Source organism: Acyrthosiphon pisum, chromosome A2 (assembly GCF_005508785.2).
Source record: "Acyrthosiphon pisum isolate AL4f chromosome A2, pea_aphid_22Mar2018_4r6ur, whole genome shotgun sequence".
Classification (NCBI taxonomy): Eukaryota; Metazoa; Arthropoda; class Insecta; order Hemiptera; family Aphididae; genus Acyrthosiphon; species Acyrthosiphon pisum.
The window spans coordinates 89,885,776-89,957,864 of NC_042495.1; the positions used below are offsets into that span (position 1 = coordinate 89,885,776).

Genomic DNA, 72,089 nt, shown 5'->3' on the forward strand with positions numbered 1-72,089 from the left:
TAATATAATATTTAAAGTATAATAAATCCATTGATTTTTAATTGCTTAAAAACGTGAAGATAGTAAATAATTGTTGAGTATCAACAGTCCTGTAAAGAATACTTTTAAAAAGTACTTGAGTAAATACTCAAATACATTTTATTTTAAATATTTCAAATACTACTCAAATACTTTTCAAATACATTTTATTTTAAGTATTTCAAATACTACTCAAATACTTTTCAAATACTTTTGGTTTTTAATGTGGGTTTCTAACTATCGTAAAACACATAGGTAGTAGGTAATCTAATAGTTATCTAATAGTTTAAAAGGGAATATTGTTATTCAATATTCAATAACTTTTTTTAGAAATCTTGTTTTCACAAACCTTTGGGCTTCGGCTAACACAGAAATACAGAATATTAAATAAAACTATTATTCCATTATTGTAGTTGACAATAATATTTTTTCAACCAATTATTTCGAATAAAAATAAAATGTTCGAAATAAAAAACCAAAGTATTCAATACCAAAAATTATTTAATACAAAAAAAAGTATTTAAAATACCATTCAAAATACTTCATGCTGAAAGTATTTAAAAAGTTATTCAATACTTAAAAAAAGTATTTGAATACTTTTACTCAAATACTTTTACTTAAATACTTTACAGGACTGGGTATCAACGTATAAAACATACCGCTGAAAGAAGTAAAAAATTCAAAAACTATTTTGAATACAGTGGGCTTAAAGAAAATTCCTAAAGATCAGTGTACCGGCGAAATCACCGTGACTTGTCAACACGATTCTGCAGGTCTGGGCCATTTCTTAGCTCGTCGAAAACTCGGTGCATCGCGGTCGATTCGGTGGATGGTGAACGAATTAAGAGTACAAAATGTACAAAAATTGGCAACGAAATTGGCTTAGCACGGTGTAGAACATAGCTAAACTACGGCTATTTAGGCGGGATTTCCCCCTTTGCAGCCCTGGATCCGCCACTGTAAATATGTATCTTAATACCACAACCATAACATTTGTTAACTATTTACTGGGTAATTAACGGACGGAATCGACGATATTAATATTATGTTCTGGTACTCTTGGCATAGATCCGTTATCAACTGTGGAAAACATAATAAACTTTAGAAATTAATTTCTTCAAAACGTTCACTTAATTATACAGATTAGATAACTAATGAAGGATTTAATACTTTAATTAAAATACAAATTTTTGGAGGGGCTAATCCCCTTCAATCTCCCCTTCTCCAAATTGTGCTTTGGTTAAGGATAATGAATCGATTGTCCTTTACCTACTACCTACGTAACTAACGAGGATTTGCTATTCAGTGGCAGATTAATGATATACTAGTACCCAGAGGTGTGTCCAGGATACAATTTCTGGACAGGCTCGGTTATAAGAAAAATGTTTACGATATGCACATTTTTTTTTTTTGAAACTAACTAAAACAACTAATAATGTTGTAATATTTGTTTATAAGAGTGAATTGATTATAATATTTACACACCACACAAAACGAAAACGTTCACTCACGACATTATTATGACTGCCGAACGACGGACGTATTATTATTATTTTGAACATAATAATATTATTATCTAATTTAAATTAATTTTAGATTCTGAGTGGAGCGAGGAAGCTATTGTTTTTACAATGGTGTTTATTTATTTATTTTTTTCTTTTTATATCCTGTATACAAAATTTCTTCCAGAAGGAGTGTTTCGATTTCAACATATAGTACCTTATATTTTAGCAAATAATTGGATCAAGATGGTACTTTAGAGAGGACATTTTTCGATTTTTTCAATAGTTATTTAATGCCACGGGAAAAACCACCGGAAAATTACGAAAAAAACGCTAAAAATGGGATTTTAATTTCTAACGCTTTGTTTATCACCATAGAAACGAATAAAAAATTATAATATTTTAATATTAATTCAACTTACATGATCAAATAAATAATAACAAAATATAAAATATCCAGACTGACAAACCGTCTCCGCTCAGAATCGTTTTTCTTATACAATGATATTATATCATGATATTATATTATATGATATTATATCATTGAATTCAAGTCTAATACAACCATTATACAATGACCCACTTGTAATATACTGTATAGCAGAGCGACATCCACTTACCTGCTTTTTAATTTTTATCATATCATTATAATGTTTGTTGAGTGTTAACAGTTCCCGAACGCATGTTTTTTATAAAAGCGCTTATTAGTATAGTTTTTGATCAATTGTATATTTATTAATTGCCAGCTGTCAATTGTGTATTTCATATCTATATATATATATATATAAATGGAGCGAGAAAACTGTACGTTACCTGATCAATCAAGAACGGCTGGTCTGTCTATTAATCCACCATAAGTGGAATACGACAAACTTGGTGTAACTTTGATACTTTAGAGTTGAATTCATACACATACGTACAAACAGCAGTAAGTACCTACAGCACGGGGTCCGCGACCTACCGCAGGTAGATCGCCTACCTGATAATACACTGCTCCGAATCAGAATTTTTATTCAGGGTAACGGAAAAGTTAAGATACATTTTGAACCCCATACACCGAATATTAATTAACGAATTGAACACAGTTTGATTCATATATAGTCGGTACATTTAACGAACAACGAAACGCACGGGCTCAGCTAGTTTATTTATACATTTTATTACGATTTTCAGTGATACATATTCATTCAGTTTTGAAGTTCAGATAACAGATATATTATTAGTTAAGAAAACAATTTATAGTCTTCGTAGTATAAGATGACTTTTAGACAACTGATAACATTGTTTTTAATTTTATTAAAAAACGTCCATCAAATGTTTTTGGTAAACATGTTTTCTTCCAGAAAAAAAAGACTAACTAATATTGTTACATATGCGTGTCCAGGATACAAATTCAGGACAGTCTTTTTATTTGTTAGTTAAAAAAGCTTGAAAATTTAATAGAAGGCTCCTAGTATACTGTTTCAATGACTGATGAAAAAATTAAAAATCCATAGTCACAATTTTTTTTTAAAAGCATCTAAAGTTCAAAAATTGACAAAATATGGAAAAATCACGAAAATTAGCAAATTATTTTGAGCTAAGAATTCGTAAAAATTTTTCTTTTTAGAACTAAGATTTTAAAATATAATACAAAATTCTTTATAAGATTATCTCTACCTTTATTAAAAAAAAAAAAATGTCTATAAAAAACTCAAATTAAATTTTAAAAGCGTTACAAATTCAAATTTTTACAACATTGGATATTCACTCGATTTCTCATGTAGCGATTTTCTCATTTTATTGTAATCAAAAAACGAATGACTGTAGATACATGAAAATTTCACTGAATGTTTTTATTAGCATTTTCTATACACGATAAAATTATGAAAATAATTTGACTTTTTTTGAGCAGTTTACGGACATTGTCAGTTTTAAATTTTTTTAGTTTTTTTTTTAAAATATTAATAATACTAATTAATATTAAAAATACATTGGCACAATTTTTTTTCATAAGCATTTAAAGATCGAATTTGGACAAAATTAATCAAATTTAAAATTAAATAATTATTTTGTAGTTAAAAATTTATAAAATGTTTAAATTTTATATCTAAGGATCGAACATTTAAAACAAGATTCTACGGAAGTAGTTAATAACCAGCTAACCAAAAAATCTAAGAAATACATGAGCACGGTTTGTTTTTATAGTCATTTTAAGCTCAAATTTGGACGAAATTACATATTAAAAAACCTGGAATAACTATCTTAGTTATTTTGTTGTGATTGTTTAATATTATTCGTGGGTGCTTGAAACTTCTAAAGTATACTATTATATATCTATGATAGTATCACAGTTTGTTGTACTTAATGGATATTGTGATATGATTAATTTGGAATTTATTATAGATACCTGTTATTGGTCAATTTTTTTTTTTAATACCATAGATAAGTATATAATATATCTTATACCTAGACTGATATACCGTCTCCGCTCAGATTTGTTTTTCTTATACAGTGATATTATATCATTGAATTCAAATTTAATACTATCCATTATACAGTGACCCATTTGTAACCTACTGAACAGCAGAGTGACATACACTTACCCACCTTTTTACTGGTTGATAGTTGGAATATATTTATATTTAGACGTATGCGGGGACGTACACATTGTATGTATGGGTATGTATTTATGTATGTTTGTTTGTGTGAGTGTGTTTTATGAAGGAAAATTAACATATTTTATAATATTGTTGTATGCACAACAATAATAATAATTAGTATCATAATCTAGTATAGTTTAATTTCTAAAATCTAAAATTAAGACAAATTCTAAAAACAACTACCGAATGGCACTCAATTTCGACAGTCGTATATAATTCAACTATTCTGTGTATTGTGTTAATATTTTAGTTGAGTACCCTTATTCTACCTAAATTAAAATTAATTTTTTTCGTGACGTGTGTTTACATAAATCTTTTAATTCGGGCAAAATATAACTTAAAAAAAAGAAATAAATGGGTGGTGCGGCTAAAAATATAAAATACCGCAAACTGCTCAAGAATCGAAAATAATTTCTGGCATGTTTAATAAACAGACAAAACTTGAGCCGATAAGCAAGCAATAAAAAAATTAATATATTATAATTTAAGATAATATTAATTTGTAAATATATCGTAGGTATACCTATATAATAGTAAGAGAGTATGGGCTATAAGTGATGAATCAGGTGAAATTGATTTATAGATGTGTTGTTGTATAATTATTATTATTTTCAAAAATAAAAAAAAATTCAAAAATCAATGTTTGTTGGCTCACGATAAACGAATTTTTTTGTTTGTATAAGGTTACCAGAATTGGATACAGAAAATAAAATAGTTATTATAATAAGGGATAATTTTAGACATCTATTCTAAATTTGAACAAAAGAAAAACGAATTTCTACTAATTTTTATGATTAATTATATTATATTGTCTATTACAATATTATGTAACTAATGGGAACTATTCACTGTAAAAAAAAGCTTAGAATTTTTCGCGAATGTAAAAATTGTTATGTGGCTGTGCACCTCTTTAAATAAATAATTTTGGGAAATCCCAACTTATTGCACTACTACATGGTGATACGACGAAGGTATCGTGGACATTTCAAGTCTCTAACTATCATAGTTCAGGCTCTACGTTGATCAGTCAGTCAGGACACGTTCGATTGTATATAAATTATTTTGAACTATGATCCTAGACTATTTTAAATCTTTCATTAATAATATAAAAGCGTATGAATAATACTATCATCACTATCCATGCATCTAAGGAATCTGTGAATCAATGCCGTAGCCATGATTTTTACGTTGGGGGGGGGGGCTACAATATTTTATTGTTAATGTATGATTGGCTTATTTGTTATATAATAAGTTATATAATAAGTTATTACAATAAAATATGTTGGTTTATATTTAAGAATAATGATGACTAATATCAAAACACCCATAATATGATCATAGTTACGCCACTACTGAAGTATAATAATACTTTTTTATTCCTTGTTGTCAATTACTTAAACTTGTGCGTTTTTTTAAAAAAAATACAAGTGTCTTATACTATTATGTTTATTGTTATTTGTTGATATGTTTTATTTCTTATGTCTTTTAAAGCCAAATAGTGTTCGTGACAGGCCAAAATACAAATTCTAATTTGATATTTCGGTGGGGGATGCTGAAGCCCTTAAGTGCCCCTGGCTACTGCACAGCTGTGAATTATGTATAGGTGGCATATGATATGTGCATCTTACTTGAAGTGTCCTCGAGACCACCCTTGACGCACATTTTCATTTTAATCTCACCTACCCTATTATCGTTGTTATTTTTCAATGCAATAATAGTTAGACACAACTCACCATAATATAATGGCAATCGTGATCTTCTGAGCCGTAGGTATGTAATCACTAATAATTATACTTTATTGCAAAAAGACTTTTCAGCTTGAACAACCCTCAACCCTATTTCAAACCTAACCTATGGGCACCGCTGAATAAAGTAGTATAATGGTAATAAATCATGAACTCTATTCCAATATTCCATTATTTAAGGCTTATTCAATGTATACTCATGTGCGTACATTTAAACATTATAATATACATATTACCACTGAGTCACAGCATGAGGTATTCCTATTCTATTATATCGTTGACGAAATTACCAGAAAAATTATTTATTATTTGAAATTTAATCACAGTCCATTGAAATTTTGTTTATAATTTTAGTATAATGTTGTTATATTAATGTAATTACCTACTACACATTTTCAATTAGGTATTTACTTTTATTCTATAGATAATATTACTGAGGTGGAAGAAATAGGATAGGTATCGAATATAAAACATGATTAAGCATTATGTTAAATCCGTGTTAATATCAAGTTTCGAGACTTGTTTTAATACATTACAGTTTGATATTGTCGTAATCTTGACCTAAGTAAAATTCTTGTAATCGAAACATTTTTAGATATTTGATTATTGTGATATTAAAAAAATAAACTATGAGTTTCATTATAGGTATCATAATATTAACATCTAAAATTAAAATAATATTTATACAGGGTGATTCACCGAACATGCTCACCTCCATTTTTCTTATTTCAGTTATTCAAAACCTGATTTTTGGAATTTTTAAATATATTTAACTTATTTAAGTACCATATTTTAATATTCTTGAGAATTTTTGCACTACTATTATGAAGTGTCCTGTTTAAATGCAGCTTTATATTTTCCAAGTATGGATGACCCCCTTTTTTACTGTAAATTATTTAGCAGATAATTTTTTTAAAACCATTGACGTATCAAAATCCACATTTGAACTAGTATTATTTGAGTTATTTAACTTTGTGTACTAAGGATAAAATGTCTTTGTTGATGGGAGGGTTGTAAACATGGTTATTTTTAAATTTTAGTACCTTTATTTTGTTCTTTTTTCTTCTCGTATTATCGAGGACCGGGGAGAGGACCGCAATTTGCATTACAGTTCCCCGGATTGTATTACAGCTCCACGGAAAAGGGCACCTATTTAGCACCTAATATCGATATTAATCCATCAACGTTTATAGTTTGTTAAAATGGTCCAAATAGGTATAGTTAATACTATACCCTGTTCAAAATAAGAAGCACATAGGCGGCCACGGGCAAAACCGGTTTCAATACGTAAATCTATATGCTTCTTATTTTGAACAGGGTATAGAATTAATCTATGATCTATGATCTAATTAATTGATATAACAATTTTGGTAAAACCATTTTTAAGTCACCTATACTATCGTTATATGCATTTATACGACTGATAAATAAATAAATAAATAAATAACTTATAAACTGATCGTTCGAATTTTAAATTAGATAAATCTAAATTTTCAGAAAAATTATCCTTTTAATAATATACAGTAGAAAAGGGGGGGTTTCGTTTGCAAAATAGAAATTTTTAATACAACGGGAGTACAGGACTCTCATTAGGTAGCTCAAAAAAACTCAATCATTTAAAAAATATTGTACCAATTTAAGTATGTGTATTTAAAAATTCCATGAATCAGAGTTTGAATTAAACCCATTGAGGGAAGAAATGGAAGTGGGCATGCTTGATGAATCTGTACGTAGGAGATTTTTCTGTTTTACTAATTATGTCATTTTTTTCGAGGACACTATCACGCTTTTTTACATACTTCAAATATCCTTTTCCCCCCGTTTTTTTCATACAATAATTGCATATTTTATATATTACACTTTTAAAGTTTTAGACCAAACAGTCGTGGGGCTTGTTGACAAAGAAAAATATAGACAAATCTTTGTTCTAAACTCTAAAATTTCACATTTTACTAATACACTATTGTATATAAAAAATTGCATTATTGACAATTTTCGTGGTAACGTGTATAATGTATTTTGAAATATATGGTGGACAAAAATTGACAGACCAGCAGAATAGCTTAATTATAGTCCATCAAGTCTGATGTATTTCACAAGTTAGATGTCACAATAATAATTAATAGCCCAAAACTATATATACCTATATAGTAAACTAATTTATTAATTTAATCATAAAAACATATTCTTACATAATGGCTTACTGTCCATACGCTGTTCGCGGTTACTGAACCGTTCAGCGTTTTTGAATTGTAACTAAAAAAAAAAATACAACAATATAATCAGTACGTAGCCATTCTTCATGGCATATAGTTGTAGGTGTTATAATAATATTATCAAATCGATGGATCTGAATCCACAAATGACCCAGGTTTATATCTGATTCTTTAAAAAAATAATAATAACTATAATAATAAAACAAACAAAACATACGTTATAAATTATTACGATTCCAAGGTTCGATTTCCCCTCCAACGCTACCATCAAAGTGGTTAGACATCATACGCTGCAGTTACTACTAATAGTAATAGTAATAATAATGTTATTTTAGAGTTAATTTAGCCACGATGACGGACACATTTCCATTGGTGTTGCTCATTTTATTTAAAGTCATTTCTGCAGGTAGCCAAGTACGTAATGTATTATTGTTAAATATAATATTATGTGGTATATAGTGCATTTGACTTTTTACGAACTCGGCTTATGAAAATAAAAATAAATTTGAGACGTTGCAGAGTATAAAAAATGACAATGTTATAGACGGCTCCTTGGGTGCTCAACAGAGCTGATCCTGGCAGTAGTAGCGTGTCGTTCTTCAACAACACTGTCACTGACTCTTACATGATGGTGAGATGGACCTGGAGGGACTCGGCTAGCGGCTTCTGGGACACCAGGCTGAGAGTGACGCTCAACAAAGAAGGTGAGTGATTACTATAATGCATTCTTGTATAATATTTAATGTTAATATGAGCAAGTTTAATAAGTGGTAGGAACTAAATTTCAAGGTTAATTTGATAATATTATTTAATATAATACATACCTATGTACCTGGTTGAGTTTTAGTAATTTTGTACAACTATATAAGAACTCGCATTCCCTCGAGTATTCTTTCCAAGATATCATGTATACATTATATTATAATATTATACAATATACATATGCATACAATTATTATTATATTGACTACCATTCTGGGTACATTTTTTTTTATTTTATAAAGTTTGGGGTTAAAATTTATCGAGTATTATAATTTGTGTATAAATTAAGCTATTCATGTTTTTTTTTTTATGCACTAGAAATCTCCATATATATAAAATAATGCATATGCCATTGAACGTTTTTATTAACCTTCAACTCGAAGTATCAGTAAAAAAAATCTCTTCCGGTTTGATATGAAATAGATTAAAAATAGCATAAAATATATCTGTTATTTTGTAAAATGTAAAAATTTGTAATTTGATAAACTACAGTGATGGCTAGGGTGGTTATTTAGTACTTGGTCATCTTGTCGATGTACATTTATTGTATAATTCACGTCATAAGTATAAGTATAAGGTAGTGACAATAGTTTTTTTTCTTTAAATGTTTATTTGCTATTTTGGTAAAATAAAAACATTTAATAAAAAAAATAAAACAAAAAACAATATCATTATAAATTATAGTATAGATATCTGTACCAGACAGTTAGATTAAATTTGAAAAAAATAACATTATTTAAATACGATTTAAATACATTTTTATTTTAAGATAAATAAAGATACTAGTAAACGATAAAAAAAACGAGCCTGTCTAGACAATTAGCTGATACTAAAACAATTATTATTTAAGTACTTGTATTTACCTTATTGTAAAATTATTTTTTAGCAAGGATGTCATTGATCATTTTATCTTTTTAAACGTTAGTGTCACATAAAAGCTATTGTTATTAAACTACTTTATTATTTTATAATATAACTTGTGACAAACTGACAACTGACGGAGATGTATATCTATTATAAATCTAATTGGATAACCTATAACTACTTAATAATATTTTAATATTATAAGTTAACTAAACGTTTAAAGTGTCAATATAATAGATTAGTTGAGTTCCAACTAAAATAGCACAGTCGAAGCGTAATCGAATGGCAATGAACTCAACATAATATTATTTATTACATAACATTCATCTATACGCGTGTAAAACCTAAAAAGAAATTGTTGTCATTAATAAATAAATACATTTTTGACTAAAATTTGTATTGAGATACGCATTACAATGATACCTATTGTGAATTCTTAATGTTAAAATTAAATAAATAAATATAATTTAGGTACGAGTATATTATTTTTAAGCTGTTAGAACTCACTCAAATCCTTTAGTCAAAACACTCTCATCAAATGTTATTCCGGGAAATCCTCCTAGGCGATTAAAACGCAACTGGTGCAGAGATATGCTGACTTAATATCATAATTTAAAAAAAAAAAAAAAAGCAATCAATAAACATGATGTATCTATGAGAAAATTTAATGTATAACTTCAATTTATAAGTGTCATCAATGGGTGGCTGCTTTTATCAAGATATTCATGTATTTTGTTTTTATATTTTAACTAATACTCTTATTGTACCCACAAGGTACAGATTGTGTATGTAATAATAATAAAGAAAAAAAAAAAAAAGCTGTTAGAGTAGCGATTTATTTTACGATGATGTGTGTTTTATTTTTATTTTTGCTTCTGTTATCATCTTTTCGGAACAGTAAAAAAATGCAACTCTGATGGTGGTTTCTGGTAGCAAATTAGATCCGGTTGTAAAATTCCCAGTACTAATAACAGGTGACAAGGTAACAGGTAAAAAAATCCAAAACTAAGAAAAACGAGTGTATTCAGTGGTAAAGTAGTTTTCGACAACAACCACAATCTATTGTTGTAATTAAAAATAAAAATGAAGGAATTAAGAATAAAAACATGCAGTAACTTAAATTTTTCGTCAAATATTTATATTAGCGTGTTCCAGACTTTGTATAATTTTTAAAATGTTTTGGATTTTTTTAAATACACATTTGCAAACTCTTCCTTAGTTTTATTTTACTAGAATAAAAAAAAAAACCAAAACTATAAATATTTTTTAGGAGCGTTTAAAGTTCAAAAAATATCTATCGTAGACAATTGAAACTTTTTGCTATCACGTCCCTATATGGCCTATATCATTATTAACTTCTAAGCACAACGCAATTTTCGAAATAGGTACCTATTTAAACTTTTTTTCAGCTACTATGTACCACGCAAGAACCTATTATTCACCATTATAAGGTATGTGGTATTGACTACTCATTAGTTATAAAATATTAACATCAATAATACATAGGTACGTTATTATATTATTAAAATAATATCGTTAAAATCAATACTAAAGCGAAGTTTTTGCAAAAATCCGTTAAGCATGTCTTTGGACACTTATAATATAAAATCTAAAAATAATTTAACGATGGATGACAATAGTGATATGAAATAATAAAAAATATTCTTAGAAATAGAGACTGTTACGACGTCTCATCAATTAGTAAGAGCGAAGAAAAACAAAATTACAGATGAATGATTCATGGAATGCAGAATCGTCCCACTGAAGGAGCTTGGACAAACAAAAATAGTATTTAAAATAACAATCAACAACATTATTAAAAGACGCTTTAACTGGTGATATCATATTTGACTATCAGCTTGGTATATTATTAATTAATTATATGATTATTATTTTTCGATACGGGCCTGCAATAACTTGATATAAGTCAAATTTCTTCACAATTGTAGCCATATATTATAATCAATACATTTCCATAATTTTAAATTTTTTGCCCAACTATGATCAAACTGTTTTAATCAGTTTCAAAACCTAATGTAAATAGGTTACATGTACGAATTTACATGGTATTTTATAAGTATAAATCTATTTTAAGTGCATTGTGATTTAATACCGCAAAATCAACGCCATAGGTTTTATACAGTTATACTATTATACATACTTGGTATTATTTAAGCTTAATAATAAATTCTTTTTAAAATTAATATTTATTAAGTTAATTTGTTTTAAAATGTTTTTGTTTTTACAGTGATTTAAAGTATACTAGATCTATTAACATGAACGATAGGTAGGTCAGGGTATGAAAGAAATTCTTTGGGTCTTTGAACTGTTTTCACTATTTGTGCATGACTTGATAAATTGCATTGTAGTCGTTTTTGTTTTTACAGTAGGTTTATACCTATATAGGTAGGTACTGTTATATTATATACATTATACATATTATTATTAATAAACGAAAACATGCAAACAATCAACCTGGGTGGACTATATAAATGGCCATAGTATTATATTTCATAATAGAGAAGCTGCAAGGCCACAGAAAATAATGACACTTAGGGCAAAATAAAAAAAATTGTTGTTCTTAATGCCATATTAAAATGTGCGATAACACTTGGCATTAGTAGTTTCCTTTAAATAATCATTTTTAAGGGGTTTTCGAATGTACTGCAATATTATTTGATTCTCTAAGCGAATTATGACGTTAATATCCAAAAAAGTGTGAATATTTTTCTATAATAAGTAATAACCATTAATCGGTCACATTTGCAGTGTTTACGACCATCATGGCCAATAGAGAACGATGTCGATTGCGTGTTTATATCATAGAAATATAATAATATAATATGATCATGGTATAAAGTTGTATATTAATGTTCTTTGTAGAAAATATATTATGTTGGTTAACGTTGGTTATTAAATGTAATATAATATTGTAGCTTGTACTATCTTACCGTTACTTGTTAGGGAAATTATCATTAGTAAATTATCATTATTTGTCTTTGATGTGACATTTCTTTGTTCATTCATCAATTTCTTATCAAACTATTTATAATAAACAATAAACATTCAATGGCGCCATGGTAGTACGCAATAATTGGTGTGTATAGCCGGGAAAAAAACATATATACAATACTCATTTGTTGCAATCTTAATGGATGTTGACTCTGCAATACAAACAAAATCACATTAAGGAGACGAAATAATATAATGTTGTCGGTCAACATAATTATTATTATTATGAAATTATGGTGTTCCAAAAAAAATGACTTTCCTTGGCGAAATTAAAATTAAATGGACTACTCTTAAAAAAATGTTAATGGACTTGACGTTGATTGGATTATTTGAATTACCTACTCGTTGTTGATTTATTAAGTAACTAAAAATTTTACCTCGCATAAAGTGTATCTGTAGTATACATTTTTAGTTTTCTGTCTGTTACAGACATTGATCAATGGTGCCAATGGTTAGGTTAGGTTAGGCTAAGTTTCATAAAGTGGACCATCGTATTGAAAAAATTATATAATATGTATAAAAAAACAAAAGATTTAAAATATTAATTAAAATTATTACATATATTTGATGCAATTTAAGTTCAAGAAAATGTAAGCTCTACGCAGAATATTTACACAAATCTTTTACTTTATTACGATAGTCAAATTCGTAAATAAAAAATGTCTGTTCATTTTGTACAGATATAACCGGCGGTGGATTCTCGTACTCCGACCAGTATGAAAACGAATTGGCGTCGGTCAGGTGGTTTAGAACTAAAATGGATGGACCGATCAAATGGAAGTACACCGCATTTTCTTCGCCTCCCGACAGCTGGTGGATGACTTCGGTGGTGCCGAATGGCAATATAACTTGGGGATTCAAAAATCAGATCATTGACGGCTCGTGGGTGTTTAGAGTCGGTAAGAAACGTTATCTATGTTGTGTTTTTGAAAAATTGCTAGGTACCTACTTATAGTTTTTTTAACTAGTGGAATAATGAACGATTATTTGTTTTTTAAATCACTAGGTACACTTATTATCAGTAAAAACGTTTTAAATGCAGTGAACGATGTTTGTAGAACACCCTAAACGGTACCAGTTTTCTAAAGATACACGAATGTATATATAGTTGTTATCACTCAACCCCTTAAAACTCGTAACAGTGAGTTACGATTTTTTAAGGTGTTTAATATTGAAAAACTCTACAGTACAAACAGATTATATTATAATCAATGATAATCATGCAATAGCTTGATAATTCTTTATAATTATAATTTCAACATGAATTAATACATTTTTTTAGAAGTTGACAAGAGGTCTATTCTAAAGTATCACATGATTGTAGGTGTCACACAGTTAGTAAATATATTCAACTAACTCACTAAGGTTACCTCAATGGTCGTAGGTTTAGGACATTTCTTCAGAAATATGAAATGTGCATTTGACTTATTTAATAAACAATTTTACTAAAAAGTAGTAAAAAATCAATGGCTATCAAGTTAATTTTAGTGCTTACTGATTAGGTACATTTTTTCATCTATAAGTAAATTATTTGAACCTTTGAACATTTATTGGCAACATAGGTATTGTTACTGCTGTTTTATACTTGTTAAATGTAAAGTGCGTTTCATCTTCACATACAATTTCGGTCAAGTGAACAAACCATAAGTTATAGGAGCAAAATTATTGTGCACAATCTTCACACATTTAACCAAAAAAAGGGAGAATGCATAGGTAACCTCACTGCTGTTCGGTAGGTGGTGTTGAGTGTGTAAGCCTCACATTGAATTGGAATAAATAATTATTAAATTATTGTGCCCAATGGAATACATAATAATGATCGTTTTGGTTAGTTACAAAGTATAGTAGTATATCTAATAGTAATACAAAATAAAACTTAAGGTAATGGGTACAAAATTAAAGATAACATAACATACAAGTAATAATCATAAAATATGTATAACATTGTCAAGATATATATTAAAAGAGACAATATTACTACAATAGAGCAAATCGATATAATACACCTGTTCGCAAGGCCCTTTAGAGAGAGTTTCTAAGGTGGTTATTGAAAATATAGTAAAAAAAACGTTTACGAGCAAATAATATGGTCTAACTTTTTGGTAAACGGGTTTACTAAACAATTATTTTAATTATAATATTAAAATGTTTACGAACGGTGGAATTTTTTGTTTTGTCAATTTTATTTATTTTAAAAAGCATTGGGAATTTTCAATTTGGACCTCCCAAAAGTACCAGCTAGATCCAATTTTCTACCAGAAACCTCCTTCAACGTCGATAATCAAAGCATTTGTTTTACTAAAAAGAGTGTCTTCAGTTAGAAAAATAAATAAAAAACCCATATCGATCATTGTTATCTCAATAAATTCATCGCTCAGCTCAGAATCTAAAATTTAATATCAAATTTTTCTATTATAAATTGTTAATAAAGGTAATGACACGCTTGAACCGAAAAACCATCAAAATGTTGATGGATGGTCACAAGGGACAGGAAATAGATGGAAGCGATCTTTGAAGTCATACGAGGTAATGTATATATAGGTACTTATACAGTTATATATATTTATGTTTGTATGTAAGTAACAGTAACTATTTATCTGTACTAATAATCTTACAATTTATTATTTCTATAAACTTAAAATTTAATATGTTTATATCCCAACAATATAGCTCTGATTTTCGTTCTATGTGGGACTATAATTACTCTATTTTAGAAATCCTACACCAGCGAATAATAGGTATTAACAATTAACAAATAATTTGATAAAATTGAGTTAATTTATAAAACTTAACTACCTAATAAATGCGGTTGTTATTTTTTGTTCAAAGAAAATTTCTTTGAAATAGATTTAATCTATTTCAAAATCGAATGGTCTTTGTCATTATTCTTGAATTAAAATATTGATATATTTTATATTTCTGTATAACCAAGTGATTAAGACAATTATACTCAATTAATATTAGGTATATTATGTTGTAGAATGGCATAGACAACCCACAAACAAAACAAGAGCATTTTATCAAAATAAAACGAAGTCCCTCTGAAGAGGACTACGATGATGATGAGGAAGAAGATATATTTCAAAAAATTATTGGTATGTAAGACCTATTAATGGTTGTACATACATTTAAGTGATTATCAATAAACAACATTAAAGTCTTATAATTTTGATGATTAAAATACATTACGTTGAACTTTGTTTCAAAATTTTTATAACATAATATTAAATACACGTTTAAATGTATACAATTCAATACATTATTTATATATTTCTGGTTGTGTTTTATTATTTCCTGCTAATACATTTACAGGATGTTTTATGGAGTTTTTCAAAGCGTTAGAAGGAATTTTTCAGAATTCAGGGTGACATATTATGCCATTTACTAGCAATGAGCCAATATAATTATTAACTATACTACTTTCCCAGAGTACAATGAGCGGGACATCATCACTATAATATATAATATTTTGTTTTTGTCACCACTTATTGTATCGCACTTATTTTTGTTATATTTTATGTTGAAATGAAAAAAAAAATACCCGATTATTATTGTTTTAATATAATATGGTATGTATGTATATTTTTTTTACAAAATCATCAATATGAATGTACACAATGGCTTACTCGCTAAGTAGTCTACAACAAACTTAAGTTTAGGTACAAAAATATATCATTATATAAATATTTTGGACATAAAAAAAATATTACTGTTGTCTAAAGTTAAATTGATAGCTAGTCAATAGAGCTAGACACAATATTTTAACAACATGATTTTTTTTGAACATGCATACAATACGATTTACATTAATAATAATATAATATTTAAAAAAAAAGGCACAAAACAGTGCATAACACTCGACTTATTAATATAATAATAATAATAATAATAATTGTCAGTATATCTATTTAGGGATTTGAGGCAGTTTCATAATAATAAAGCTTATACAAAGGTCCTTAACGAACGTAATAGTAGTAGTAGTAGTAAAATAATAATAACTATTATTATTAATTACTATCATTATACAAGAGGGGAAATTATTCTAATTTAATTACAAAAGTATTTTACAAGAAACAAGTGAGATCATAACAAAAAACAAAATATAACTTGGTTGTACGTGTGGTGGTTTTTAGTCTACGACATTTGTGAATTTGACTAGAAACCGCAAAAAAAAAAAATAAAATGAACATCCAGTAAACAGACCAAATAGTGCACGTACACACGATTAGCGTCGGAGAAGACCAAAGTCACAAAATAAGTAGTCAGTCTTAATAACTTCAACGCTCCGTCGTCGTCGTCTTCTTCACTTTTTTCAGTAATTATACCATGGTTATGTTTCGCTTCTTCTTGTCACCGCTGCTGACCGAACTCAACGATCCCTGCAGGCTTTGGTTGAACAGAATCATATTGTTCCGGTGATAGTTGTTGTACTGGCCGGGTGGCGGAAGTCCGTTTTGTTGCTGCTGGAAATGGCCCGGGGCCGTTCCGTAAATGTTTTCCGCGTTGGCTTGTTGTTGCTGCTGCTGTTGTTGTTGTTGTTGGAGTTGTTGTTGCTGATAAGCTGGCAGAGGAGGCACTGGTGGTGGATACTGATTCTCGAAGTCACCGATCTGACCGTACGGACTGGTCCTGCGCTCGTGTTCGTGCAACAACTGCGAAGCGGTCCACGATTGGTACGGACTCAACGGTTTCGGTGCACGGGTCAACGTAGCTCCAGCAATCACGCTCAGGTGACCATTACTCTGGTGATGGTAAGGATGTGGTTGTTGATGTGGTTGTTGATGCGGTTGCTGATGCTGCTGCTGCTGCTGGAGATTGTAGTGATGGTCGTTGGTAGCGGCCGTTCCGTATTGTGCCACGCTGTACCGTTTCTTCGCGTCACCCGTGTCGATCAGACAAGGTTCAAAATGCGATTCCAGTTCTGTCTTGATGGCGTTCATGGGAGAAGATATGTTCAGTGCACCGCCGTTTCCGTTGGGTATGACAGACACATTGAGCGATTTTTCCGGTTTGGGCGACTGTTTCTCCGGTTTCCGGTTGCGTTTCACGGCGCAAAACACACAGTACATAAGTAACAGCAGAGCAAGTAACATCAGGCCACCGGCGGCCGGTACCAATACGTCGTAGTGCATCTCAAAGTCCCCGGCGATCCCGGGTATGACGTTCTGGTTGGCAGATGTCCAAGACGGGTCGGCTGACGACACTGACGAGTGAGTGGTGATCAATGACGGCGGAGGTGGTGGTGACGGCACCGAAACCCTGACCCAGTTAGACACGGGTCCGGGAATGGAATCAGACTCGACGCGACCGTACGCTTTGACGGCTACGAACAGCGTCTGGTCTAGGAGCTCGGGCATCTTGTTCATGTCCACTGAGAACACGGTCTCTGAGCCCGGAGCTAACGGCAGCGGAGTGCCGTGAATCCAAACTGGTGCAGAGTCGAAGTCGTTGAGCAACGACCGAAGTGACTGTGAATAGCGGATTTCATACCGGGCTACAGAATTCCCACCCATATCCGGCGACGTCCATGTAAGTCGGGCTTTCAACTCAGACTTGACAATCTCGGCTTTCAGGTCACCCACTCGGCCCACATTCGCCGATGATGATGATAGATCTTCAGCGGTGTATGTGACGGACAGTGGGGTGATAATACGTTGAAACGGATTCAGTTGTTCCACTGACGGTGACGTCATGAACGATCCACAGCAGTTCGATTCTATAAATACAATAATGTGACGTTAAGTAATGTCATATGAATTTATAAAGTCAAATTATCGAAGTTCTATACTAACCGGAATTTACTGGATTTCGTTCTATGTTCCTGTGGGAGCTGTGTTGCCAAGTGTACGCATTGCTGCTGCTGTCCGAAACTGTAATTTCAAAAGTATAAACTCCAAGTCCACCAATCATCGGGTTGAAATATCTTGAATAAATTCCATCGCCTTTCATGAGATCCGGATCTGTATAAAACCAGTAAAATTAAATTAAAAAATGTTTTGGGTTTAGAAGAATAATATTTTCTTTGACAACGGATTATCGCTATTTTAGAGAACAATGGGTAATTATACAAATTGTACTGACCTCCACTTCCTGTGTCCAAGAGATCAAACTTTTCACGATGTGCGTTCGAACCGTTTAAACCTGGTCGGATGACCGACACTTCAACCTTGGCGCCCAGTACTGGATAGTCACCACGTTTGACTTCGGCGTAAATCGTCAATGGATTGGTCGTTCCACTTGTCCAAGCCCTAGCTCTGACCACAGGAGAATTTTTCGATAGCGGTTTGGCCATCACTTGCACGTAATGCGGTTGCGGACTTCCTTGGAACCGTTCGATGTGGTATGTCCACGTTCCGGTCTGTAAAACGAAAAATACACACTCGGTTAACATTGAAATAAAACATAAAGAAAAAACAACAGCAACATCAACAAAAACCGCCATGATAATAATATATAATAATAAACATAAACATAAACATATAATAATATTCACCTCGTTTATAGCGGCCGGCACACTGAGCATTTTAAGCGATAACAGTGAATCGGATCGAGTTGAGTAGACCCGCTGCGATGGGCTGGTCAGGGTGATAGCTCTGATCAGTGGATTTTCGGTATTATGCGTGTAAACGGTGAACTTTGCCGGTTCACCCATGTGGTCTTCCAAAACGAAGCTACCGGTTACCACGGTCCGTCCATCGTCAGTCAGTTCACGCCTGTGAATTTCCACAGGCAAATCGCCTTTGTTGCCTTGGTAGTACGTTTCCATTATATTGCGCATAACGTTTGTCAACTTGAAGTATGTGGACAAGTACGACGTGGCCATGTTGTACCGGTTTTCGGTGACCGTGAACGAAACACCACCGGTCTTGTCAGCCATCCAGTCCAGGGATTTGAGCCTGTTGAGCATCGGGTACGTGACGGTTGCCAAACGTATGTTTTTATCTTTGGCCTCGGAAACTTGTTTAGCCAAGTCCGGCGTGTATGATTGCAAAGTTCCAGGGGCGATCACTACGATGACCGAACTGGCGGGACCACTATTGCTTGTGCGAGTTTCTAACATCTGCAAAGATAAAACACAACAGATAAATGAATATATTTTGTTTTTTGTGTCTTTGTCCTGCGAAAGGTCGCATTGGAATGATTAATTACCTGTATAGCTTCTTTCAATGCGCAGGCTAAACACGCCGGCTGCCTCGAGTCACCAGTGGAGTATGGGATATTCGACGCCACTTGGTCTCTTGCTTCCGGTGTTTGTAATCTGCTTAGTCCGTGCAGGCGGTTGGCTGAAGAATCATTGGCCGAAACTAGGCCAACTTCCGTGTTGGCTGGAAGATCATGTACGGCCCATTTACGAATAGCCGATCGCAAAAAGCTCCAAGATTCCTGTATGATGAAAATAATAATTATTAATCCAATATTAAAATAATAATAATATTATGTTATTATCAAAATCGATCAAGAAGATCGTACGAGGATTTACAGGCAAAAAATAAGATACATACCCTTTCCATCATATCTTTCGTGTCTTCGATGACCACTACGTATCTGGTGAGCATTTCTTTCTTGAAGATGAACGTCGGCGTCAGATTTTGATTTCCCGACAAGTTCACACTAAACACGACAATAAAAATAAATTAAACGTCCGCAATCAAAATATATACGCGTATTGAAATACTGTGGTTTACGCGTGCAACGATCACTTACCCTTTGGTAAAGTCCGAATGAGTGTTTATGACCTCCATGATACTCCGTCTTCCGCAAAGTGCATTTTGTTTGGTAGGCGCGTAACGGTCGTGACTGGAAGCGTCACAGAACTTAGTCACTTGAGATGCTGTGGAAAACATGAGTGAAGTTTTTGCTTCTGGGTGGACCAATGCTGTCGTGTTGATGGAATCACAAGCTCTGGAAAAATAGAAAAGAAGAAAAATTAGTTTTGTAAAAAAAAAAAAACATTGTCGATCGCAGCTATAATATTGTACACAACAATCGCTACACACGCACCTGGTCTGGGAAATTGGTTTGTCAGAACATCCGTTGACCTCGGCCGGAGACGATTCGGACGCGTAACATGACGGGTAGACCGCGTCGCCGGCGTATCCGACCTCATCGAACACTCCGTACCGGTATTTGGCCCACTGTTTGGTCAGTTCCTTGCCCAGTTCTCGGGGCTCTTGGAATAGCCGGTAACTAGAGTATATGGCGTCACCAGGACGGCCACAACCTTGTGACTGTTGCGTCCATAGAGCATCTCCATGCACCGGGTGTGGAAGTCCGACGACAACGTCTGGCGTTTCTCCCTGGCTGCTGACGATCCCACGCAGATGACCGACACAGTGGTCTGGCCAGTTTTGCGGAAGCATCACGGTCACCGACCGGAAGTAAGCCTTGCCGCTGAGCGCTTCGTGTAGAGATTTTGATCCACTGGTGAACGCCGCCTGTGACACGAGAAAAAAATTCATTTTAAATAACCGTTCGTGGGTATATATCATAATATATGTACACAAATAATGTATGGTTGTGCGCTCTCTCCGGGGGACGGACATATCGCGTATTATTTTTCACCGGTGTCACGTCAAACCTTACGTGTGCGCCGCCGTCAATGCCACATAGCTAGGGCTTCGTCATCAGCCATAACCCCCTCAAACTACCCCATCGGCGGTGGAACGCGCGACAGCGTGAAAACGTCGACGTTGATAAAATGTGTATAATATTATTATTATAATGACGAACAGAAAAAAAAAATCGTCGGTTATAATATTATATATATTATTATATACGTCATGGCGAGCAGCGAGAGGTATAACCGCGGCGGCGAGGAACGTATTTATCACAAGCGCGTCTGCAGCTGTGAGCATGCGCGCCCTGGGCGAGAATTGATTGCCAGTCGAACCGGTCGTGATTTCGAACACGTTATAAATCACCCGGCAGCTAATTCGTCTGTCCGTCAGTGGTTTCGGCACCGAAACCAAAAATAAAATAAAATAATAACGACGACGACGCGCCCGTTACCCACACTCTTCGTATAATATAATACATATATAAAAAATCCGAAGAAATCCCCTAGGCCCATTAGTCTCGGTCGGAATGTCCAAAAACCAAGAGAGAAAATAAAACGCAAGTTTACCGACGTAAACGAATGTAACACACACACGTAACATATGCAAATGTCTGCAACGTGTGCAGTATTATAATATTATGGTTGTTGTATAGGTACGTATCGTATTACCCGGAGAAGACTCTGTGTGGGTAGGTACGAATATATCGAGTCGATTACGGTAGTTATAATATTATTATACGGTATCGATTATGTTATAGGTATCGTTGCTCACGTTTGCGTCCGAAAAGTCATTTCCTATTGTTACGACGACGATCGGTCGATTATTATAACGAAGAGTTTCTAAAAACGCAATCGCGCGCGGCGGGAAAGTGATAGGTCGCTGCAGCTGAGCGGTGTAACGGTGCAGCAGGTATAGATAACAATAACGATATAGGATATGATTTATATATTTAGGTACTCTTCTTCTGATCACAAACGTGTCTCGTCGTTCATCGGCGACGGTGGCCGGCAAGAGCGTTTTTTTCTCATACTGTTCTTCCTAGTTTTCATCACGAATCAATTAAAACCCAGAGGATTACGCGCGCGGTGATCGAGCGGCGAACACTTATCCGACAATTTAGCGAGAAATCTATCGTACCGTGGCCGACCGGTTAATTATCAACCACGAGGTGCTCATTATAATTGACGGTCGTGTGTATATATATGTATATAATATTTGTAATATTATATGCAACACAGCTGCCGTGTGATTGATGCTGGACAAGCGCGTAACGAGATTATAATTCAGAGATTTTCTCGACGGAAAAACGGAAGCAAGACACACTCGTTTAATTTATGAAATTAATCCCATTTTAAACGGTAAAATTTCTGACCGGGATTTCGTCTAATTATTGCCATAAGCCTAAAGCCGGTCAATTTCAAAGAGCGGCGGCGGCGGTGTCGGAGACCAGTCCTGACTAGACTGGTTTTATGTACGTATATGTGCGGCCAAAGAATTTTCATCGAAAATTCACTGTGCGAGAGAGAGTGTCCTCCGCACGAGTTATTTGCATACGACGACACAACGACCACGACAACAATGGGTGTAAATGTAGAGCGTATATCGGAAAAAAAAACAAGAATCGGTTACGATCGAAGCGACTATTGAAATCACCGCCCGCGACCCGACCGCCGTTTTTCGTGTACGTCACCCGGGCGACTAAATATATATGCGGCGTGTAAACACACATTATAATATATCATATTATTGTGGAGAAATCTATAGAGAAAAAAATTATCAATATACGCGCGAGTTTTACGAAATGCGAGCGATAAAAAATATAATCGTCGGGCGGCGGAGAAAGTGGCGGCGGCAGCACAAAATACATATATTTATATACATAATTTCTATATGCTATATACGGTTATTATTATTTTTTCGAACATATACAAATATAATAATATGCAGTAGGTACCTATATAATATAATATTATGCTCGACCGCACGCAATACACAACGATTTAATAATAATAAAAAAAAATTCCGGCAATTGGCGAGCGAGCGCGTGACACGTATCGAAATCAGAATATCGAAACGACGCGATTTCGACACCACTTAGGTCCCGCCGGCAACACGTTGCTGGATAGACGTCGAATAGCAAGTCAATAATATGCTAGATTATACTATTTTATTATTATCATCATTTATCACTGGCCACAGGCCGGCCCACAGCCAACGACGACGTATTATTTATTATTATTATTGTGTTTTTTTCCTACACCATTCCGAAACGATGGAAATACGAGTTAGAAGCTCTTATATATACCCCGCGACGACCGAATAGGCTCCGAACGTTTTTCTCACGAGGTTGGCCGAGGAATTCTTCCGGCCCATTACTGCATGCCCGGCGCGCCGATTACACACACACACACACACACACACACACACACACACGCGCGCATCACTTATATATAATACCAACTACCAAGTAATCGTCGTATTGAAAACCCAACCACGGTAATAGTATAATATGTGTTCCTATAGTGAGTATGTGTATTCTTCTCTATTGTGCGACCAGTTTTTTCGTTTCCTCTCGAGAGCGCATAGGTCGCCCCGAGAAAATGCCACTGACAGAGATGTCGCGTATATACACGAAGGACACCCCCTGCACCGTGCCGCTCCGTTACCCAGACACCGACGATTTGTATTGATGTTATTTTGGCCGCAGAGAAGATTATTATTATTAATGAATATTGTGCGTCCGTTTGGTTTTTGGCGTACGCTGTCGAGCGCATATTCGCCGCGTAACGTCCTGTACTTAATAATATTATAATATAGCCGGTACGAGAGATTGGTTTTATTTTTTGTCCGCGTAAAATAGAAAAAATTTCAAATTAATTCTCGGACAACGGCACACCGTGGCTACACAATAACAATATAATAGTGATACACGCATTTTTCCAATCATAAGACACGTCCCCGCGCGCGAGCTCGATCGGTGCCAAACGCGCCGGGCAAACACGCGCTACGATTCGACGCGGGTTGACACCTCCGCCGCCGCCGATCCGATTTACATAAAAAAAACGCGTACCGTATCCACAAAATGACTTACACTGTTTTTTTTCCCTCTCGTTATTATTACTATTTTCATTCAATCTGCTCCGGGGAAAAATCTGTAAGCGACCGCATCGATCGGACACGGGTTACATATTATTATTATTATTGTTGTTGTTGTGGGCCGCTGCTACGAGAGTTTTTTTTCGTATGGCTTCTCCTCCTCCACCAGCTGTACATTACCTATACGTACCTATCTCGTAACGATTTATTAATAGAGAAAACGTTATTCACGACACAATACCATTTTACCAGTGTACGTTATTACTTATTATAATAGAAGTACAACGATACGACGTAGTTTACGATTTGACGTCTTACTACTTATGCCTCCGCCGCTGCTCATCACACGGACGAGACGCACCACCACCACCACCACCACCACCCTGTACTTAGAACCATCATCTCCCGTCGCGCGGACACAGGGGTTAGAAAATCGTTTCGTGTACGACGGGGCCTATTGTCGTCAAATATGCATAACGAGTACCTATACATACCACGTCTGGTTTGTACCAGCTACCTATAATACGCTACCCGTGTACCTACACGCACAATAATAATAATATCATATTAGCCGTGTCATAGTGATGCGGTATTTATGTGCGCTGCGAAATACATAATACATCAACCGGTCGACGGTCTGTGTATAGTGTTGTCTTGTCCGGTAATTAGCCGCTTCTGACGGCGAAGGAGCTGTCCGGAACACAAAGCGAGCGCGCGCCCGTCCGATGATGGAGTCGAACACGTCGAACTGCCGCGTCAAATGCGCGTTAAGTCGAGAGGGCCGCGGGACGACGTTGGCAAATTACCGACGGAGAGGAAAAAAAACCTAATAACACTCGACCGTCTCGTCGGACCGTGCGGTGTTTGGCCATCAAATCTTCGTGCGAGACGCTCTCGTCCGATTGTACCCAGACGGCTAATTAGCGTTAACCTCGCGTGGTATCGCATACAACAGATATAATAATATTTCGAAACACATTGTTATATTTGTATCTTATGCGCCGCCGCCGTCGTTATGAAAAAAATATTTAGTGAGTTTTCGACTCTTTTTCCATAGTTTTTCACTTGCACGAGAGAATAGATGTGTGACACGAATCCCTCTCACCCCGACAGACAGAAATTTCGTGTGTAACCCAGGCGACGCCGAATGCATTAAAAAAAGAATAATATTAACAAAAAAAAAAAATAGTAATCCTTCTAAAGCGCGTACCGAAAACCGCAGGGTGTGTGTGTGATTCGTGGGGGGGGGGTCCATCACGTAGGATAATGGAAATGCTTATTACGGTCGCCCGTATATATAATGTCGTCCGAAGAAATATCTCATAATGCACTCTCCATGCCATAAGTACTGGTTATTATTATTATTATTATCGTATAGGTATATATAATATATTATATATATATAATCTCCCCGTAGCGTTCTCTCCGTCTTTCTCGAAAACCCGATCCATTAACGACCGACACGCCTCTTACCTGTTGGGCCGTGGAAACAAAAAAAAAATATTATGTATATATATAAACACGGCGACGTCTTCGTATATATATGTATAAAATATTATACGACATTGAGTGTTCGAGTGTACCACCGGCCACAAGTCCATAACACACGATAAACGTTGAAAATGGGATTTACCACCGCGTCTAGATCGCTCGGTCGGGTCTTGCGGTTTTTCGACTTGCTATAGCACCGCAATCGATGATTTTCATCGATATTCACACTTTACACGTGTAAGCACATTATTATTACGCGTTCACGTTTGCGTGTGTGTGTAGATTTTTTCTCTACCCGCACACATTGTATACGTTATATTATTATTATAATATCTCCATATTTTTTGATCGATTTTTGACTTTCCAAAAGGACGCGACCGATATTTGGATTTCTCGAAATTACCGACGGGATTCCGAAACATCAAATCGATTGCTGGAATTCATCCATAATACGCATGATTGCAATGTCGACGATAATAAATTCTACGATTTAAATGTGGTTAAATGCATTACTAGCCGAACTCGGTGATAATAATTAATAAATAATATTAAATATTAATTGATGTAATAATAATTATTGTATTTATTTATTCGGTGTACGGACAAAATGTATATTATGTTAACACTAGATTATATTGTAAAACATTTAAATTAAATGTATTTCTATAAATATTTCGAGGTTATACAGTGTTACATATTATATAATTAAACGAAGATTGGGATACCCCGGAGTCATAATGGTTGTAACAAAGAATACGTAAAATTGTTTTTTCACCTGACATTATTATTTTATGTCAGTCCAAATAAGGTGATCAGTGATCACCATGTGTATCTTTACTGTTAGCACAACAATCTATAAAATTGTTCTAACGTGTGAAATAAATAAATAAGACGTTTTTTGAGTTTTATAACATTTTAATACCTATAATCTATTAATATATTATTTATGAGTCAGTATTATATTCATTGACAAAAAAATAAATAAAATTTGACATTTTTAATATCTCTAAGTTGATATGAAGATCCATTATTTTATATTTTAGACATTTAATTGCGGAAATAAGAATTCGTAGGATGGCTTTTACTGTTCTTATTTTATATATTATTATGCACCTTTGGAAAGAGTTAGTACGTATTAACAGTGGTAACTTCTATGGTTCTATCTGCTATTGTGACAACCAATGCGTTGTACCGGTTAAGACCTATAGTTGAGCGTTACATTGAAGTCCATAAATCTATAGATTTTAGAATAAAAAAAAATAATACGATCATAATCATCAATAGATAAATTACAAAGAATCAATCATAAAGTTAATCATTTTAGTAATAAATATTTAAATTGAATGTGATCGTTTTTGCAATTACCGCAAATATATAGGTATGCATTTGAAATATTTCAGCAATAATTCGCGTTCACCACGATATTTCCTTTCATACGATAAACGAACTAGTCTGCCGTGTAATCGGTAAAAGTTCGTAATACATAATTTGCAATGCAAGCCGAAGTCTATGATATGAGTTTTTTTAATTTCAATTGAGAGCATTGAAAACGTCATTTTAGATATTTAATAAAAACCAAACAGCAAGTGCGTAATAATTTCGCAGATGTTTTACCCGATTGTAACGAGTTCTTAACGAGTCGGTCCGAACGCAGTATATTATCAAATAATTAGGTAACGAACACCGAGTTTGACGGTTAAAGATAACGTTACTGGCGTTTTAATTAAAAAAAACATTGGAGATCCGAGAACTGGTCTCTTGGTTCGTGAAGGACTTGTATACCGGACAAGAAATAAGTATGTACGACTTAAAATTTGAAAATTTCGTGCCACTGTGTTGAGTTGCAAATATATTATTATAATAATAGAGATTTATATTCGTTCACCGATTCCCTGGTTGCTTAACGTACGGTAAGAGTATATTCACATAGCTGCAGCAGACAAACATCACATCGAAGTTTACACGACTTGCACGTTGCACACGTCTACGACCGGGAGGATTGGAGCGCATTTTCACGATTTCCGCGGTGAGTTGGAAAAAAAGCGGCCGGACGCGTATAGCACGATATAACGTAATATATTATAAGAGCTCTTTGTGTAGTATTATTATTATTGTTGTGGCGCGCGTTCAATCGTTTTTTTTTCGCGATTAGCACGTTTACCGAGGGCGCTCGCTCGAGATATTACGGCTCAACCGGTTCGCGTTACATTTATACATACGTATAATATTATAATATATTGTAAAATATTCAGACTGTTAAAAATATAAACTGTATCGTACACCACATACTATAATACACTATAATATGTACAATTTATTATAATAAATAATGTATACACGACGACGATATACTCCGATCCGAGAGACGAAGCGTATAACAATAATAATAATAATATTATTTAAAACGAAATCCGCCCACGACACATATTATACGCGCACACGTAGAAATAATATATACATATATTATTCGCACGGGGATTTATGGGTTCTGCACATGTATACTACTCACGAGAGCAATGTGGAGGACAAGGTGGAGGGGAGAAAAAAATCCGATCGGAGAGCGAGAGAGGAGAAAAACGTTCGAACACACACACAACAATCGGCCGTCGATTAGCCCCGTAGGATAAAATATTATGCTGCGGCGTTGGTCACGACCGAAACGCGAACGCACGACGCCGACGCCACGACAACGACGACGACGACGGCGACCGTCATCGAGCAAGACTCCAAGTATAATATGTAATAATAATATATATATAAATTCGACGACGGTCATCTGTCTGCCTGCCTCTCATTCTCTCTCTCTCGCTCTTATGTCGTCTTTCTCGAACGGATAAAAATAAGAGTAACTCTGTGCACGACCGGTCGAAGGTATTTTTCTTATATTATATGTAGGTACAGACTGCAGCGTTCGCCATTTCGTCTCCTATGCACACGCACTCGCTCACATTATATTATATATTTTGTCGGCACCGTTTGTAATAATGCTTATAGGAGTTATAGGAGCACCGATTACAGCACACGTGTCTCCCCACTAACACCCTTTTTTACGCTTCCTCACGGCTAGAAAACCGTTAAATATTCACACGACGAGGCCTCCTCCAATAGGTGTATACATAATAATATATATTATAATATTATAAATTGTAATGCGTATATATATTGTCCGAGCGTACGGTATTCACGAAAAAAAAACGGCGAGGTCTTATATAATTTAATAACGCGACGTCGGAGATAATAAGACGAGAGCGAGAGAGAGAAAAAACCGTCAATCGTATATACATCACGGTCGGTCGGTTTTGTTGTAAAAACCATTGCCGCCGCGCACAGTGATTACGAGCCGCCGCCGCGATAATAATTATTAATCGTATACGGCGGCGGATAACACAATGGGATGTACAAGAAACGGCGTAGGATTCGTTTCGGTCGTACATGATGGCGGCAACGGAGGCCGAGGGTATTATTCTCCGTCGGACGTAATCCTTTTCCGGGGGAAAACATATGGTGCCACCGCCATGACGATAATCGACGAGTTAACTTATTAGGTACTACTAATTATCGTATGGTATAAATATCCGTACGCATTAGAGAAATTACCTAGAAAATCGATACAGCCGCAATTCGTGGTTTTTGGGGTTTCTCGAGGGAAGTGCACGCGTCCAATTTCCATACGCCGTGTCGCCATGTGTCGTCTGATGACCGGCGCCGCCGGACGACTTCCGCAGAAGTGTTTCGGGGCAAAAAAAAATAAAAACAAAATTCGGGATATGAAGACTTTATTATTAACTCGAGTCACATGAAGTGAAAGTCCGGCGTGTATGTGTGTAAAAATCATATTGCGCAGTTGGGCACCGGAGAAGCCACGGCCGTACCCGGTATACACGCACATCACTGTTCGACGTCTGCGCCGGTGTAATCGGCCGTAAACGCATTTAACGTAGTATCGGGTGTACGAACGGTTACCGTAAACATGTTATGCTATTACGTACTCGCTTATGCGTGTGTGTGTGCGTGTGTGTGTACGCGCTTTTCAGGCGAAAGAGTGCCGCGACGCAAGACAAGAGCCGGACGACGGTGGAGAGACACGATGAGTGCGTTAAATGATTCAACCCGAGTGAGTATTTATAGTGTAAGGTATATATATTGTGCACCGACACACGGCTGCTTCCATAATATATTGGGTTACGCGGACTCTGAACAAGGATACTTATAAGTAGACACATGTGTATGTACTTGCCGACCGGCCGATACTACCATACAGCTTTAGAACATTTAATATATGTATGCAGTACGTTTCCTCTGCCGCGTAACGTTATCCGTTCACATATTATGCACAAACTATATTATATTATAGTGTACATGAGAAACAAAAACTGTACCTATATAAGTGTACACGCGTGCGTGTAATATAAAATTACTCGCACCACGTCCAGAGAAAAGAGTTGTTTTTGATTTTTTTTGTCTTCGGCTATAAACGTAGTTAAACGTATACTGCTCTGTGTATGTTAAAATATTATAATAAACACTACACTCCCTCCCACCCTCTTAACCTATCGTGGTCGTCGTACGCCACTAAATTACAAATTGGTATATTTCCACCGCACGTTACGTAATTATTATAATTTCTTTGGTCAATACACGCTACGAATCTACGATGATATATCATAGTATAGATACATTATATACATTTTAATCGTTTTTATAATAATATTCAAATTTTTCTATTGCCGGACGTTCTGAAAACATTGTTTTTTTTTACAGTATTGTTTTGTTTAATAAAAGGTCGAGTTATTGTTTTTTTTTTCTGTGGTCCAGTGATTTTTCGAAACACTTGCAACAGCAGTAGTGCCTACCTATAATATGTTGCAGTCTACCTGCGTATAATAATTAAGCGTGTATAAAATGAAAAATAACGTAGCTGCGGCGACGTATTTAAAACGCACTTGACGTCGGTTTAGTTCTTTTTTTTTTTACCCGCGCGCACTTTAAACGTGTGTTCGTATACAATGGCTGTACATCATGATTTACATGTGTGTACTTTCACTGTTACGCGCGCATATGCTTATTACGTGTAAGTTATACTTAAGGTATGGGTACAGTAATACAGTGATGTATTATTAAAATATATCGCATGTACATATAGGCTACCAGTTCGGCGGCGCCTCGGAGGATCCGCACACAATCTGCGTCGCCCTTGCTACTGCGGGGGAGGAGAGGGCTGAGAATATCTTCCTGCCGTAAATACCATGTGATAACGATAATTTATAAACGATTTCAATCGCGTTCGGCAGCAGCAGCCCTTTGCTCGTAGGTATTAGTTATTCCGATCGCGTCACACGAGACGGCGGCGGCGGCGGCGTCGAACAGACGAAGAATGCAGCGCGGCCGTACCTATATATAATATAATACGGTTCGATATAATATTATAAGTCTGCCGTTTATCTTTACGTGTGGCGCCACGACCACCGACGACAGTTTTCCGCGAATCCGGTGTGCGCGTGCGCGACTGCATACATGTAGGAACGCATTCGTATTAGCTATATTATATTAATATTATACTGAAGGTATATATATATATATATATACGTTTTTTCTACTGAAGACTATTACATATACAATTATATTATTGATGTAGGTATAATATATTACATAGGTATACGTCATATATATAGTAACCGGATCGGTAAACTACGTCGGAGAGAATAATAACACAAAACAAAACGGTATGTACCATAATGCACTCTCGGTGCGCGCAACCTGCATACAATATTATAGGTATACCTATGCTTGGAGATAATTAACTGCATATTACATAGTGCGCTCCGCGATCGCGGTGGTTTAAGGTCGTCCGCGTGTCAAGTGTGTGTGTGGTGCACCTCTCTCGTTATTAAACCGCGTCGTGGTGATGCGGTCATTTATCATTTTTAGTAGGTATATATTATAATATAATATACGAAAAAAGGCCGAGCGCGATGTATTCAAAATATAATATCTATATACAACCTCATCATATAGTGGAGATATAAACGCAAGTGCTATCGTTATATCGCCATTGTTCGAGTGCGTTTCGTACTCGAACAGTGTTTGAAAGAAAGCTGTCAGTCGCGCGCGAGCGTTTAAAGAACGAATGGAAGGAAGCAGGGTGGCCGGGGGAGGACGCCGTTTGATTAATAATAATAAATAGGTAGGTCCAGGCCTCGGCGGCGTCGTCGTCGTCGATGCCTCTTCTCCGCGGTTAATCGTCGAGTGTGCGACCGCGATTTGAGTGTTTATACCTAATGATGGATTCACGGACTCCAGAGCGTCGTCAGAGAGACGAAGAGCACCGCTTATATATGGTTTAAAACCACCGCGGACTCGGTAATTATATCACATTAGTCGACCGGTTAAGCTTTTTACGTTTTTCCTGCAGGAAAACGCACATCATAATTCTAATATAAATGGGTTATGTGCTAGCCCAAGGTCGCGCGCGCAGTCGTAACGGTCGGTCGAAGACAACCGAAAAAGAATATTATTTTGTGTATATATAGGAACTCGCAGCAGTACGCCCCGCCAAAGGATCCACTGCATGAACAGAGTACAAGTGAGGTCGTGTCGTCATCGTCGTCGAGCATTCGCGCCGACGTCCGCTCGACGTCAATTCATGTGGAAACGAGGTGGCGGCCTTCGCGGCGTGACACTGCGCCCAGATGACGATCGATATATTATTCTAAAAAGAGACACAGACGAGAGACTGCAGCAAGAGCATAATATACTGTTTTGAGTGTTTTGACCTCCCGACTGTTTGGAATAATATTCCTGTTGGGAATGAATTTTGTGATGGAGAACACACAAAATCCGTCACAATCCGAGTGTAGAAATGATGATGATAATAATAATAATGACGACCTGCGCCCCACGACCGAGAAAATCGTCCGGCGGCGTATCGAACGAACGAATTCCACGGGCGGCGGCGTTGCACACATCGACGCGCTGGACCGGTTTTTTCGTGGTCGTGTTTTTCGTCGCGGCGCGGCGCGAGGTGTCCGGCTGGTCGCGCGGCAACAACAATTAGCGCGCGCGGGGCGGGACCCAGGCCGGCCGCAGCTACCGGTGTTCACCTCGGTGACAACGAGGGAACCGCCGCCGCCTCCACCCGCCATCTACTCCACATAAACGTGTATTTATTATTATTTATGACAACGTATGATAAATACATTTTCGCGATTTTCACGGCATTTTAGTCGAATTCCGATTACTATACTGCTCCAGTCTACATGTACCATTATTTTTTCACCTTTTTCCGATTCTTCTTCCATTCCTCGATTTGCCGACGCGTTTTGAATTTCTACCGCTGTTATTCGCGTAACTATTTTTAAAACTCGGAGAAACGTGGTTTTTAGAGCATACCGTCGTCGGCGCGTCGGCTCGAAAACGATCAAATACAATATTGTATTTTTTTCCAGATTACTATGCTTTATTTTACCGCAGTGATGATGCGACCGGCATAACACTAAACTATTCAGAAATGACTAAATGACTATTCGGAAATTGCTGATTTGTTATTGCGCCATTCTTTATAAAGATAACTATATTCCACTGTATGCCTATAATAATATGTTTATATATTGGAGATTGGTCGATTATTGGAATATGTGACACACGTCACAGGCATTATAAGACGGAATTTCAAACTTAACCCGATAATACGAAGTGTCATTAAGCTATGTGTGCTATATAGCTATAATAAGTTATTATATCGCACTGTGAGGAAATAATGAGTTCGGAAATGTCGAAAATGCCTGCATACCTACTCTACTTGTTACTCGTGCTACGTACGAATATAATCGGAGGTACCTATAATAATCATGTAAACGCGTATTTATCCCAGCCTTATAATGTACGGTGGCGAGACTTTAGTAAATCCGTTATATTCCACTGGACCTCTGTAACCTCATTGCTATCATCATCGGAAACCGGTTAACAGGTTTTCGTCGATGATGTTTATAGTGATTACTGATTACACACCGCCAGCGAACGGCGAGCGTTATATTATATTTTATATTATAGTATCCGATCGAACCAATTATATCCGTGATTATTTTATAAGCGCGTTATTTAATGGTCTCAGCTCGGGTTCAAGTTCAATAAATAATCTTTAGAATCGCGCGACGCGTATATGTAGGTAGGTACTATTAAAAGCGTATATAATTTTTTTTTCACTTTTTTCTTTACGGACAGCGTTATTGATAATTACAGGTATCCGATTAGTCCTCGCGGTCATTCCGTCGAGGCGTTTAAATCCGTGTTTTCGATGACATCTACGAAATACGCATTCACTAGTTTCGGCGGTCCAGATTAAACTACTTACCTAGTATTTATTAGTTATTACCAGTCGTTAGTATTTATTATACATTTAATCGATACGAACATTTTTTTATACGGCGTGCATAAAAACCGTATTCGAAGTCGATTATTTTTGGCGCAGCACGCGCCGCCTCGGAATTCGACGCTCTACATCGAATTATTATTATAATTTATTATCGACCAGAGATTGACAATAATTATTAATCGTATCGGATCGTGCGCGTGTGTGCACAGAATAATGCGAACATTGCGCAGTGTACGAAAAGCAAACGGGATCTCCTTAATATTATGTTTTGGTCGACTATATCGCGTCGCACACGACGACGATGAATTATATGTTCCGACTGGTTATAATAGTACTATTCATCGGAAGAGAGAGACTGCCCCGCCGTCTTAATATCCACAGATTTCGGTCCGTAATATTTATAGCATAATGGTATACCTATTTAAACCAGTTTTGACCGACGACCCGTATGATATACACGGGTTTTGACAAGACGACACGGCACACAGACACAAACAATTATAGTAATGGAAAGGATAAAAACCGATCTCCCGCGCTATATTTCACCGGGCGCACCGGGCATATAACTTAATGACAATAATATGATATCATAAATAATGCGTGTATTTTTTTATAACACCGTTTTTCGGCCTCATATATATATAGTACGGTATCTATTCCTGAGTGACTTGGTCGACCAAACTCGAATGATAATAATTCCGAGGTGGAAATATTATGATTTTAATACAGCGATTGTGTGCGATTGGTGTAAATAATTTTACTCGCCGGCCCGCGGGTTTGACCGATAATAAGACGTTTTTGCGGGCGAACGATGCGGTGCGCGACCGACGACGGCCGTGGTGGCGTTCATGTCACCGCCGCCGCGAAATAGTGAAAGCGAAAGAAAATTTTCGGTTTTCGCGTTATTGCCGCTTGTGACTCGCTGGCCGAGGCGACCGTGAAAACGTATCTATTGCTGGCGAGATGAAGATCCGATCCGATTTCGAAAATATGACATAATAGACTTCCACGTATTGTTTATAAATACGATTTGTCTATTTAGGTAAAAATAATAATATTATTATGTACGTTTACAAACGAAAACGACCGTCCGCGACACGGCAACAAGTGTACGCGGTCCGATTGTCGCGCAAACAACGCGTATAAATTATTATAATTTTCCGAGAGAGCCGGCACGGCCGCGTTTAACGTCGAAATCAGACCAAAACGGAAGGCCGGACCACCGCCACCGGCGGAGGAGGTCGGTCGGTCGGTCGGTCAACCGGTGCACATAATAATATTATTTAGTTATATACCTATCGTGGTCGTCGTCGACCTATTCATCGAGACGAGTTTGGCGGTTTTAAATATTAAAACGCGTATTATATAGGTACCTACCAGTTTTTTTTTATTATTATTAAAGGTCCACGATTGATATTTTCCTATTCGACGTTCTCTTCCTACGCATTGACGTATTATATATTATGTATTGTGGAGCACGGCCGCCGACAACACAATAGACGATAAAAACTTGCGTATATTATAAGAAATTACCCGGGACCACGGTAAAGTGATTCGATAAATTGCTCGACGGAATCGCCGTAAAAGGGAAAAAAATAATAATTGCACGTATGCCGCCCGAGTCACGGGCGGGCGGTAAAATTATTATTACAAGACTATAGGTACCTACGACTTAACTACGCCGATTTGTGTATATTGTATTTTGTTCGGAGTAAACACGAACAATTTTCACCGTCTATACGGCGATAAAAAATCTACCCATCATTGCTATCGAGAAAAACCGTTTATCGTCAGTCTTTCGATCGAAAAACGAAAAATAAAAAAACATTAACCACACGAAATTCGGACCTAAGTGTACCTTTCTATATACCTAATATTAATAATAATATTATCTAGACACTTACCTCGACGTTGTTGACGATCAGTTTGCAATTTGTCACGGGGACGGAATCCTTGATGGCGACCACTACGTTGTCGTAAGCGCCGGACTGGAAGACGGCCGAACCACCAGCGAACGCGGCCGCGACGGTGCATGCGAGCACCGCCGCCAAAAACGCGCAAGCCGTCATTTTTCGGGCGCTGCTTGATCACACCTAACCACTACCACCACCGGTCGCTGTCGGGTCGAGTCGCGGCGTAAGGGCTGTGTGTGTGTGGTGCACTCGCTCAAACGGCGGCAGGAGACGACGTCGACGACGTCATGATCATCGGCAAAAAAAAGGCCGGGTTGAGACCAACAGAAGCGACGACGACGAAATAAAATAATTATATTAATATGTATACCGATAAAATTCAGTGGTTAATTTATCGGAAAAAAAAATCAACAAAAAAAACCTCTCGGTTTCCGGACGCACAGTGTCGACGCGAAAATTCGACGGAAAAACTCGCGCACCGCTGTCGTTCGAAACGAAAAAAAAATGATCTCGTACGTGTGCGTAAATCGAGAAATAATTCTTCCTCGACTGCACGGACGGCGACGGACGAACTGACGATTCGAGTGTGAAAACTGAACTGAACTATCGAGTGCGCCGCCGGGAGAACAGGTACCTAGCTCGCTGGCGCTGGTGCGATCGACCGCCGCGATGCGGCGCTGCAGTCGCGGCGCAGACCGTATTTTGTATTTAATATTATTATTATTATTATTTGCTTCGGTGCTGCAGTTGTAGTTGCCGAGTACGTGTGCGGGTCTGGGACGTGATTATTTTTTTATTTTACCTCCATTGTCGCTGTCGCTGTCGTTGTTGTTGTTATTGTTGTCACGGCGACACTATACACCACCTCCACCGCCCTCTCCGACGGCGATGGGTTTTATTATTTTTTTTTCGAGCGAATCTACTGAGTTCGACTTTTCATCGACTCCCCGAAAAGTCAGTCTCAACGATTCGACTCATCGTCATAAATTATCGATTTACGGCGAGAGATAGGTACCAGCCGGAGGACTATAATATACTTATTAAAATCGTACGACTAAGTAAACGAGGCTTAACCACCGGACACGAACGATGATTATTATTATTATTTTGTCTCGAGATTTGGTCAACGAACTCGATTTTCACGTTTCCGTGTACACACCAATACACCTTTTAATAATATATAATTATATATTAATAACAATAGTATGTAATAAGCTTCTATTGTATATTTATACCTTGTTATTGTTGAAATATTTTAGTTTTGATTTTTTAATCGGTTTCGATCTTTAAAATTGCTATTTTAGTAGGTACGGCCAGTATTTCTCGGGAACCGCGATTTTCACTTTCTCGCGGTTTTTAATCTCCACGGTTTATCGCTTTGTATTATTATTTTCGATTTCCGGTAGTGGGTAGGTAGGTGTTGAATATAGGTAGCTTGAACACTGAACAGGTACCCATTAATTTGTCATTAAAACAACGCGTCAGTTTATTCTTGAGAAAATAGTACTGTCCGTGTGCATTATTTTTTTTTTATTATTTTAAAAATGTAGATCACCAATTATTTTCGATTAAAGCGTAAACATTTTTTTAATTTTAAAAGACATGCGTTCTATATTATAGTAAGTAGTGAAAAATTCGGTATTTCAGGTACTTCGTACATACCTACCCACCATTACAACCTCACTTATATTGCCACATTTGAAGATGACACTTGTATGTTAAGTTACTCTGACCTAGATGGCTATAATATAACCATATAAATTGCCATTAATAATCTTCAAATTCACTTTAAAGAACAAAAAATCTGGTCTAACCTATAATAAAAATGCAATTAAATAAATCATCACTCAATAAGTTGAAGCAATGTCACTGGACATCACGCATTCTAGTTTTTTTTGTTGTTTTATATTGTGAATCCGAAGGGTCTCTTATTAATTTATTTGTATTAAAAATAAATAAATAATATACGCTTTTATTCTACACAATATTGGCATATTGCTATAAATTATATATCACCATTTTAATATGCGGCTAATCTGCTCGAATTTTGAACAAAAGAGTTTACTATTGTTCTTAAACAAATGTTTGACCTAACCATTAGACGTAATTGTTGTTTAGTAAATTGGGTACTATAAAAGAAATTGTTTCATATTTTCGTACTATACTAGGTATAGTGAATATTACTAAAAGGCGTAGTGATGATGCGAGCTGAACCAAAATCAATTTCTATAATAATTAGTTTATACGGATTTTTTTTATGAACACTAAAATCACTTCAAGTTACGATATTATTATGATAATATGATCCATATACAACAATACGCGTTCTTGGCGAAACTAACACAATATAATATAATGCAGACTGCTGTAATTCGCAACCACGGTCCACGATAAAGGTATATACGCAACGGGTGTGTTGAAAAAATAACGTAACGCGATTGCCGAATTAAATCGATTATTTTTCAAACACGCCAATTACCGAAATGTATAACATTTTATTGGGTGACTAATGAACAAGCGTGTACATAATATTACTACATGTAGAACAATATTATTGTGTATATTGTAATGAATGCATCTATTAAAATGCAAACATATGCGAAAACGATCGAAGAGCTCGGCTAAACAAATACATACTATTTTATAGTAACAAATATTATACTTATGCCACATATTATTTACTTTAAAAACCATCGTTGTGTGAAAATGGGTCAATCGACACTATTGGACGAACATCGTAATATTGTAAATTTATGTTTAACAATTGTTTTTCTATACCTACAGTTTTAAATTTTTTTCCATCGTCTGTAAACCGACGGATTTTCTGTATACGATATTATTATTATAATATTATAGCTGTTAAATCATCTATGATATATAGTATATACATTTTATGCTGCGGTACAAAAATAAAATAATACATGATTGTGTGGAATGAGTGAGTTTCTACGGCCGAAGAAAATATCTCAAAGACCTTTTATCGATTCCAAAATACTGCGTGACAGATAATATTTCTTTCAGATAATCGTGAATTCTATGATATACATGGCGTTATTATTGTTACACAGTCAGAATCTGCAAATACCGTATTTTAATGGAAACGTTTCAACAAACCCATATTATCATATTATGCAAGTATACCCAGTTCGGTGTACACAAATTATCATTTTTTTTTAAATTTTATCATTTATTATAATATCAGAACGTATAACATTTTTTTTTTTATTTTCTGTGCATCGTCGTGCAATATAGTGTTAAAACAGTTGGAATTATTCGTGCGATAAGGTCACTGCTGCAGTCGACTAACATAAAAACGCACAAACAACATAATATTCTTCAAAATAAGTATAAGTAATAATATTATATTTACATGCGTATTTTCGTGTCCTGCGGTAATTCTACGTACCGTCGTGCGCGGGATATTAAACATTTAATTTGTTTCTTCAAAGAAATAAAGAATTTCACCGCTCTCGGAAGCGATAACAAGCCCGTTTTGTGGTATTAAAGTTCCTATCTAATAATTATGATCCGACGAAATTGGTCGAAAATACCTCTCAATATTGTTTTAAATAATATGTGCCTCTGTACTTTGTTCATGTTGCAAAAATGATTTGCTAACCGTTTGTACATAATGAAATTACAAAAATATTTTGCAAGCCGTTATAAAATATGTCGCGTCCGCTCGCATGCTCAAAATAAAATAATACAACAATATCATAGGATATTCATCGCGCAACGGACGACCGACTCGATGCAGATACAACCCTGAACCCGGCAACTGGTTCCGAACGCGATAATATTATGGTACATCGCGCAATAAAAACGAACTTCCGGTTGACGAAAAAAAAAAACTCCCGAAAACGGAAACGGAAAAACGCTCGTTCGTAGCGCTCTGCGTGTCTGCGTATTGTTCTGTTCGGTAGTAGCGTTTAACGAGAGCGACGCACTATACACAATTTCCATCACACGTTTCAATTTGTTGTTGGGTGGGTGGTGGGTGAAGGACATACGTACGTGCAAATGTCTATACTTTGAACGTGGTACTTCTCACAAGCATTCGCCGTAGCGACAACAATTTTTATATTTTGTATTCGTTTATTGAATTTAATTTGTAAAACAACACAGTAATAACTACAAATATTGTAAGTATATACAAAATGTATAAGCCTTCTATAAGCAACTGGTCGTAATGAAGCTGGTGTTGAAAGTTCATAAAATAAATATTGATAAAAAATTATACTACTGTATGTTCACTATAGTAATAATTAGTTCCATTTCGACAGCATGTACATTTTCGATTTTTCCAATTTTCTTATATACGTTATTTTAAGATAGAGTAGTCGTAGTGTTACATCTTTACATAATATAGAATTAAATAGATAATTTATGCGGATATATATTTTAGATATAGATTATATATTTTGGTTTTTCCAATTATTAAGGGAAGTATTGTGCATTTTTTACTTTTTACCCTCTAATTTACGAAACTAGATTCACTTTTCTACCAGAGAAGATATTATCGAAGTAAAAAATCATAGAATTTTTTCTTCCATAAACACACATCGTTATAAAATCAATACATTTGTCGCTTCACTCAGAATCTCGACTTATAAACACGTGCCAACAAATTATTGACATAATATCGTAATCAGAGCCATGTGCACGACAACACGACTGGACGTAAATATAACGTTATTTTTATGGTCAGCGTCTGCGATTTAACATTTACTCTCGAGAGTTTCCTGTTTATATATAACCACGGCCACCTTTAGGCACAATATATTTATTCCAACTAAAACAAACAAAAAGCATATTATAATGATATGCATCACGCCCTTGTCACGCGTTTGCACAAAAGTATCAATGATTGTATACACAGAAACATCCGACTTCTGCTGCAACAGGTCACGATAATATATCGTGCGCGTAATTCTGCATCATCAATGACGCACGGTGTGAGCCGAGATTATTTCGCGGATGTGTAAAAAACGATTTTCAGCCCGATTTGCAGTCGTCGGACGACACTATATTATAATATAGCGATATATGTATATACCTATTATTTATTTTAATTAAAACGCGTCGTAGGTAGTCGTTGTCATGGTACGTCCGCACGTCCGGTCTCGACGACCCCGAAAATCGGGTTCGGAGCGTGTAAATTTTTGAACCGCCGTGGCAAAACACTAATTTTCCGATTTAAAACCAACAACACGCGTCGCGCATTCGGAGATGAACGCGGCGAAAAAAAAAACGATGACCGTCCCGCGACGATTTCAGTCGACCTATACATGTATTATGCGATTGAGGTGTATGCGCTAAACGCTTTCCTCCATTAGACATATTATATATATGTACAATACGAGTGTAGGTGGATGTTCGTAAACATATTATTTTATACGTCATTATATATATCGCTGTGTCGTGTCACCGACTTGACCGATTTTCACGGTCGCGGCTAGTTCGCGGTCGTCGTCATAGTCTGTATATATATTATAATTCGCGAGCGAGTCGAAACACGACAGCGTGCTAGGTATATCATTATAAATCATATAGAGTTAAGAATATATACACATACATATAGGCGCGCAAATATGTATGATATATACCTACAATGCATTATTACGCGGTCTATTTTTTCGGGTAGTTTTTTTGCGTTCTTCTCTCTCGGTCTCTCTGTCTCTCAGTCTGTTTTTCACCAACTCCTCTACTCCCGTTTGAAACGTATATTTTTTAAATTTTTTTTCGTGCACACGTTGACAGTTGTATAACGGTATACTTCCCGACCACCGAATCGTCGTCGGGCGCGCGCGCACACGTCCCAACGCCAAATGAACTGAGACGATGCCGCCGCCGCCGCCGTAAAGTCACGCGTGCCTGCCACACACCCAATATTGTCGGCGTATATTATAGTTTATACATAATATTATTATTATATTATGTACAGTAAATATATGCGACGATCGTCGGTAATGATTTTTCTTTCCGTTTGGGTATACCGGTCGTTTGGTTTTCCAGAAATTGTTAAACGGTTTATTTGATTTCCCCGAACTCGTAATGGCGCGTTGTTATCACTTATCATCGCGGCTGTATTACAATAATTGAATAATATAGGTAAAGACACTAAAGACGGTGTGTGAGTATGGCCCAAGGCCTATAATTGGTTCGTATACGCGACAAACTCGGAGCACCGCGCCGGAACTACCGTCCAGAAATTGGCAATACATCAATACTAAAAGACACTGGCATTCAAGTTATAATATAATAAATAATAATATTCGGATAGATTGTATATTTCACGACTATCCACTGCATATTCGAATGTGAGTATCATAGGGGCTTGCCTCCGTCACTGCGATCAAAAGTCAACTTAGCGCACGTCACATTATGGCTCTCAAATGTCGGAAAGAATACAGTGAAAATTTCAACGGTTTGCCTCTAACGTCCTCAAAATGTACTGCACGCCTGTTTGACAAGCATTACATTAATTGTCTTCTCTTTCCGACCACAGGCAAGTCGATCCTCCTACACTGCTTTACGAAACTAATTTCAGATATACTTACATATTATTAAGTTCTTCTCGTCAGTAGGGATCTCATTTCGAATTCTTAGTTCATTTTTCATCCACTAACTATTTGCCTTACTCTGGTTTGCGCGATTCACAATATATGAGGACTCATGGTTTCCTATACATAATTCTTTGTTTTAATTTTAAGTAATAATTTGACCAATAAGTAATATAATAACAAGAAATTTCTCCTGGTTCCTGGCACAAAAAACACGGATTTTCGGGATAAGAATGCACTAGCTATATACCTACTTATAATAGGTACACAACGGTAAGACACTATTTAGCATTGTATAGCCCAAAAGTGATATACGTACGTGATAATGCTATTAAATTGTATTGTCCTATAGTAAATTTAGTTTGTATTATACACGTATCGTAGCTGGGGCCAGTACTTGTCTTTTACCTTGTGGAGAAATTACCACGAATTGCTTAGGTCAGCACCATGCTTGTACCATATACATGACATGATATAATGATATACTATGTATTATACGTATTATAGGTAGATAATAAAATATTGCCCTGATAAAAATATCGCGTTATTTTGATGGTAAAAAATCCGTTTCAACGTTATACCTAAGTTATAATATTATATTATAGTACATAACATAATAATATTATAATGTTATGATGATGATGATGTTCGTAGGTAAGCGAAAAATCAGCTCCCCTCAATGCTCTCTCCCGGTGCATTGTAACATATTATGTATATTATTATATTCACACGTACAACGGTGTATACAATATATAATATTAAAATATGTATATATTCTGCAGTATAGGTGTACTTATATTATATACTATTTACAACTGCCGCGTAAAAGTATTTGAATTTTTTCTAAAACTTTGTACGAGTCGAACCTATATAATATACTATTATGTATGTACGCAGCACGCGTGTATATGCGTATACATTATATACGCGGTGCAACAGTGTTCGGTCACGTTTTCAATTAAACGCTTTTTGTTCGGGTCCGACGATGCGAATCGCCCGGCGGATTGCCCAGGTGCCGTAATTGGATTTAACGCGGTCGTCCGATATGTCTTCGTTGTGTACGACCGGCTTACGACACACACACACACACAAATATATTTATACTTATATAAGTGCGTTTTTTTCCTAGTCGTAAGCACGTAAAGAAGTCAAAACGACGACCCCTGTGCATCATCCATGTACTGCCGGGGCCAGGTGACCCGCGCCCGTTTCGCGTTTAAATGTGTCTGTGTATATAGAATACGTACCGAACACACAGACGCATTTTTAAGACTATAATTCTTATTTTTTAAGCAGGATGCACGGATTTTTAAGAATAGTAATCCTGTTTCGTTGGTTTTATACATGGGTACCGTGTCATCCCGTTCCAATCGTATTTTTGTGTCTTTGTATAATTTTATTTCTGTCCGAGTTTTTTTTCCCTTCACTCCATAAAGGGTGATAGAGAAGAAAACAATAATATAAAAAAAATCAACTGTCGTGTGAAAAGACGATTCCATACACAAACACACACACACACACACACACACACACACACACACACACACACACACACACACTCGCACCAATGCGGCGGTGGCAGTACAATTGTTATTATTACTGTCGACGGGGGAAAATAACTATATTTCAACCACGGCCACAATGAGCAACGCCACCGGTGCAGTGTAGGTACCTATATTATAATAATATATAACGCGCTGTAATCCGACACGCGAAGCTTTTTTCTCTCGGTGTATATTTTCGAAAATAACTAAGTATACTAAGTATTTTTTCTACACCATATACGTTTGGTTTTCAAAAATAACTTTATTACTGCCGACAATGTGTAAGCAGCACGACAACCCCCCTGTGTAGACGAATAAAAGCTTTTTCCGAATAACACACGCCCTGTATATTGTATAATATTCGTGCGCGCTGAAATCAATCTACTCGGCGGCGGCAGCGCACTTGACGTTTTTCAAAAAACTCGCGCCCAAATCGTGGGGGAGGAACTACCATAGGGGTGGCGGTGGGAGGGGCTGGAAACCGACTTTGACGCGTACCGAACGGCCACATATAAAGTCATCATTCGTATATATTGTGTATTGCAGCACAAGGCACGCATAACATTATATATATAAATATATGCATGAGTCCGCTCGTCGCGGGGGGTATAGACGGTCGTGTATACATCGGAGGGGTTTCTCTACACGACCCGTTACAATAAACCATATATAACATATGCGTGTTGTATAATATTATGTGCCTACCAATAGTACCTATATATATGTATAAAATATAAATATGTTTAAATTATTTAACAAGTATAATATATGAATATGTATGTGTTATAGGTAGGTACTGTATATATACGCGTAGGCAGGTATATACTCTACATCCGGTGGCCGCCGTTATTATATTATATTGTACGGCAAGTGCATTATTGAAACTACCTATGTAATAGGTTCACCCCGCGGCGCTGTTGTGTGTGTTTACCTACCAACTATAACCAGGTATACTATCCCGCGTACAACCGCGATGTGTGCGTGTGTTGTACCGATATATAGTATTATTTTGTAGGAATTTGTCACGACCATTATCATCGTCGTCGTAAAATTCGTTCGTGTTACATCGCACGCATTATATCGGTGGTTGTAGCCTGTAGGTATATAGGTAAGTCTTCTACGGGCCCCCCCTCCAATTTTACACACGACACAATATTATTGTTATAATCTAAAATATCATATCATGTGCAATTTATATACCTAAGCTACGATAACGACACGTGAGTACGAAAAAAAATAAATTACGTGTAAATGTGCGTAATACGATTCTCTCGCATGAAATTACTATATTTTTCGAAACTGACGCACTTTTATAATATACACAGTAGTTATCACACGTTTCACCGACGAGGTGGCGGAGTACCTACATATCTGCGAGGCGCGACCTGTTATTATATATTATTATTTATTCGTAGGCACTATAGGTACGAACAAGCCATGGTTCGAGACTATATATGGCAGGATGATGATTGTCGAGGAGACCCGCTGCTGCAGTGGTAGATATAGATATAACGAGCGCGGCGAGTAATCACACGTTACAGATAATATTATTATATAGGTAGGTATGTAATAGCTGATGTGTATACGAGCATTTGAAGAAAAAAAATCGTTAATTTCGAATAGAGACGTAGAGCGTCATATTATATTAGTATATGCTTGATAATAATATTATTATTTACTCGACTATACATACAGCAGCCGGACAGAGAGTGTCGATCAGGTGGTTATGTGCGACCCGTGGGCCTGATTATTCGTCGACGATCGTTATCCGCTCGCGTCGTTCTCATTAGCCGCCGCCGTTGCAGGTGTACTCGCGACTCCATCATAACATTATTATAGCCGAGGTACGATTCGCGTTCGACTTTTTATTATTCCGCAACCTGCAAAACGTAAATAATAATGATAATATATATATTGCAACACCGCTGTTAGCTGTATTAAAATTTCGATTCGTTATTAGATTACCTGATTACTATTTTTTTGGTTTCTTTATTTTTAACATAGGTATCTACTCAAAACATTCGCCATATCGGCGCCACCGTGGTTTACTAATATAATATTAAGAATACGAAGCCGTCTCACTCAGTGTTCAATACACAATTATTATTCATAAACGTCGGTGATTTATATATTATTATGGTGTGCCGCTGTACATTTAGGTATACAAGCAGTAAGCACTAAGCACGCACGTTCGTACCACGTAGGTTAGGTACACATTTATATTATATTGCCATCTGCAGCGTGAGTGTGTATATAATATTATGTTTCGTTAATGGTGTAAAATATGTATTTTGTGCGCGAATCCCATGTGGAAAAAAAAATCGTAAAAGGGTCCCCCAATATTCTGCAGGCATACCTGCTGCGAACACGCACAAATGCGCACTCACATTGCACGCTCGACAAACAGGTAGCTCGATAATAATATTGCAGTGTTAGTGGTCGCATATATGGCCATTGTTTCGCGCGCTGAGATTTTCGGCAGGTATATAATATGAAAAGTGAACGTTATAATATTATTATTATTATTTCCACAGGGCTCGAAATGGTCGTCGCAGCAGGTATATAATAATATAAATACGATTTTACAAAATATGTTATATACTTATATGCGTTTATAGCATTCGACGTAGAAACATAAGAATATAATATTATATTATATAGTAGGTATGCGCACTGACCTCAGAAATATAATATTTGATGGAACCCAGAGATAGAATAATATCGGTCTTGAGGGTCGATACGGATGGCCAATTTTTTTCCCCCAGAAATGGTCGGTCGTCTTTTAGCAATTATAATCTCACCCACTCAGCCCTAAAACGTGTTTATCCGAAAAAATATTTGGATCTCTTTTGTTTATCGGTGTACCTACTGTAATAAGTACTTGCCGTTCGTATTCGATGAAATAATTATAGACGAAAACGTTCAAACTCATCGGCGTGCGGTTTATACCATATATCCACAATATACGCTCATACCTACAGATGACCCTAACCTATGTTTTTGTGGCCTGCCGGCCTCCATCATATTAATATAATATTATAACGTATTTTTTTTTAACCAACAAACTGGCAACCACCGTTGCAGCAGTGATTCCGGAACTTATAGCCTGTATTCGCGCCAACCACCTATACCGCTGTTCGTATACCCAAATATACCCAACGCTATACATACGCATGTTGCGCTGTGCGTATAAATATTATGTACACGGCAGCGCGTATAATATAATATATGTTGGACGGACGTGCCGCCGCGACGAATTTCGCCGCCGGCCGATCCGTCACGTAACCAATCATGGTCGGCTTAGGTATAATATATTTTATACCATAACATTATTTACGCGCGTCGATCTGATTATACGTCGCGATCGCGCGCGTGAACACCCTTTGATTGATTTCGTTTGTTTTTGTCGGCGGCACACGATATCATTACAATACGCCTCGACCTCGATCGCGACGACGATAGTTGTTATATTCTGCTCGACCGTTGACGGCGACGTCTTGCACCTCCACAGGAAAATCCGAAAACCCGTTACGACGGCTGTACCGAGGTAGGTACTGCTTATTTTTTAGCTAAATATTGCAACAGTGTGCACGGTGAGTGCCTACGAGGCGATTACCTATATATGATTATAACACAGTGCTTGAATCGGGAAAAAATTAGGGGGGGGTGGTGCAAAAGCGTAAAAAAAAGTGTGTATGATGATTTATATTATTTGGAAAGAGCTACGCCAATATTATTGTACTGCAAGTCTGCTGAAGTCGACATAATATTATTATTGTATCGAAGAAGGTTCGTATACCTACCTACGTTATAATATACGGTAAACGGAGAAAAATGCTTTGCGTTGATCATATATACGTATTCATGCGAACGAGATCCCATAGGATGCTGTAGAGGATTTGAAATGAAAGTATACGATTTTAAATATTTATAAAGATTTCGAATGTATTTTAATTCTTTAACAACATAATATTATCTCATTGAACACGAATGTAATTACTTTTACTATAGGTATCTCATTTATTGCAGTAAGTTTTACACTCTATAAACAAGTAATCCGTCTAATGATGCAGCTATAATATCGAAAGCATCTTACGGTTTCTTCGAGTCCATCTGAAGTTCTGATTAATGCATTTCGTCTCGTCTTGGTACGCGCTACCAACGTCATTACATTGTCCTTACTTCGAAAAGTAATTTCAGCATTTGCATGTAATCTACTCAATAGGTTATGTTAGGTGTACACTGTACACCTGACATAATATATATAGACACACGTTTATATATTTGGGTTTTTCTAGGTTGATTTTCTACTCATTTACTGGATTTCCCCGTATACACGAGTGTGAAATTTTCCACGAATCGCGTCGAACAGAACACGGGACCGCGGCCAACAATGAGATAGGTCTAGGTATCGCATAAATTAGTTGTAAACGCATAGACATATTAATAAATGGACTCCGCCTATGTCACCGTGAGACTAACATTGTTAGAAAGAGATAAAAGATATTATATATGTGTATGAAAGAGATAGAGTATAGAATACAGATTAAGAAAATCATAACAGAAAAAAATGAGATATCATGGAATGGTAAGCAAAATTTGAAGGTGGAAACATTTTTAAAAACAATGTTAAAATGTAGTTACTCCATGATATGTGATTTCTTCTTTTATGACTGTCTTAAGTTGGATTCTATCTCTTTCTAACAATGTTGGTATACGAACCTCTCTTTCTACGATCAGTCCATTTATTAATATGTCTATGTGTAAACGTCGCATCATACGATAATGACGTGATTGGAATCGATTTGTTGCGCTATTTTGTGGAGCCTTTCAAAATATCGTGGCCAGGTCACCTAGGAGGTCGCTGAAAACATCAGACCCCGCGGAAAGTGAGTATATCTATATATATTATAATATTACATTATTGTTCAGTAACACACTGATATTCTGCACTTTATATTTTCGAGCGGTTTATACCCGGGGGAGCCGCAACCGCCGTTGAAACAAAAGCGCATACATTTAATTAACACGTATAATATAATATAATATGGTACCATTGTTCCGGGGCCCGAGTGTTTTACACGGGCGTTTCGGTTTTCATTGTGTGCGCGCTGTAGAGGTTTATTATTATTATATTATTATCATACGCCGGATCGTCGCTGTATAGTAGTTTTATTTTTTTGTCCGTTCTTTTCGCGGTCGTTGTGTTGTTGCTTTTTTTTAATTTGGTTTTTTTTTATATTATTATTCGACTTGACGCGAGTGTTATTCGTGTGTGTCGTCGGCACTCGCACTCGCACGTACGCGATCCGATGCATATGTGGTCGTCTGCTGCAGCGAACAATGAGACCCTGCCCCAGGCCTGTATATAGGTATACACTCTTAGTACAAAACGCACACTTGTTCACCGCGAGACAACCACTTGCAAATAGAGTACCTGCCTAATTATGGATATATACATATATTATATTAAAATATTATGATATATTATTATGTGCACACGGTATACATGTATATACTAATACGCCATATCGTACGCAAGTACACTCGTACAATATTATTATTATGTTGTATACTTTTCACTCCTTCACTGTGACACACTATAAACAACAATATATATTATTGTGCTTCGGAGAAGTATACCTACGCCTGGTCGATGGAATTCGCGCCTATGGCCTGTTGTACACACCACACGGAGAGACAGAGAGACGGGAAACAATAATAGGTCGAAGCATATAATATAAGCTCTCTGCACGACAGCGCCATGGTGTCGCGTATGTCTAGCCGCAGGATTTGAGGTCGGTTTTAAATCGTCCTCGTCCGCAAGTCCTCGCAGAAGACGCCCGCGTGTACCCGCTTTCACCGCTTTCAAAAGTCGCTGGAAACACAATGTGTACAACCGAAAAGAAACGTATTGTTCTTTATTCGGAAGAACCGCAGAGATTGCGTAAAAAAATGTATGCGTACAAGTGTACTTGTACATAATGTATACCTATAAAACGTTCCTATAATATATTATTATATACACAATCGGAACGTCTAAACTCGATTGTTGTGAAACGACGTATGTACGCGACTCTTGGAAAAGCGCCGGAAACGAATGTCTTTATATTTCGTGTTTGTATTATAATATTAATATGCTATTATATGTATATCGACAACAAAATAATAACGCGTGCGTATTATTATACCTATTTTATATTACAGAGAAGCGTTCCGTCGGGTGCGTCCGACTACGATAACCTAAATATGAGTACCTACCTACATGCAAATAAATTCTAATATTATTGTTATTGTAACTTGTATTGCGATATCGTCGGTCGTTGAAAAGTTGCACACTTCTTTTTTCATCCAGCCAACACACAAAATGCATCCCGATGTCTTCAGCACGCATTCGAGTATGATGATCAAAATGTAAGCCCTCACAATAGTTTAGTATTTGTCGAAAATAGCCCAAAAGACTCATCCCCCACACCACGAACAAAAATTATACACAATAATTAATGCTTTACTTGTAATAATAATGATGTGTAGTAATAGCATCGATAAAGAATGCTATTGAATTATTTTTAATTTGTATACATTTCTTAAATTTTATTTATACATTTTTTATTTTTTTATTCAACTAGTATTTACGTTTATTTATGAGGCAATTGACAATGTATGCTAATTTTATGCATTTATGCTGATTGAAGCTATCCTACGTCTTATATTACATTATATAATAGAATATACATAATATAGCTTCATTTCATAATTATTTAGCCCCTTAGGCTTTTTTTCCCCAATGAAAACTCATGTTTTTCGTATTGCATAATATTATGATTAAGTATTAATTGATGGTGTTATATTGACAATAAAATATTTTAGTGGTTCTAAGTCGATCAGCGGGGACATCCGGAAAGGCCTTTCAGCACCGTTTAGGTATTGTATTATATATATATACCTCTAGTTTAAAGTGGTATAACGAGGGATGCATTTAAACGAGTAAATCATTTTCATTATTAATTAATATTAATTCACTCTATCCGCCTATAACGTGATGCGAATGTGTGATATATTCGAAATTAATATAATTTACACGATAACTGTCGAGAAGTAATATATAGGTTAGGTTATAACTTATAGCATTTGACCGATCATCGTAATTCGTATTCGTATGTCTCTTGTTTATTGTAATATTAATATAATACGAGATTAATGACAGTATAGTAAAAAAAAAACTATTTTCTTAACAATATTATTATTTACTATTCGACTAGCCATCAGTCACTCGATTATTCTAACGTTGTACGGTCCTATAGTCACTATATAATGTATCCGCAACTATATAGTGTGTCGAACAAGAGTTTGAACTTTGAACTAGCATAGCCGCTGATCTACTATATTGATTAGTTCGCACAAGCCATCGAGCAAATAATTTTTGCCGGGTGCGGCAATGGCAATAATGTGAACAATATAATATTATAATGTGTTCAACACCATCGTACGACGACGTTTGCAGGTTTTCGACGTTGCGGTGGCTCGTTATTCTATAATATTCATCTATATTATATAATATTACCGAGTACCTATCCGGCGACTATAATATGATATATTATTAGGTACCTACCAATAATCTAGCCAGTAACTATATGTACATAACACTCGAGAATGTATACCGCAGTATACTCGTAAAAGCCACCGCTCGTTTCGACTTGCGTATATACAACTGCAAACCGCGGATGCTGTATAGCCATTTCATACTATTTCAAGGATGTTATAATTTATTGCGAAACATCGATTTTCGTCCGTTCCGAGATGATGTCGTGTATACCAGCTATATATTGTGCTACCCGAGGACACGGGATTTAATCGTTTTCGTTTTTCGTTATAACGTAGGTATAGTATATAAAAGTCATAGGTACACGACCATCGTTACGACCATGTACCTATATATAATATCATACAAACTGTGGTGGTGTATATTGTAATGCAAACTTAACTCGATTGTCGGTGTGCGTTTGGACGTTGCTGTAGCAGCGCATTGATACCTATCACGTCGCGGTACACATAATAATATTATAAAATACTACCGTGTACGACTCAAGTACACGTCGTTAATTGAACGAGCCGCGAGTCAGTGTTATCGCGTTGTATATATATATGTCTTATAGGTATTATAGGTATATGTTATATAAATTAGGTATATAAATTATAATTTCAATTCGAACGGCTGAAAAGTTGCGCAAACCGCTAATCATTCTGCAGATTCGTGGGGAAGATTTCTGCGACGATTACGCGCATTGCAGTAGCCAGCTTGCTGCAAATGATGATATATATTTTTTATTATGATATTTATACGAGTGAATGACGCATGCGTTTTAACGGGCCGCGTCACCGTATTTTTTCAATTGCTTGAGCAACCTAACCATTACGGTTTTTTTTTAGAATCGAGATGAAAATTTCAGATGCATACACGGTTTGTTGTTTAATATTGAGAACGCTTTTTTTTAAAATGTCCATCTATATGTGTCTATATTTGCGTAAACATCATAAACAGGAGGTTGACAGCGGTACTCCTGCTTATCATCGTTTTCATCCATATATTATGTGTATATAAGTTCTGAAAACCACGAAACCCACTTTAGAATTTTAAATTTTAATCTATCGTAACCCAAAGTAGAATGCTGCAGAAATAAAGCTTTTGGTGTGTATATTATAAATATCGAAATAACAGTTTTTTAATAGTGTGAATTTGATGCCGCTGGGGTGGATAAAAGGAGTATAGGTACCTATCTCGCGAAACTTTTTGTTCGTTCGTAATAATATTCGATATTTAAATATACATCTACATTCTACATGTTCAGAAAAGTATCCTGTGGGTGATGCAAATTATGATAATGATAAATTTAAAAACTAATGTGTCGAAATTTAAATTTTAATAGTCGATACAAGTATATAACAATATGTTAAAATCGCGTTCGTTTTAACTTTTCTTAAAAAATAAGTACATCAACAAAAGCTTAAACTTTTCATGATAACGATAGAGCTTGTCATTAAAAGAAATATCTTGAGTTGTATATTATAATATTATGTACATCTGCACAGATGACCATTATTTTACAATCGTTCATGTTCATATAGGTATAACGTATATTATATTAGTCGTCATGACAAATTGCAACCGCGTATAGACGCGTCTGTCTTGCAGTAATCGATGAGGCGTATACTCTATACCTATATGTGTGTACCTGTACATTATACAAATATATATGTATATTATTTGTTGTAATATAATACCATACCTCTGGTGAGTATATATTATATATGTTATTCGGTATTACATGTCTCTTGTTAAATGCATAATAAACCATCGGTTATAGTTATTCCAATATATAACGCTCATTAGGTCGAACATATACTTGCGTGCAATGTATTATTATATAGTTGCAGTTAACAAGACGAGCGGAAAACTGCAACCGCGAGTTGTATATACAGGTAGGTACGACGAGATATATTATAATATATAGTCAGACATTCTCTTTTTGCTTCCATCGCAGCCGTATATTTTCATTTCTCGCTATCATTATTTCGAGTCCGTCGAGTCTGAGGCATTTGCAATATTTCTGATTTTCATAGTCCCATCAAAATAGACTTAAAAAAACTTTTCTCTCTGTACTGTACCAACCTATAATACGAGCTTTTAAAAAATATAACTGCGTTTCATCCGATTATATAAATCCACGAAATCGCGTATTATTATATAATAATACAAGGAGTATACCTAGTAGTTTAAAACTATACCTATAGGTATGTATTATTATGTACATAGGTGGTTGGCGCATGTGGTTATGGTGTTCGGTTATATTGGTAATAATAATAGTCGGTAGAACGTTTCAAAACTATAATCATTATATCATTATACGCATCAGTAATAGGTGCATAATATATTTATAGATAATTAGATGAGTTAGGTTGTACAGATGAAAGTTGACCAATTTTTTTTAAACTCATTCGATTATTTCAGCAAATATTTTCAACTCATCTAGCCCTGCAGCATTGCAAATTGTACATATATATATAGACGTGCGTGTATAACACGTAACACGGTTTTTCGTCAAGTGCCAATCTCGTAGATATAATATAGTACAAGTACAAGCAGAGTTTTCAGAAAAACTGTGCGTTGAGGGGGGGAGTGCTCTCTTTCCTGCAGTGCACTCGTCACGATGAAGTACACGTCGAGTCGGTAAAATAAGAAAATCGAGCTCCCGCGAAACGATCCAAACCCCTGGCGAAACCGTGTTTCGAGTGAATATTATAATATGGCATACATTTAAATAGAGTGTTGTGTGCATATTTCACGACGTTGTGTTGTTGTCGTCAATCGGTTTTTCGAACTCGTACCTATATTATACGCGGTGCAGCAGCGCATGTTTTTGTTGACCTTAGTTACGTGGATTTGTAACCATGTACACACAAGTAGAATAATATATTATGAACCACCGCACCCCACCGACGACTGCACCGCACTTTCGCATATCGACACAACTTGGGGGAAGGGGAAAAAATAGGGATCGGGTATTATAATATTATATTATAGGAAGCTTTAATATTAAAACGAAATCAATAACATATTATGTTAAACACTACCTGCTATTAATATGTCTATGACATATATTATTATTTCTCGATGTGCAAGTTTAAAGTGCGTCTCCGTTGAAAGTCAAAAACACTTTTGATTTTTCTCCCTCATCCGTATACCTACCTAAATGGTAAACGACTAAAATAGTGAGAAAAAACGTATCAGTTATGTTTTACCCGTTGGACATAATATAATCGAACGATCATCTCGTACCCACTCTATTGCAGATTTTTAATTCACTATATGATTTATGAATTATTATTCTGATATTTGTATTTACAAATCAGAAGTTTTTTCTATAGAAATAAACTTTGAAGTTACTCGTCAACGTAAAAATCAATGCCAATGATAGACTACTCACAAATAATATATAATATATTAACACTAGGTATATGTGTATTATTAAAGGTTATATAATAGGTATAGAAACTGATTAAAAATGCATTACTCAAGTTAAACAATTTTTATTTTAGTAAAACACTGTCTACGTATAATTTCAATGACGAGTGGACATAACATTTTTGGAATATATTCTTTATTATTTGTGAGATTATATGACGAAAAGTGGCTGCGAACGTTCTCATTATACTTATTATTATTGTGGTATATAATGAGGTGGTGTCGAGTGCAAGTAATATATTATGACGAATAATTCCAATGTAACGATTTCGGAAAATGTCACATGCGTCTATAATTTTGTTTTTCAGACCCATTATTCGTCTTGCCGTCTCTGTTTCAGAATGGGCGATATCTAATTAACTCTTCAACGCGTAGTCGTTAGTACAGAGGACAGAAATATATTATATTGAAATAAATTATTATCGACAACAGATGGTTTTTGGTGTTGCAGGGGCTTACCGCTGTCAGCAGCAGTTTGGTTTCGAAAAATGAAAAATATACCGCAATCACTAAAAACATGCTCGAAAGTAACGGAAAATATAATTATTCCTCCCGACTGCAGATTAACAGCTAAAATGATACTACCATTGGTGTGTTATTTTTTCCAGAGCTGCACGTGCAGTACCTATACATATTCGTGTCGCACACGCACGCACACATCTGTTTTTAATCAATAAGAGTACCTAAATAGCTTTATACGAACACTCGTGACACAATGACGTGATGAGACATCGGGTCCAACTGTTCGAGGATTTCCAACGACAATTAACCGTGACATTTCGAAACCCGAGAAAAAGCGATGACCGATCGGAAATAATACATTATAATGGAGACACTCCACGCTCGCCCCACAGGTTAGGTATATATATATAATAGTGCATTGACGTTCTGTATTTTAAATAATGTTATGTCACAATACAATATTTTATTATAATATTACCAAAACGGATCTATAAAAAGTATCAACGATTTTCGTTCCACTTTGAATAGATTAAAGTCAAAATATTTATCTCGATGGCTTCTCGCGTCTGCCGCTGCAGAGAAAACTGACAAACCTGCAACTGAATATTATTATTATCTTTAATTTTGGAGGAAAATAAACAAAGCAATAAAATACACACATGGATTTTATTACCCGTTTCGCTGTCCCGTAAATCCGTTAAAACAAACATCCGCCCTTTTCGGCCATCTGGGCGGGTCGCTACATATAACGATAAAAATTAATTATTGTTGTCATTGTCGACTGCGCGAATATCCGAAAACCTGAAGAGTTGGTTGGGATTTTGGGAGTAATTATATTATACATACTTTTAGACTTAGGTTTCAGAGCGTACAGCGCGTAAAAATACAATCATTGCTAGGTACTTTTCTAGTTTTATGCGAATATAGGGCACAGTATTTGTATTTTGTATATCTACAATATATTTATATAAATACATAATATATAGATAATAGATTAATCTATTCAAGGTTAGAAAGGAAAATCCCAAGCACAGCTGTTAAATTTGCCTGCAGTGTTCATGATCACGTACCTAATTTACATTTTTGAAACGTATACAAATGAGTATGGTATAAGTGTAGTATATTGTACACGATTTACGACATTTCGGTATTCTGTGTTTCTGTGTATATTATTATACCGTATTTGTAGATATTACAAACTTTCATAAGTTTTATGAAAAGAAAGTGATGGTTGTGAGGCGACGGGGGTGCGAACGATGTACACGCACCGAGTCTCGTTCTTTTATTTATAGCTATACCTACCGAATAGAAATGAATACTTCGTATCACATAATAAATCATTATTTACTGTGAATTGAATATTGATTAGGTACACTGATACTACCCCAGTGACGTATTTAGAAAAATCGAACGGGGTGCAGTGACACATAACAAATTAACACGCCGCGGCAGGATAATCAAAGCAACTATATATAATATACATTCAAGCTTATTGATTCTTCCGAGCTTGTCTAGTCGAATTTAAAATAATAATAATAGGCAAATTATAAAATAGCGTTCAATTCGGTCATATATGAAAATCTATTGAATTGAAAGCTTATCAATTTTCGGGCCAGCGGGGAATGGATCTGTAACGGGGAACTGGAAAAATAACATATAAATGATACACAATGTTACAGCTTATTACTTTCAATCGGCAATACATTTAAAGGAATTTTATTTATCCCCATCGTCATTTGTCATCTTCAGTAAAAAAATACGAAACTTTATCGTGCACTTCATAATCTATATTATCTCTAAACCATTTTCGAATAAGAGAGATGTGGAAGTTTGTTTTATACATTCTTCGTTGCTTCCATTCAGCTGCTGGCTAACCGGTATAATATTACAGTCGATCATTCAATCGATTCTTCCATGCTTGTCTAATCAAATTTAAAATACCAAAAAAAAAAAAAAATTACACAATACTATACCTAACAGTTTTGTAATAACAACTCAACAACGGAGCCAAAAATATAATCTTCAAAATATTATACTATAAACTATTATTGTTATTAATTAATAAGAATAACATTTTTAAAAGGAATATGTAATCAAATAATTAAATACATTTAAATAATGTGAGTAAAAATGGTAAAATCTATATTTTAAATTTGAAATAAAAGTAGATTATTATTTCAACATTTTATTTTTATTTTCGACATAGTCTAAAAGTAAAATGATGCAGTGGCGTACGCAGGATTTTTCAGTGGAGGGGGCTTGAAAATTAGTTACAATTTTATTTTTATTTTGTACAGTCTAATAATTTCAGACGTTTATTTGAGTTATTTTAAAATGTTTGTAACTTTTCCACTTTTATAGTAGAAAAAATGCTCTGATAATAAACATCGATGCCGGATGTATGTTTTTGGAAGCGAATTGGATCTAGTTGATACTTTTAGGAGGTCGAAATTGAAAATGCCCATTGCTTTCTACAATAATTGGAGAAAAAAAATGAAAATTTATTAAAATTGTTTGGTAACCAGTTTGGTTATACCGTCCTCATTTGGGTTGTATTTGATTAATTTAAATTTGTTTTTCTATAAATGTCAATAAAAAATTATTCATTCGGTCAAAAAGTTTAAAAATGCAATGCGTAAGTTTTTATTATAGCTAAAATATTAACGATACATAGGCATCATGGTTATGTTTTATAAGCATTTAAAGTTTAAATTTCGTCAAAACCACAGTTAATTTGTAGTTCAAAACTTATAAAATATTAAATGTATATAGCTAAGGCTAAACAATTTAATACAAGGTCTTTCGTACAAGTAATTCATACTTTTACCTAAAAATTACAGATGATTTATGAAAATTGGTATGCAAATACATTGTTCTTTCAAAAATGAATTCATTCTGGTATAAGACATATATGAAATTTACGTCTTGCTTACTATCTAGTTGACAGTTGAAACTTGATAAATATTTTTGAAAAAGTAATAATAATATGGGCAATGGGTGGGGGGGGGCTTCAGCCTGTTAGCTCCCCCACCCTTGCGGACGCCACTGAAATGATGTAATACAGTTGGCAACACTATTATCAAATTGTATACGATACCTACTAATTAATGATAAATAATCAAAACACTTTGGAGGGGGGGGGGCTATTGAAAGTTTCACCACCACCCAAGCACCAGATTGAAATAAATAGATTTTCCGATATTTATTTTTAGCCATTAATTAGAGCACGCAATTAGAGGTACGTACCCTGGCATCCCTTAGTTAGAATTGTCCACAAAATATTATATCATTAGGTAGGTATAGTTAGCAACCAATTCGTAACCATTTGTGACCATAAATTCAGAATTTGTAACTTGATTTTCACGTACCAGACACTATATAGGTACTGCATACATCGTATATTCGTATCATGCAGGGTACGTAGGTATCACACAATTTATGAATATTCGTATGATATATACCTACACAGTGCAATCGTAGAAAAGCCCGAATAGCGCCCTAATTCTTATAATTGCATTCAAACATTTATTCACCTGTGTACCCACTATTATATACTTATACATTAATATAATACCATCAAATCGATACTATTGATACGTTGTAACGTGTTAGATGCGTAGTAGGTACTTATATAATTAATATTTTATATACGACGACATTTTATTATATAGTGACTATACATAGCCGGTGTTTATTACAGTTGAATGTTTTATTGATTTGCGCTCAAACAACGTTTCCTGCGTGTGCATATTATAGTATATTATTTTAATATGCATAATGTCTAATCCGAAAAAAAAATAAAATATATACAGGGTGTACCAAAAATAACTGATAGTTGTAATTAGTTATCTAATAACTTTTTTCTTATAAATAATACATTTTTTTTTAAAAATATTTACCATTCAATAATCATATACGTTTAATGTAATATATAAATTAAATAATGTTTTTTTAAACATTGATAAGAATAACTGTTGTACGTTATAGACAGGTAGAGTTTTTTAATTACATCGGTCGGTTTTATTTTTTATGTTTGCCCAATTAATTGTTTATAATATTATATAATCATGTTAAACAAAATGTTGTATGCTACTATAGCATAATATGCTTCCTCTGGAAGGGCAATTGAGGGATTATTGATATGTTTTTGGGTATATATAGTTCAGTGAAAATATATCTAGTAGCATGCTACATTGTGGTAGGAATTTAATAATTTTTTTTTATTATTATTGTTGATTTACGTTTCAATGGCAATAAACAAAGCGTTACGAAAATCGGTTGGAAAAAAAGTTGTATCCAGCCTAAAAACATATCCATGTTAAAAAAAGATTAGTACACAGGTCAGCTATCTGTTGCACGGTTACATCTTGTATACATGTATAATATACATACATAAAAAAATATTGCATAATTAAATTTGTCATATATAATTTTAACAAATTTAATTATGTAATATATTTCTCTATGTTCTGATTGAGCGATTCAGCATTGTTATACTGCAGATGCAAAGTTTTGAAAAGTATATCTGTAGACTGTAATGATCTGCAGATAACCAAAGTACACTTATCTGTACACTATATTATGTTATACTCTTGCAAGTCTTACAGTTACGACTGTGCGTTAAAATTTGTTTTAAATTTATAATACTATGTGTAAAACTTAACACTTGATGTCATAAAAATTTGCATTATAAACCCGAGGGAATATATATTAACGTCGTCTGCAATCCCCAACAAATCTGTATAATGCAATTTGTTTATGACCACATACATTATAGTCACATATCATAAATAAAAACAAATTTCAGTGTATCATCGTGCAGTATATAATATTATATATTATATAGATATTAACATAATATTCTATGGTGCTGCATTCTCGACAGAGTTTATAATACATATTATAGTAGAGGTGTATTATGGTCACAAATATAATAACAGGTGCTTTTAAAATCTTTACTTTTGCACGTCTGTTTATCCTTTTAAAAAACACCTCTTATTGTATATACCTACTGAGTTAATGTACTGTATACACTAGTTAGTATTCTGTTATCTTTATATTATATTAAATGGCTAATCTGGGTGTATGCATACACTCGCGTTATGCATGTCGTGAACTGGTTGATATTTTTCATAAAAAACACATCAATCGCTCATTATTCAGTAAATTTGTTTTTTTTTCAAAAGGCGTCACGTAGAGTGTCTTGCGTTAAAAAAAATTATTCCCATAACTAAACCTTACATTTAAATTTTCCAAGTTCGAGTTTGCGAAGTCAACTCTATTTTCGTTTGGACGCGTAGAGGTTCGCGTTAAGTTCGCGGACTGCGTTGACTGTTATGATAGTATATATATGTCTTCGCAGTTCGCGTAATAATTACACGGGTTTCTGCTATACCGCAGTCACACTGGCGATATTAACAGCGTATAATATATTACGAGGATTGTCGAAGATGTTATTATTGCTCCCGGCAAAGGTCACGTTGTCTATAACGTAATAATAATATTATTATACTCCGCCGCCGGTTGTCGGCTGCGATATATATTATAATATACCTATATACCTATATAATATGCAATCAATTATACGCGCAACCGAGTCGATATTGTAGTGTTAGACCTGATGGGTGTGCGATTAAAAAAAATAGTAATAATAATAAAAAAAACGAAAACAACAACCATAAAACACTAAATAAATCATATAAAATCGATACGAATATTAAAATCGTGAACACGGATTCAAGGCGTATCGAATGGCCGACGTAATATGGTTTTAAATATTGATATTACATAATATTATCACAACGGCGGTAATAGGAGCTATTATAATATTATAAATAGGTATATGCTATTTATATAGTATCTATCGTGTTGTACGTTTTTCAATTAAAAAATAACGTAATTTATGTGCCTATGCCGAAAATGATTTTATATTTTATATTATAGATTCGAAAGATCGCGTGATGTAATTTATTATAGTCAATAGAATATTTGCTGCACGTGTTCGTCGGAATCAAAATAAATTTCGCCGTAATAGTTTTATTATTCTTATTAATATAATAGTGCGACAACTATATCATATTATGGCATTATGCATAATATTATCAATTATGTAGATATTGTCTTTGACGATGATGCATATATTATTATAATGACGTGATCATTGCACCAATAGATGCACGCGTGCATGTGAAATTCTTTGACGTTGTAATATTATATCGACGTATAGAATACTAGGACACGTGGGAGTATCAAAAGCCGCAGAAATTCGAAATATTAGTCATCTCATAAAATATATCGTATTCACTGCATATTATGTTTGCATCTATAATAGTATGTCGGTACTTAATGTAGGCGTATATATATATATATAAATAAAATACTATCCGAATGCTAAATAAGATGTACCTATAGTATATATAAGAGCGTAGCCAAGGGGGTCAGGGGTGGGCAATTTCCCCCATCCGTAGCCCACAAATATATCAATGTTTAACGAAATTTAAAATTGGTGTAAAATTAAAAAATACATTTGGTTGCCCCACTCCCCCCCCCCCCCACCAGAAATTTCTAGCCACGCCCTTGCAAGTATATTATAATATTACTATTAGGGCATTATTTCTGTAATATAGACAAATTCAGTTTTCGATACATTCAGAAGTTGGTATGTATAATATTATTATACAGCTGCAGTAGTATAATGGGATTTTAGGTTCTATTGTTCTAGTGCAGAGATTTTAAATTTCTTTTTCGCGTACCTATACTACTTTATTATGTACATGGTATTCAATGTCTATTATACGAGGTAATCACTATAATGACTTGAACCAAAACTACTCAAAATGATAAATGGTTAAAATATTATAATAATTTTTAATGTACGCCTATTGGATGAGGCATCCCATTATATTAATATATGTTATTAAATTATAAAAAAATGTATATTCATCTTTTCATTTGTTTGGCCGCCCGCATAATATGTTTAAACATATTATTAATAATTACCAGTCCTGTAAAGAATAATTTTAAAAAGTACTTGAGTAAATACTCAAATACATTTTTTTTTTAAGTATTTAAGATACTACTCAAATACTTTTGGTTTTAAAGTGGGTTCCTTATTATCGTAATATAAACACATAGGTAGTAGGTAATCTAATAGTTATCTAATAGTTTTAAAGAGAATTTTGTTATTCAATATTCAATAACTTTTTTTAGAAATCTGGTTTTCACAAATCTTTGGGCTTCGGCTAACACAGAAATACAGAATATTAAATAAAACTATTATTCTATTATTGTAGTTGACAATAATATTTTTCCAACCAATTATTTCGAATAAAAATAAAATGTTCGAAATAAAAACCAAAGTATTCAATACCAAAAAGTATTTAATACAAAAAAAGTATTTAAAATACCATTCAAAATACTTTATGCTGAAAGTATTTAAAAAGTTATTCAATACTTAAAAAAGTATTTGAATACTTTTACTTAAATACTTTACAGGACTGATAATCACATACTATACAAAATGTAATTTATTTCCAGTACCACTATACCTATATAGTCTTCTTCAATTCTGCGTATCATAGTGGCTTAAGAACCTCTACTCTAACGGATTGTTCACGCAGATCATACAATATTCTGTCTCTATGTGGTTTTCGGTCACAAGTTCTCAGTCGCCTATCCGTTCACTTAAATAATAATTGTTGTTTTCATGTGTAGAGCATATAATTTTGTACATCGGCAGATAGACCACATTAGTTATGTAATCGTTTTTAAGAGTTGTAAGAGGATTACTCTTATTTCTTTTGAATACAAATAGTCAATAGATGTGTAAGTCTCCGAGCTTGAAGGCACATGGCTGCGGTATATAGACTTTAATTATCACTCAGTGATGAATATAGGTTAGGCACTAACCTATGCTGCGTGCTTACTCGGCATATTGTACATCGTTGTAATATTATTTACATACCGCGATTCGCCTTCACCGGTGCAAATTAGTATAGGTACATAAATACGAGTAGGTACACCTTAATATATATACCATATACATATAATAATATTATAATGTGATATATATATATATATATATATATATATATATATATATAGGTACACATTGTTATTGTAATATATACATGCTCGCGTATGCCATTCAGACGAAAGAAACGTCGTAAAATGTGCACTATCTGAATACATTACCGTCATGTCGTTTTTTATACCTGTACACACGACGAGGTTACGTAAGTGCGGTAGCCGCGCGAGCCGTCGTGAACAGGTATGTATAATATAATATAATATTGTTGTGTATAGAAACGAGTCTCGCAATTATAATATGCGCGTGTTCGGTCGGTCGGTCGGGACACAAATCACTCGCCGCCGCCGATGAAAATAATTAATATTACTATTATTATTATTACTATAATAATATTTTTATTATTATTACTATTATTATTATTATTATTATTATTATTATTGTTGTTGTTGTGGTTGTATTCTTTTTACTGCACGCGTCATTTTTTACGCGAGGCGACAGCTTGTGGCTAATATAAGTGCGGAAAAGTTATTATAATTGTGACGGGCGCATAATTTCGTGAAAAAAAATTGTGATTACATATATTTTATTAATTATATTTGTGGTTGTACGCGTATGTCGTAAAAAAAAAAATGGTTACAATCTGTAAGCGTACGGGTTTATAGTGGGAGCGAAAAAAATAAAGATTAATTATGGTAAAAAAAATATTAAGGTACCAGCTATAACGTAGCTGCTGCCATCGTATTCCACGCAATTATATAATGCGGCGTAATAATAATAATGTCTATTCCTGCATTATTTATCGAAAGCAAAAATATATTATAATTAAAAATTTGGGTACGTTTATCGCTGTACTATAGTGTTATTTTATTACCTGTATGGCTATATAGTATATTCTATACATGGAAAGCACAACACTATCATGATATTATTATAACTCGTTTATTTGGTAGGTGTTTACTTTATTAATTTGTGAGCGACAACCACATACTACGTACGCGACACAGACTCTGAAACACATTTCGTATACCTATTAAACTATGTTTCAGTGTACCTAGTACAGTAGTTATACTATAGTACCGCTACATAACTATCATACAATATAATAATTGGTTTCGGTGTAATAATATAAATTTTAATGTATAGACCCATTGGTGTCATTTGAGTCAAAATTCTGGGGTAGTAAAAAATAATTATTTGTGAAAACGCTTCCATTCAGTAAATTTTTTTTTCTACAGTTATATTGTTTCTAGGAATAGCAAAATTAACCCTCGATACCCCTTAGTGACGTCTATGTATAGACCGTTTAAGCGGTGGCGTTTCAAATACATTCAAAACGTATACAATATTATACATTTATCATTTATTCATATAATTTGTTAAATTTACAATATCTAACTATATATGTTTAACGTGAACCTATTGTAAATACAACAGGTGGCGTATATGTTGGAGACAGCGATTAGGGTTTTATTCCTATTGAATTTTTTAGTGATGCGATATCATGCGTAGTTATTAGTTATTGTCCTTAGGCGTTATTTATGGTGGGTTGTTATGGGAATTTTCCAAAAAATAGTGATAATGATATCAGACCGTTTACATGGTCAAACCAAGTACAGTAATCCCTGGTTATCCGCGTTTTTTTTATCCGCGGCTTCGATTATCCGCGGTTGGGTTCACGATAACAAATTATTAATGCGATTGCGATTGCGATAACGTTTTACCGTTATTACACGAACACTGTAGAAATTTATTTTTGACAATTGTAGACAATTGTTGTTATATCGCTATAGGTATAACAGTATAACACATATACATTATACATACATATATGTACTTATGGGTCTATGATAACTACTGGTCTCGTTATCCACGGTTTCGTTATCCGAGGAGGTTACATTTCAGCAAACCTGCGCGGATAACGAGGTATTACTGTATAGATACCAAATGGTTTGGTCGTCTGAAAATGTATAGGTACTACATAGAGCTGATATTGAAGCGGAAGTCTAAGCAATCGCGTTTATCTTATCTATAGTAATAGTTGTAAAATAATCTATATTATTGAAAAGATGTATAATCTGTCATGGGGTGGCACCACTGAGTCCCTTACGATATTTATTTAAATCGCTTCCCCATCCTCATATTGATTGAGGTTCAATTACTCCTGCACCGAATATATCGGATACTATATACACCTATTGACTATTGACCATCACACTGTTAACTGCATATTTTATACGACGAGGAATTATACACAATATAATACAATATAATCGAGTGGCTTAGAGTCATTATAATTTAAACACATTTGAAAAAACGTTACGCCGGATCTCAGTGGACCACCCAGCGCCGCGCGTATACAGATAATATTATACCGCGGTTAGTAAATAATATTACAACTATACAACTATCGTTTGCCGTAAAATCAGCAAAAGCTAAACCTGTCCTAACCCGGGGTTCGCCGTACGCAACCGACTACTGCACATAATATTATAATAATATAATATCATAACAATATTCTCAAAGACGGATTATAGTAAACATATAGCTATACAACTGCACCATCATTTCGTATAATATTATTATTACCTAGGTATATACTTCCGACGTGCACGCGCGCATACAGTCGCCGCCACCGCTAGAAAAACCGTTTAATTATATTTTTCGAGCGCACAACATATAATAATAATAATAATATGTACAATGTACCTACATCACGAGATATATTATGCTGCTGCGACCGACGCGAATCGCCCACGTTCGCACACGTGCTGCAACCAACTACAACAGACATAATATATGCATACAAACCACGCAAGCAACATATATAATAATATATGATGTGGCCGAAGCGGGTAATTTGAGTAAAACATGTATGTAATCGAATAATGTTGTGCCGAGCGCGTGTGCAGCCGATGGTTTAGAGACCATAGAGTGAAGAAAAAAATTAAATTTGAAAAAACCGTCGTCGAGCGAGCTGACGCACATCATCACAGTGATGCGTACGTACGCGCTGTTATGTCGTATATAATTATTACGAAGTCTTGACACTTCAGCGTGCTTAACTGTGCACGGTCGCAAAAAAATGTATTCAGTTACGGATTTTTTAATAATAATATGAGTATCACCTACGCCAGTTTTTTCCACATGACGAGGACGTCGATCAATGCGTTATCGTAGCGGGGTCAATTTTTTTACATAGTACGTCTTTTCAATGATTTTGAACGCGGCTTAGAATATTTTTAGAACGGCCAAACAAATTGTTTTGAAAAAGCGTGTATAATGTAAATGTATGAAACGGATCTCGTGTAGGTACGTACTAATTATCAATAGTAAGAAATCGATTATTTTAAGAAGTTGAAGGTTGGCGTATTTCGTATAGGCGTATATTGAACAAGAATTGTTAATATTATTGATATAAAAATTTAAACTTAAGTAAATTTAGTATAGAATTCCGTTTCAGAATCCGAATTGTGGATTAGATATTTTTTAATTGTGCAAGTTGTAAGTACCTACTTGAATCGTATATAATTGCAAAATGTATGTGGTGGCTCGTGTACACGTGCACAATTAATCATATCATAATGTCATAAAAGACAATCGCCGGCTTTATTTTTTCCATTATTTTTTTGAACGCTAAATGTTTTCGATCGTGTGTAATATAATCATAACATATTACATTGCGTTCTAACAATCACCCGACGGTGCGTTTTAAGTTAAATACAATTAGGACACTGCGCGGGCCCTTGAATTCGCGGCAAAGTCCGTCGCCGTTCTCGCGCTGCAACCGCTAATGTCGTGTAACAACATTGATAATAATAATCGTATTTTCAACGGGGAGTTGTGTGCATATTATACAGGTACTGTGGACTATGATATTGTATTATATACCTCCACTCATATTTGTATATACTATATGTGCGTGTGTGTGTGTGTGTTAGCACGCGTGGGCGTACATATTATTATAATCGTTTAAATATCATGAGGCCGCGGCGCGAAAGTATATATTTTATTATAATGAAATGAAATAACAACCGCGCGAGTGTCTACGCACAAATATTACACGTATCGGTTGTTTGGTGTGTGTGTGTGTGTGTGTGTGTGTGTGTGTGTGTGTGTGCGCAGCACAGACCTAACACGGCCGTTGGAAAGTAACTTATTCGTGAACTTTGATCTCTTCAGACGCAGCGGCAGCAGACGTCTGTCCCACTCGACGGCCAAGGTATAGGTACTTATATTTTAATATTTATAATAATATTATGTATTACACGTGTGCGCTGCTGTCTTTGGCGAAATACTTTAAAAAAAATAATTATAAAACGTATATATTATTATATTCGAATAGTGAATACTAAGGTGAATACCTAATAATAATAACTAGTTATAGTACCTACCTATTTTAAGTGTATATACGCCATATCGTAACTATCGATTATCCGTATGGACTTCCGCGCGAAGCTATACGAATTATGTACACATTATGTACCTGTATGTAAATTGTGAGAAATCTTTAGAGAACAGTTGAAGAACATGTCACAAAAACCCCCCTGAAAGCTGCTTGTTGCTGATGACAATGAACCGTCCACCAAAAAGTTTTGAAGTCGGACTTGCTTTTTTTGTCAAGTCTTTGCCTCTCAATGGGGAAATTCACTCATGGCCACCTTATTCCGCGGATTACGGATTACGCGTACTTATGCCGTTTTAAATGTCAATAAAAAAAATCTTTTTGTCTATAGTGGTAACGCTGGGTTAGGTAGGTTATAGGTAGGTATACCTGTTGCTGACGTCAGTAATGTTTCTATGTGACAATCCCATAATCGTGGCCTGTAGGCAATAATATATTATAATATTATGATATTGAACCCTGCCACGCACTAATGTATAATAATTTTTGTCACGACTCTGGAGTTCGAATTCACGATTGTATATTTTATATTGTTAATAATAATACTATTGTCTTATCAGTTTTCATTTGTCTTTAAAAATCTAAATCAAATGCTTTCGATTCGTATACTTATACAAATTATAACCATCGTCGTTTTGTACAACTGTAGGACACGTGTTTTATAAGCTCAATGTTAGTTATTGAAATCACAAGTATATAATATTCTATAATATCATATAAAACGTATACCTGAAAAATGTTTGTTTTTCAGATATTTCAAAAATTAATTTTAAATTAGTTTTAAATCAAACGTAGGTATGATATTATAGAATATTACCTACCCAATAACGCTCTTAAAAATGTTTGCACATCGCACTGCAGTTAGTGTCGCCGCCGCAGCGTTTCGGTTGATGAATTTTCGGCATTATTATTTTTCGCCGGACGATGGGTGTGATTTCCGGGAAATAAATCATATAAAAAACACCGGATCCGTCTCGCCACGCGTCTCTCGGATGAGGCCGTCGATCGAACGGACGATTTTTTTCTCTCTCCGATTTAACCACGTTCACCGTTAATACCGTTATAACGAATTTATATAATATAATATAATATAATATAATATAGCTTTACGGTGTGCCCATCATTATACGTTAGTCTTGCACACACCGTAAATTAAAACCGAATATCATTATACGGTCGTTTGTGTATCTATTCTGTGTTTTCAATATACAAATACATATAGGTACAATATTTATTATTAGTTATATCGTAATGCACAATTTGAATAATTTATGCGCATTCGTCGCCATATATATGTGTATATTTATATATATAATATCGCGTATATATTACGTAGTCGTTGTACGCGTACCGGAAGGCCGTGTGGGCTCAGTTTTTAATTTTTTGTCAAATTTATGCTAAACCAACTCGTGTGGGGTATGTCACCCTCTTGAGCTTACTTTTAAAACTGTATTGCTCCTCCCAAGATTTTTACGTCGTGTTTAATCGACACGCACTATTGTTATTATTTACCCTGGCCCCGAGGAGATGTAGGGATTATTACCCTGCCCGAGTACCCACCCCAAGCACGCACCCATTTACAATAGTATAAATGACAGTACAAATCGCTTGTACCGATAAGTGAATTTAGTGTTGCCAGCTAAAATCAAAAAGAAAAATTACCATAGGTGGACGATATAATTAATAATATATAGTATTATATTAATCAATCATAATATATTATACGTTTTTAATTACAAATTAATGATAGTTTACAGCTGCAGCTGTGATTGCAGTTAGTGAGATTTGTTGAAAACAACAAATTCATGTTTAAGATTACGTTTCAAAAATCAAAATGTGATATCAAACGACTTTATTTGTTATGAACATCTTGAGGAGGTTGCAGGAGGGTGAGTAAATTAGTTTCCTTTAACCCCTCGCCCCAAACTGCGCTTATATGCGGAGAACTCGAGACTGTCGAGAGATTCCGTAAAACGGTGCCGTCTTCATATAATATATATATATTTCTAAATTTTAATGTCATGTGTTCGTCTCGAGATTTGTTTATCGAAGGGCGTGTAAACACGACTTCATAATAATACACGCACACTGTATATACACATTTTTTAAACATTTATGGCGACCAAGAAACGAGTCACGTTGATTGTTTTTCACCCTTTTACATTGCATAATAGTACTATATATATAAGTGCTATATTATATATAAATATACGTTACATAAACTGCTGCAGTGCTGTAGGTTCTTTTTTGTTCATGAGTGAATGCGACGGCAGAAAGGTCGAGAGGCTGATAGAAGTGTATATATGTATTATTATTACCATTATATTTTAAGTGTCGTGTGGTACCTATATATAATATTTCAAAGTGTGGTGGTGTGCTCACGTTAAGAGGACGTACCTACGACTAAATATTGCAGCTGGATGATATTATATGGATTGAAATTATGGTGTTTTCTGAATAACGTGAGGTACCTATCGATGTAAGTACTCGAGAACATTTCAATTTTTTACCTTTTAGTTTTGGTTTTATTTTTTAAACTTACGTTATTGTCTTAAACAGCAAGTAGCAGCGTCAATTTTTTTCCACAGATTCTGATGGACCATATTTTTTAAACAAAAAAGATGTACCATACAAAATTCACTAAGTATCAAAAATATATAACTACTATATGTATAGGCCCACTGGTGAACATAATATTATTGTGATTAATTCATATCTATATTCCTACGCGTCATCGTCATAGGTTTTTTTAAATCGATAAAAATTTGACCGAGTTGAACAGACCATTTATAGTTGTGAACAACACGTATGACCGAATCGCGAAGAGACCACAATAAGACGTCCATATATTATATTATCGGGGAATTAACTTACAGAATACGTTTTGTGTTGTAGGAACCTGCTTATATTATATCAAAATGCGAGTGTAAGTAAACAATTTTGACTACATTTTATATTTGAATATACGCATAATATATAGTGAGGGAAGGAGCTCATATTTTAGGGTATTTTGAACGGATTTTCGTTCCACAGTATAAATCAAATCATGTATAATATGATGTGTGAGCGTAGGACAATAATATAACTATAAATTATCATATTGTAATTTCGGACGACCTAAGCGTTCTTAGTTTCTTACCACGTTTACCTGCATATTGGTATACACGCGTAATTATACATTATAATAATATATTATAATATTATTATGTAGGAAAATGCTACGTAAAACATTCGGCTGTGACATTGGCAGTCGTCGTAAATCGTACGATTTGTGAAAATCCCGAAATCTTGTGAAGATTAAACTTATCGGGCAAAGATTCTGCTGCGGCCAGTACGCGTTGCATTATATTATAGGTAATATACATATAATGGTATATGTGTATATATTGTGCAGGTACATAGTGGTATATGTATGTATGTTATAGGTATATATATAGTGTTTATGATGATTATATCGATGCGCGCCTTAGACAATATAAAATAATAAAATAATGTTGCGAAATAATTTAAATGCGCGTGGCGGACTGCAGAAACCGCACGGTGATAAAATATCCATTATATTATGGTATTATGGTATTATTATTGCACTACGTTTTATGCTTTTTTATTGCAAATATATGCATGACGACGACGTGTCCAACAGCGTACGATTATGTATAAATTACGATTATACCGACTTTATTTCCCCCCTCCCCGTTTTGGCGTCCTTCCAAAGGCTCTGGCGTAGCAGGCGAAGTGCATACAATTTATGGTACCATTATGGTTCATACAATACCTATATAATTGTACAGTGTGATTCACCATTCACTTGGCATGCTCAATCCAATTGTTTCCTTCAAATCGTGATTTTTGGAATTTTTAAGTATATTAAAGGAC

At 35.0% G+C, this 72,089-nt stretch overlaps 2 protein-coding genes across 2 annotated transcripts; one reads left to right on the forward strand and one right to left on the reverse strand.

Moving 5' to 3' along the window:
- Positions 1 to 8,193: 8,193 nt before the first annotated feature.
- LOC100169242 lies at positions 8,194 to 16,265 on the forward strand. Its single transcript, XM_008183339.3, has 7 exons — positions 8,194 to 8,398; positions 8,459 to 8,537; positions 8,668 to 8,827; positions 13,442 to 13,660; positions 15,193 to 15,287; positions 15,742 to 15,856; positions 16,074 to 16,265. Exons 2-7 carry the CDS (start codon positions 8,475 to 8,477, stop codon positions 16,127 to 16,129), a joined length of 708 nt encoding a protein of 235 aa, XP_008181561.1. The 5' UTR covers positions 8,194 to 8,398; positions 8,459 to 8,474; the 3' UTR covers positions 16,130 to 16,265.
- Positions 16,266 to 16,306: 41 nt separating this feature from the next.
- LOC100167197 (calcium-activated chloride channel regulator 1) lies at positions 16,307 to 36,804 on the reverse strand. Its single transcript, XM_001943889.5, has 9 exons — positions 36,182 to 36,804; positions 20,763 to 21,196; positions 20,466 to 20,663; positions 20,264 to 20,372; positions 19,911 to 20,144; positions 19,255 to 19,821; positions 18,843 to 19,119; positions 18,554 to 18,721; positions 16,307 to 18,477 (listed from the first exon to the last, which is right to left on the reverse strand). The coding sequence occupies exons 1-9, from the start codon at positions 36,344 to 36,346 to the stop codon at positions 17,081 to 17,083; spliced, it is 3,549 nt and encodes a 1,182-aa protein (XP_001943924.2). The 5' UTR covers positions 36,347 to 36,804; the 3' UTR covers positions 16,307 to 17,080.
- Positions 36,805 to 72,089: the final 35,285 nt, after the last annotated feature.

What these genes read in the sequence shown, in the direction of transcription:
- LOC100169242 (XM_008183339.3), top strand. Translation starts at nt 8,475, where the DNA reads ATGACGGACACATTTCCATTGGTGTTGCTCATTTTATTTAAAGTCATT. An exon ending in AGTGACGCTCAACAAAGAAG is followed by an intron (nt 8,828 to 13,441) that starts GTGAGTGATTAC and finishes CATTTTGTACAG; the next exon opens with ATATAACCGGCGGTGGATTC. An exon ending in TATATTTCAAAAAATTATTG is followed by an intron (nt 15,857 to 16,073) that starts GTATGTAAGACC and finishes ATACATTTACAG; the next exon opens with GATGTTTTATGGAGTTTTTC.
- LOC100167197 (XM_001943889.5), bottom strand. Translation starts at nt 36,346, where the DNA reads ATGACGGCTTGCGCGTTTTTGGCGGCGGTGCTCGCATGCACCGTCGCG. An exon ending in CGAAAGATATGATGGAAAGG is followed by an intron (nt 20,145 to 20,263) that starts GTATGTATCTTA and finishes TTCATCATACAG; the next exon opens with GAATCTTGGAGCTTTTTGCG. An exon ending in ACGAAATCCAGTAAATTCCG is followed by an intron (nt 18,478 to 18,553) that starts GTTAGTATAGAA and finishes TTGTATTTATAG; the next exon opens with AATCGAACTGCTGTGGATCG.